This window comes from Schistocerca cancellata, chromosome 6 (genome assembly GCF_023864275.1).
Source record: "Schistocerca cancellata isolate TAMUIC-IGC-003103 chromosome 6, iqSchCanc2.1, whole genome shotgun sequence".
In the NCBI taxonomy this organism is placed as follows: domain Eukaryota; kingdom Metazoa; phylum Arthropoda; class Insecta; order Orthoptera; family Acrididae; genus Schistocerca; species Schistocerca cancellata.
Window position 1 is genome coordinate 491899240 of NC_064631.1, and position 72089 is coordinate 491971328.

Here is a 72089-nt window from a genome sequence, read left to right on the forward strand (position 1 = left end):
AGCTGCCATTTCTTATAATTTTTTTCCTATAGCTTATGACTATTATCTTAGCATTTCAAACATCAGTTTATCACCTGAGTGGAAACCCACCTTCCTGGCAGTGACTTCTCCTTTCAGTAAGAATGTCATAGGAAGATCCTTGACAATGGTCACACGTTGGAAGAAACTGTGAGAAGCCATACCACAAAATATAACTTTTAAACCTTTCAGGGTAGCGGTACAGGAGTGGATGTAGGTCAGAAGCAGCATGCTTCCTATATGTGATTGAATTGTCGCACGTGGAAAGCATACTAGAAAATGCGATAAGTCTGTCAGCCGTTTTAGCAGCTGAACAGTTATATTCCACCTCATGTAAAACGCGGAAGCATGAAAGCATGTAAAGACCGAACCATGTATGTTGGAAACGACTGACGTTAAAATTAGCGTTCTGATGAAGCAGATGTCAGGAATATCACAGCAGCTACCAGTCATTACAATTCTCTTTCCTATGCTTATCTTCTTAGAGTTACGAACGTCTAGTCACTACCTCATTGGAAATAAACGTCGTTGGCTCTGACTGCGTCGCACACTATTCTCGCTTCTGTAGCTAAATGACGTGAAGATCCCTGCTTTCAGAAGAACCTGGTTTTTAAGCTCTTACTCAAAACTATGGAAATGGACTGTTCGAGACTGATTCTGTCTAAATGGTAACGATACGGAAGTACACTTGAAAAATCAGTATGGGATGTATGTTGTTGTTGTGGTCTTCAGTCCAGAGACTGGTTTGATGCAGCTCTCCATGCTCCTCTATCCAGTGCATGATTCTTCATCTCCCAGTACCTACTGCAACCTACATCCTTCTGAATCTGTTTAGTGTATTCCTCTCTTGGTCTCCTTCTACGATCTTTACCCTCCACGCTGCCCTCTAATACTAAATTGGTGATCCCTTGATGCCTCAGAATATGCACTACCAACCGATCCCTTCTTCTTGTCAAGTTGTGCCACAAGTTTCTCCCTTATTAGTTACGTGGTCTACACTTCTAATCTTCAGCATTCTTCTGTAGCACCACGTTTCGAAAGCCTCTATTCTCTACTTGTCTAAACTACTTATCGTCCACGTTTCACTTCAATACATGGCTACACTCCATGCAAATACTTTCAGAAACGACTTCCTGACACTTAAATCTATACTCTATGCTAACAAATTTCTCTTCTTCAGAAACGCTTTCCTTTCCATTGCCAGTCTACATTTTATATCCTCTCTACTTCGACCATTATCAGTTATTTTTCTCCCCAAATAGCAAAACTCATTTACCACTTCAAGCGTCTCATTTCCTAATCTAATTCCAGCAGCATAAAGAGATTTCATTCGACTACATTCCATTATCCCCGTTTTGTTTTTGTTGATGTTCATCTTATATCCTCCTTTCAAGACACTGTCCACTCCGTTCAACTGCTCTTCCAGATCCTTTGCTGTCTCTGACAGAATTACAATGTCATCGGCGAACCTCAAAGTTTTTGTTTCTTCTCCATGAATTTTAATTCCTACTCCGAATTTTTCTTTTGTTTCCTTTTCTGCTTGTTCAATATACAGATTGAATAACATTGGGGGGAGGCTACAACCCTGACCCAACTCCCATCCCAACCACTGCTTCCCTTTCATGTCCCTCGTCTCTTATAACTGCCATCTGGTTTCGGTACAAATACTAAATAACTTTTCGCTCCCTGTATTTTACCCCTGCCACCTTCAGGATTTGAAAGAGAGTATTCCAGTCAACATTGTCAAAAGGTTTCTCTAAGTCTACAAATGCTAAAAACGTAATTTTGCCTTTCTTAATCTATTTCCTAAGATAAGTCGTAGGGTCTGTATTGCCTAATGTCTTCCAATATTTCCACGGAATCCAAAATGATCTTCCCCGAGGTACGCATCTACCAGTTTTTCCATTCGTCTGTAAAGAATTCGTGTTAGTATTTTGCAGCTGTGGCTTATTGAACTGATAGTTCGGTAATTTTCACATCTGTAAACAACTGCTTTCTTTGGGATTGGAATTATTACATTCTTCTTGAAGTCTGAGGGTCTCATACATCTTGCTCACCAGATGGTAGAGTAGAGTTTTGTCAGTGTTGGCTCTCCCAAATCTGTCAGTAGTTCTAACGGAATGTTGTCTACTCGTGGGGCCTTGTCTAAAAAAAAATGGTTCAAATGGCTCTGAGCACTATGGGACATAACATCTGTGGTCATCAGTCCCCTTGAACTTAGAACTACTTAAACCTAGCTAACCTAAGTACATCACACATATCCATGCCCAAGGCAGGATTCGAACCTGCGACTGTAGCGGTCACTTGGTTCCAGACTGAAGCACCTAGAACCGCACCGCCACACCGGCCAGCAGCCTTGTTTCGGCTTATGTCTTTCAGTGCTATGTCAAACTAATCACTCAGTATCAAATCTCCTACTTCATCTTTATCTACAATCTCTTCCATTTCGATAATATTGCCCTCAATTACATCGCCCTTGTATAGACCCTCTACATAATCCTTCCACCATTCTGCTTTCCCTTCTTTGCGTAGAACTGGGTTTCCATCTGAGCTCTTGATATTCATACAAGTGGTTCTCTTTTCTCCAACGGTAACTTTTATCTTCCTGTAGGCAGTATCTATCATACCCCTAGTGATATGCGCCTCAACATCCTTACATTTGTCCTCTAGCCATTTTGCACTTCCTGTCGATCTCATTTTTCAGACATTTGTATTCATTTTTGCCTGCTTCATTTACTGCATTTTTATATTTTCTCCTTTCATCAATTAAATTCAATATCTCTTCTGTGACCCAAGGATTTCTATTAGCCCTCGTCTTTTTACCTATTTGTATACCTTCACTATTTCATCTCTCAAAGCTACCCATTCTTCTTTTACTGTATTTCTTTCCCCCATTCTTGTCAATCGTTCCCTAATGCTCTTCCTGAAGCTCTCTACAACCTCTGGTTCTTTCAGTTTATCCAGGTCCGAAATCCTCAAATTCCCAGCTTTTTGCAGTTTCTTCAGTTTAAATCTACAGTTCATAATCAATAGATTGTGGTCAGAGTCCACATCTGCCCCTGGAAATGTTTTACAATTTAAAACCTGGTTCCTGAATCTCTGTCTTACCATTATATAATATATCTGAGATCTTCCATTATTTCCAGGCTTCTTCCATGCATACAACCTTCTTTTATGATTCTTGAACCAAGTCGTAGGAAGACTGAAGTTTTAACGGAACATTTGTTAATTATGGACCGGAGTACTTTACACAGTGTCAACGCAATTGAATGGTACAACGAAAAATCAGCGCAGGGTTGCAATTTTTACTTTTTCGTTCCTTCATCCTTCCTCTCCCCTGACGCTTTCCTAGCCCTCTTGCCTCCAGCCCCTATTCCCTCCTCCCCTGCCTGTACAACCATACTCCCACCCTACACGCCCATATCTTTGGCTATGCTGTGTTTTCCTCAGTATGGAAAGCACAATTTTGGAGCTCTGTAAAAGACAGTTGTGGTTTATGTATAGTTTTATCTGCGATATGTTAAAAAAAGTTTTTTTATCCTCACGTTATTCGTAAAGATGGTTATGGTAAAGTTTTTATGCTTGTAAATTGTCGAAATTGATGAAGATTTTTAGTATGCTGTTTTTTGGTTTCTTTTTGTTGTGATTGGCAGGAGAGCCAACACTGTGCTACTAGAGGAGGCCGAAATGGACGCGTTCTGGCTCACGCAGGCTGGCGTGAGGAGGGAAGAACTAGAATGATGTGAGTTCTGGAACATGACAAGGAATTAGAATTCAGAAAGCGGTCGTAGCTGGTGGAATACTTAATTTTAATCCATTAATGATGAACGTCACACTTGACGGTACATGATTCACAATATCAATAGTAACTGAATATGGCGCCTTGCTAGGTCGTATCAAATGACGTAGCTGAAGGCTATGCTAAACTATCGTCTCGGCAAATGATAACGTAAGTAGTCAGTGAACCATCGCTAGCAAAGTCGGCTGTACAACTGGGGCGAGTGCTAGGAAGTCTCTCTAGACCTGCCATGTGGCGGCGCTCGGTCTGCAATCACTGATAGTGGCAACACGCGGGTCCGACGTATACTACCGGACCGCAGCCGATTTAAAGGCTACCACCCACCAAGTGTGGTGTCTGGTGGTGACACCACATTCCTCCCCCGCAAATCGGCGTACGGTTGTGGCATAAGGCTTCCGCCCGCCGTGGGGACGACTCCATGTTGACGTATGCGACGAGGTGGGGACCCTACAATGGCGAGGCTGTGCCACCCGCACCTTGCCATTCGGACCGCAGGGAGCTAGGAAACGCCTGAAAACCTGCTCCAGGGTGCACGCCAACGTGCGGTGTATGCGCCCGCAGAGAGACAGGGGGGCCCGAAAGGTCGACCTCCATCGGGGACATCCGACGGGCGAAGACGACATATGGTCCGGAGCAGGCAAGCGTTCCATGTCGGAGGACAATTGGTCACGGGAAGCGATCGACGGCGCGTGACTCAGGGAGGCGCCCGGCGGCTGCAGCGAAGCGTCCACTGCAGGCGTCGCCGGCGGGAGAACAGGTGGCGGTGGCGGTGGCGGCGAGTCGCCATGGGGCAAAATGGAAGGCAGCGTCGGTAGCACCTGGGGCTGAGGCGAGCCAGTAGATGGGTCCCCAGGGCGCTGACCGGACGGCACCGTCGCTGAAAGCATACGGCGAGCGGCAGATCCCGTGCGTCGACAGAGGCGCAGCTGAGTGAGATGGCGGCGCACCTCACCAGAGGCCCCCAAAGCCAGATACACTGCTCGTCCGAGGCAGCGAAGAATGCGTCCTTCGAGCCAACGCCGTGAACCTCGGTAATGGCGATAGTAGACAACGTCGCCTGGAGCAAAAGCAGGTGTCTGCCACTGCACAGGAACCTGATGCGGCGGATGTAGCCAAGACATCAAGGTCCGATGATGACGACCGTGGGGCAACTCAGCCGGCGAGCGACCATCTCGGGGCTGAGCGCGATACGAGGACAAAAAGGGCAATAATGCGCCCCCCGAGAATGCGACTCTTTTAACTTCAACATCTGTGACTTGAAAGTCCTGACCAATCGTTCAGCGGCACCGTTTGACTGTGGCGAAAACGGCGCGGACATCAGATGTTGAATACCATTGGCCTTGCAGAATGACTGAAATTCTGCGGACATGAATTGTGGGCCATTGTCGGAAACAATAGTCTGTGGAAGACCTTCAATGCAAAAGATAGCAGATAACGCTTGGATGGTGGCAGATGACGTCGTGGAAGACATCCGGAAAACAAAAGGAAAATTACTGAATGAATCTAACGCAACCAACCATCGAGCATTCCAGAACGGACCAGCAAAATCGATGTGTAAGCATTGCCAAGGGGAAGTGGCTTTTGGCCATGCAAAGAATTTCCGCGGTGGTGCTGATTGTTGTTCGGCACACACCATGCAAGAAGAGCACATATTCGTAATCGCGGCATCGATTCCAAACCAAGTACAGTGCTGACGAGCAAGTTGTTTCGTTCTCACTATACCCCAATGTCCTTGGTGGAGAAGCTGTAAGGCAGAGGACTGTAACGAACGTGGTGCCACGACCCTGGACTGATCATTATCAGAACGCAACAGCAAAACACCACGTCGTACAAAAAGTCTCTCCTGGTGAGCAAAAAGTCGGCAATCCAACGGATCCCCGATCCGTGACTTTCACAAGGGCCATTGCGTAGCAACAAAACGCAGAACGGTGGCAAGAACAGGGTCGGCAGCTGAGGCTGTAGCTACACGACGAAAATCAATCGGAAACGATTCGACCACGTCATCGATTTCCGAATCAATGAACATGCAAGCAAGTTCGGAGGAATCGAATGCTCTATCCTCATCAATAGGCAAACGGGACAAAGCATCGGCGTTTCCGTGCTTAGCAGTAATCCGATACAAGATATCGTAGCGGTACTGCGAGAGGAAAATAGACGAGCGAATGAATTTCTGCGCTGTACGTGGAGGTCTAACATTCTGCGTGGTGTCTGCTGTTCTATATCGTGTCTCCCTACCACTTTCGTGCAACGACGCTCTGAGCGTGTTTTTTAGATAATTGACTAGTTTGAACCTGGGGACTGTTGCTGGTAAGGAGACGCCAGACCACACATGACATGTAGAGTTCAGAAGAGTTCAGTGAGACTAGCGATGATATAACCAAATACTTAATGATTTCAGCGTCGGCACCACTGCACTCCCTATAAAAGAATCTTAATGCTAACTACATTTAGTGGAAGGGGTTCTAGGCTTTCCTATTTTTAGTTAGCTGGTAAAATACCGTCGAAAAAGCAGTTAAGTTTACCATTGGAAATTTTATTCTACTCACAAAACATTGTTTACAAATTGCACTATTGATGAAAGGAAATGTTTTAATACAGGACGATAAAAACCAACTGCGTTCAACAAAAATGTGAACGAATATTCCCTGAGTTCTACAATGGATCGAAAGATGACCTCTGCCATATCACAGAAGGATGTTGTTGTTGTTGTGCTCTTCAGTCCTGAGACTGGTTTGATGCAGCTCTCCATGCATACAGTAAAGCTGCATGCCCTCGGAAAAAATTACGGCCGTAGTTTCCCCTTGCTTTCAGCCGTTCGCAGTACCAGCACAGCAACGCCGTTTTGGTTATTGTTACAAGGCCAGATCAGTCAATTATCCAGACTGTTGCCCTTGCAACTACTGAAAAGGCTGCTGCCCCTCTTCAGGAACCACACGTTTGTCTGGCCTCTCAACAGATACCCCTCCGTTGAGGTTGTACCCACGGTACGGCTATCTGTATCGCTGAGGCACGCAAGCCTCCCCACTAACGGCAAGGTCCGTGGTTCATGGGGGGGGGGGGGACAGAAGGATGACCTATGCCATATCACATCTATAATCTAGGTTTAAATTAAGTTTCACTAGAGAGAAAACTATCAAAATGGTCTACTGTGACCCTCAATTATCTTTAAATACTTATCTAACTTGTCGTAAATTACAGTGGCTGATGTGGCTTCTCAATAACTATATAACAGAAAAATCACCGCGTTTCAGATTTTTACTTCAAGTGGCAAATGTGAACACCATCAGCTATAATTGACGATCGACACTAGTATTACGCAAAAAGTGGGTGTAACAGATGAGACTTCTGCAGTTCTGAGTGAAGCTTTATGCACTGTTATGCTTCATTGTGTGCATTCATTACCTTGTCGGTGTTCGTCAAGCGGTGGCGGACAGCACAGCTCCGCTCACCTCGCCGTCTCAGAAGCAACTATCTCCTAACTTCTCCTTATTACAGTATACCGAAGTTGGTTTAAAAAAACTATCTGGCTGTGTTTTCATCTGACCAATCAGGGTCACAATGTTAACCTTAAGCTCCGCCTACAAACATTCTTTCTATCCAATGAGAAATGTTATACTTTTCGTGGTCGGGCAATGTTGTTAAAGTTTGCAACGTAACAGAGACGCAAAAAAGTCTCACGCTCAAACTTGCAGCTGGTGTGGTCCTTTTAGTGTTATCGTAAGATCTATATTGTTCTTCTGGAGGACTCTATCTTTTAACATGGGCTGGGGGGTGGTCCTGACGTAACAGAGACGCGAAAAAGTCTCACGCTAAAACTTGCAGCTGGGGTGGCCTTTTTTATGTTATTGTAAGATCTATTTTCTTTATTTCTTTTATTTTCTTTCTTTATTTAATGGTGAAGTTTGTTTTTTAAGAAGTTTGTTATCGAAAGTGAGATGTCTTTCACATCGATTTTCTTAGAAATATTGTTTTTATAAATGTAGTAATTAAGTAAAAACTATTCCTAACACATTTTCTAAATATCATGTACAAGTAAAATGTTTTTGCTTCCAGACATTCATTTCAACGTTGTTACACTAACAAATAAGAATTATTTCCAAGAATTGCTTTGACAAAGAAATGTACATACACAAGAATTGAGATATTATCGTAACAAATGGTACAAACGTTAAAAAAAGGAAGAACATCCAACAAGATAATTTTTTATTCTTTGTTTTTATAAGGAGAGAATAAGTAAAATATAGTTATTCTTTTATTTTTATGAGGAGAAAATAAGTGGCATATAGTTTTAGTGTTTATTATGCCTTACTTTTGTTCTTTATAAACTGTCCATTTCAGAACTAATGATTTATTTTTATCGATAGTCTATTTTTTTCTTAAGTCCATAGTCAATGACTGTTATTTTGTAGTTTATTAGCTGTCTGGTGTGCTTTATTTATTTAGTTTTTCGCACTTTTCTTTTGCACAATTGCTACATCACATAATTTGATATCACACATTCACACAATCCTATGAATGTTTAAGCATGAGGTTGGCGAATGTTCTTTGCATGAAGGTGATGGCTTGAGCAAGATGGATGTGGGCAAGTATTTGATGTACAGCTTCGTTCGTCATTCCTTGTTGGCCTTACAAGTGTGTGTTGCTGTTGTGGAGGTCCTATAATGGAATGGAGCTGTGAGTGCAGAATCTCGTGATATACTGGCTTTGTATGCCTCAAAGTCATCTTTATATGTCGCTGAAATCGGTCGTTTTTCGTTGTCATACTTCGCAGATGACTAGTTTACAATAGGATAGGGATTTGGGAAGGTATGTCATCTATTCTTCACCCATCTTCTTTCTTGGTCTCAGTCTTGCGATTCTTCAACTTCGGTTCTTTCTGCTTTTTCTGTGCTTCTTACTTGCTTCTTGGTTCTTCTCTGGGCAGGATATGGAAATATTTGTTAATAACTAGTCGCTTTGAAGTTCTCCTCTTAGTTACAGTTTGATAAATTGTTTGGGCATGTCATTTTTACTTTGTGGAAGTTTTCTTCAGTTTCGTGCATCAGCGTGCTGTTTAATAGCAGTGGTGTGACTTTCACACATTTTTTCTTCCAGTGGTGGCTTGCCCAAGCGGTCTTCTAGTCGGGCCGTTTTTTGCTCGCTATGCTGAGTGGTGGCGTCCCGGGGCTTACGAGTTGTGAAAGTCCGGTGTTTGCTTGTCAGTCCCTGCACCGGTCTCTTCTGGCGTTCGGTGTCCTGTCGTGTCTCTGCGGGGTTCCGCCACTGTGTGGTTCCGTGTCCTGTCGCAGCAGGGTTCTGCTTAGCGGGCAGATTTATGGCCCACTTTTGATACAATGGCCTTCTGTTGGTCTCACTGTCCTTTCCTTTCTCTCGACGCTTCTGCCTTGTAGGAATCGTATCTTGCTAATTACGTCCTTTTCTTCCTTGATACTTCTGTCATTGCAACTAGTGGGTCGTTGCATCTTGTCCTTGCTGGAATTTTTACAATGGTTCTTACAAAAAGTTTTACTTATAATCATCTAACATATGTCTAGTATCTACATTGTTTTACGCCTTCTTAAAAGCTTTACAAATTTCGGCGCCCTTTCCATGTTACAATTCTAAGATATTTTGAGTCATAACTTCTAAAAGAATCCTCAAATTCGTTTTTTTTACTTTTTTGTATGGTGTCATGGTGTATAGCATTTTAGTATTTTTTGCTGTTAGACTACGTTTTATTGCTTCACCTTAATCTATGGTACTATTGGTGTTATTTTGTTTTTTGTTTTTATTGAAACTACTTTCTTTTTCCCACCTTCATCTCTCTTCATTCTTCTTTCTCCTGACGATCTTATCTGCAACATAATCTTGAATTATTGTGCTGATTATTTACCAGTAATAAAATTAATCTTCAAACTTGTACTGAAAGTGTTTAATACTGCCAGTCTTAGGTAAAAATACCTCTGCTTTATCTAGTAAAATACCCTCTAATTCTCTTTTACTGTGTTCCGAAATACCTTGAACTTCTTGCAATTTCTTGTCGATTTCTTTATGGACTTATAACATGAGTTGAGGCGATTCCCCCTTTTGTGCATACCATTCTAATACTTCATCCTCTTTATCATGCGTTATTCTTAATTGTTTCTTTATAACTGGTATTTCTTCTAATTTTAGCTTTTGCGTAAAGAGAAGTGTGACATTCCCGAATGTTTTCTCTACCTTTCCCCATATCTATTATCCCTCGTCTGTCATTTAAAAAATCTGCACCTATAATCAAATCTACAGTTAGTTTAGGTATAATCACGAAGTTGGCTTCGATCTTTTGACCTTGACACGAATGAGTTAACGTTGTTTGTCTCGTAACTTCCGCAGCATTGTTTCTAATAGGACCTCTACTTTAATCTTACGTGTTTTCAGAACTGGCAATTCCTCATTGGCATTACACTGCATCAATAAATTTTTTGAGATCACAGACAGTTCGCTTCCACTATCAATTACAATATTGACTGGGATATGCTTCACCATGGCCTTCACAATTGGTTGAATTTGAAAGGGTTGGTTCTGTTCTTCTTCTTCTTGCATCAGCGAATCCTCCACTGAATCATACATGAGTCTTTTTAGGAATTTCCCTTGTGAATTCGAATTTTCTGTAGGATAAGGTTCGACTGCTACTTCTCTCTCTTTTATTTCCTTTTCTCTATTTCTTCCTTCATTTACGCTTTCTTCAACATCCTCTACTTTTTCCTCATCCTCGTCTATCTTCTCCTTCTTCGTCGCTACTTCCACATAATCGCATCTAAATGCTCTAATTATCGCTTCATAACTTCCTTCATTATATATGTTGGGTTGTGTGCCCACTCGTAACTTTTTTTCAACTTCTGTCGACTGCGCATTAGCCACATTGAATTCGCTTTCCCTGGTTTCCATCTCAAATAGCTCTGAAATACTCATTACTTCGTCCTTTCCTCCTACATTCATTGTGCATGCCTCTGGTAATTCATCTTCCTCGTCAGTATTCTCCTAATTAATTTCGTCCCAACACGATGTTGTTGTTTTCTGGTCTTCGTTTTCATCTGGTCCCAGCGGATTTGTTTCTTCCTTCTTCTCTTCTCGTGATAAGATTTTTACTTCTCTGTTCAAAGTGCTGCAATTGTCCTGGGTCGGTGCGTCATTTTCTTTGGCATGGCCGCTTAGCTGTCAATTCGAACGTTTATCGAGGTTTGGTGGTCTTACCTCCACCTCTTCTCTCTGTATTCACTTTCCTCGTTAAGCTTGTTGATAGTGGTTTCTTCGTTGATAATTTGTCGGTCTATTGATTCTCCATTACCCGTTCTGGTTGTCGTTATTCCCTCTGTAATAATTGTTGCCGATCCTGGGTGAATTGTAGTTATTGCCATATTCTCTTTTAAATCCATAACCGGTTCTTTGTTGAAATCTATTGTCGTTTCTTGGTGCGTAATTATCACATGGTTCGCAATTATTGTTTCTTCGTACTGTGTCTTGTGGATTCCACAGCTTTTTGCTTTCGTTTTCACGTGCGTTTCGTCTTTTACTTGCGTCATCTTCCGAAAATATGAACTCTAGTTCTCTTAGAATACCTTTAAATGCTTCGACGTCATTGCCTCCGCGACCTACTAATGATTGCAGGAATTTCAATGGTAGCTTCATCGCGCATAATTTAATCAACTCTCCATCACTGTATGGTTCATCTAAGCATTGATTTTTCTTTGCCATTAATTTAAAAATGTCACGGGACTCTTCTCTCCTGAATTTTCAAAATATGGATTCTGTAATAATTCGTACTTCACTCTGTTCTGTGCTTCGCTGGACCAGTATCGTGAGAGAAACTTCTCTCTGAAATCTTCGTACGATCGGCAAGTCGCTGCAACTTTCTGCATGGTTTCTGCGACTTTTCCTGACATGTGTGCACATATAAAGTCTAATTTGTGTGCTAGCGTCCAGTGTTCTGATAATCCTACTCGGAATTGATCAATAAAAGTTTGTGGATGTAATGAGTGTCCTTCTCGAAAGTGTTGAAATTTTCTGACTGTGAGGAAATGATCGTTGTCGTACTTCGTCGTAGTTCCATATGAAATTCGCGATTCATCGCCACTTTTGTTTCTGATCATTTCTCCCGTCGTTCTTTCCGGTTGTGGTAGATCCATTGGATATTGTCCACTGTAACTTTCGCCTACACTTGCGTAGTATCGTTGGAGTGGTACGCAATAATTTTCTTCCATCGGTTGTGAACTTGTAGCTGAATGCATTGCACTGTACTCTTCGCGACCTGGCTTTCCATTGTCAGGTATTGGTTCGGTATCTTGTCTGGCTACCCTTGCTGCTTCATTGCACGATCCAAACTGTCTTGAAACATACATTTGTGGTTCCGCATGTGTTTGTGATGACGTTTGTTCATCAAGAATTTCGAAACGTGTTTGTTGTTGTGCAGGCTGTCTGATTTCACGTATGTTACTTTCCGCCTGTGATTGGAATCGCAAATGCGTGATATCTTCGTTAATTGCTTGTTTTTCCGATGCTGTTACACATACGGATGTGGTTGCAGACTCAGTGCTTGTTCGATCCTGTTCACTACGCTCTTCAATGGTTTGCAACAACTTTGTTCGCAATTTCTGAAATGATCGCTTCGTTAGCGCTTCTGTTTTGACTATGCGGTTATCATATCTTTGCAGCGCTGCTTTTGTGATACGTTTGTGTAACACACTGTTCTCAACCATTTCACGCGCTGTTCCTACTGCTTGTCTAGTAATTTCGTTTATCTGTTTCTCTAGTTTCTTGACTTCTCTCTGGGTGTTGTTACGTAATGTTTTGATCTCATGCTGAATGTCATTACGCAATGTTTTTACTTCCGCTTGTACCTTGTCAATGTGTGTTCTCAATTGATTGTGACCTGTTATTAAGTTTCCTATCACTTCTTGAGATTCTTTTGCCTCGTCTTCAAAGTGACTTAGGTGTAACTGAATTTTTTTGTTTTGCTCTTTAATCTCACGCATTTGTCTCGTGATTTCTGCAATTTGGTTTGTCGTTTCTGCATTCTGAATTTTAATTTGGTTCGCAATTTCTTTATTTTGTCTTGTCATGGTTTCCGTCATTAATTGTAATAATTCTGCGAGATTGGTGGGTCCTATTGCGTTTTCTTCCGACGTCCTACGCTCTGTGTTTTCGACCAAGTGTTGGTTTGCAACCGAATGCATTGAACTGTGCTGTGACACGTTTCTGCTCGCATTCCTTGTACTCTGCGGTAGGGAGCTCTGATTTCTTGTACTATGGGTTCTACGTATTCAAGATGCAAGGTAGAATCCTCATCGACTGTCTCTCTACTTTCCTGCTCCTCTGTCGTATGCTGACTCACGTTTTCTATGCCTTGACGTACATTATCCTCGTTATGGTGCGTTATATGTAGTATATCTCGCGATACTGCATCGTCTGTTGTACTGTCCTCTATTCTCTGTCCATTTTCATGCTGGGTCTCTACCTCAATTCGGTCAAGGTCTCGATCTGCCATTGCTAATCTTTCCGAATCACTTATTTTCTGTTTAAAAAGCAATTCACACTCCCTACTTCGAGTCAACATGCGCTCATACGATATCACTCGTTTCATAAACTTTTTGTTCACACGACTTGACAAACCATTCAATTACTTGTTGGGTCAGAACCAACTTCTCAACGTTGTATCCGCCACCTGTGCGCTTGCATTGGAGAGAAAAATTAATTCTAACAATATTAAAATTCATAACTCAATTATGCTATTGTCTCTGCCAGAATGTCTCACTTTTATTGAATACTTTCTTACTTTCTGTCGCTGCAGCTACTGTTTTCGACTATTTATAACGTTCAAAAAACCTTTTTTATTAGGATAATTTTTCAACAGGATATTTTTCTGACCTAGTTAGGCATGTGGTCGACCTTCAATCATGGTATTTTACCATCCTGGCGGGGTCGCCATTTTCTAACATTCTGGGTGGTGTCTGTTGTTCTATATCGTGTCTCCCTACCAGTTTCACACAAAGACACTCTGAGCGTGTTTTTTAGGGAATTGACTAGTTTGAATTTGGGACCTGTTGCTGGTAAGGAGACGCCAGACCACACATGGCATGTAGAGTTCAGAAGAATTCGGTGAGACTAGCGATGATATAACCAAGTACTTAATGATTTCAGCGTCAGCTCCACTGCACTCCCTGTAAAAGAAACTTAATACTAAGTAAATTTAGTGGAAGGGGTTCAAGGCTTTCCTATTTTTAGTTAGCTGGTAAAATAACGTCGAAAAAGCAATTAAGTTTACTACTGGAAATTTTATTCAATTCACAAAACATTGTTTATAAATTGCACTATTGATAAAAAGAATTATTTTAATACAGGATGATAAAAACCAACTGCGTTCAACAAAAATGCGAACGAATATTCCCTGAGAGGGTTTCCAAGTTCTAAAATGGATTGAAGGATGACCTATGCCATATCACATCAACCAACTGCGTTCAACAAAAATGTGAACGAATATTCCCTGAGTGGGTTTCCAAGTTCTACAATGGATTGAAGGATGACCTATGCCATATCACATCTATAATCTAGGTTTTAATTAAGTTTCACAAGAGAGAAAACTATCAAAATGGTCTACAGTGACCCTCAATTATCTTTAATTACTTATCTAACTTGTTGTAAATTACAGTGGCTGATGTGGCTTCTCAATAACTATATAACAGAAAAATCATCGCGTTTCAGACTTTTACTTCAAGTGGCAAATGTGAACACCATGAGCTTTAATTGACGATCGACACTAGTATTACGCAAAAAGTGGGTGTAACAGATGAGACTTCTGCAGTTCTGAGTGAAGCTTTATGCGCTGTTATGCGGCATCACGCGCGTTCATTACCTTGTCGGTGTTCGTCAGGGGGCAGTGGGCAGCACAGCTCCGCTCACCTCACCGTCTCGGAAGCAACTCTCTCCTAACTTCCCTTTACTACAATTTATCGAAGTTGGTTTAAGAATACTATCTGACCAATCAGGGTCTCAATGTTAACCATAAGCTCTGCCTAAAAAAATTCTGTCCATCCAATGAGAAACGTTATACTTTTCGTGGTGGGGCAATGTTTTTAAAGTCTGCAACGTAACAGAGACGCGAAAAAGACTCACGCTAAAACTTGCAGCTGGTGTGGTCCTTTTAGTGATATCGTAAGATCTATACTGTTCTTCTGGAGGGCTCTATACTTAACATGGGCTAGGGGGTGGTCCTGATGTAACAGAGATGCGTAAGAGTGTCACGCTAAAACCTGCAGCTGGCGTGGCCCTGTTTGTGTTATCGTAAGATCTATACTGTTCTTCTGGATGGCTCTAGCTTTTAACATGGGCTTGGGGGTGGTCCTAGCGGTTAGCTGGCGACGTGGGTGTCCGTCCCTTAACGTAGGGCCTTCAGCTTAACACTGTTCTGCTCCCAGCTTCTGTTCTCGTTTCTACCCTCGGAACTGCGTCTGTCTCACGGTGTGAAGGTATGACATGCATTTAGGCATTCTTGTGTTTGTGGTATTCCATTTGCTCACTTGTTACTCGTATTACTTTGGTTAATTTAATGTCACGGTTTATTCGGAGCTATGCGACATACAACTGGATTTGCTTACCATGTCAGGGTTTTCATGGAAGGTGTTGGATTTGCCTGACACCTTAAAGAGATACAGGCTTGTTCGGATGAAAAAGCGATGTCAAAGGTTTGTGGTCTGTGATGATGGTAAAGCGACGACCATACAAGATATCATGAAATTTTGTAACAACAAATACGAGAGCCAATGCTTCTTTCTCGATCTGTGAATAATTTCTTTGCGCATACGAGAGCAATTTGGACGCAAAGGCAATAGGGCGATCGTGCAATCCATCTTTGTGCGCAAGCACAGCACCGATCCCGAAATCTGATGGATCCACCATCTACAAAAGGGGCTTCTAGGGATCGAATGGCGTAAGGCAAGTATTGGAAAGCAACGCCGATTTCAACTGGCGAAAGGCGCGTTCGCATTCCGTCGTCCAGACGAGCGGAACACCCTTACCGTGTAAGCGATGAAGCGGAGCTGAAATGGAAGAGTCGTGTGGACCACATCGGTGATAATAGAACATTTCTCCCAGCACACTCTGTAGCTGCTTCAAATTCTGCGGCGAAGGCAAGTCTTGTATGGCACGGAGGTGCTCGGGACTGGGATGTATGCCTTGGGCATTGAGTACATGACCCATGCATGGCAAGTCACGAGCAAAAACCACACATTTGTCCTTCCGCAAGTGAAGACCATTTTGTCGCAAGACCTGAAATAATGTTCTGAGATTGGCTAAATGTTCTTCTTCCGTCTTTCCAGAGATCACAATATCGTGCAGATAGTTTGCTGCAGTAGGGACCGACGCACAAACAGTATGTAGATATTGCTGAAACAATATAGGGGCTGGTGCACACCCAAATGGCAGTCGTTTGAATCGATACAAACCAAGATGTGTATTAACCACCAAAACGCGCTGGGATTCTTCGTCCAACCGTATTTGCAAGTACGCATCTGCTAGGTTCAACTTCGAAAAATATTTACCCGGGCACAGTATGTCAAAAAGATCTTACGGGTGGGGTAAAGGAAAAGTTGTGATCACTAGTTGTGGATTCACTGTTGCCTTGAAGTCCACACAAAGTCTCAAATTTCCCAAAGATTTTGGCAAAATTACTAAGGGTGATGCCCAGAGAGAAGCCTGCTCACGTTCAATTACACCTTGTGATTCCAAATCGTGTAATGGTTTTGCGACCTCATCATGCAATGCAAGGGGAACATTGCGCGCTCTGAAAAATTTTGGTTGCGCATTTACTTTCAGTTCCAAATGTGCTTTATAGTTCTTAACGCAACCAAGGCCCGGTGCAAAAATGTCTGCAAATTCTTCACATAGACGAGAAACACTGTCAGAAGGCACAGTCTGGTTCACTGATAGGACCTGATTTACTATAGACAAGTTAAAAACTGAAATAAATCGAAACCAAACAAGTTCACTGCAGAAGAAGAACGAAGGACGTTAAATGACACAAGTTTTGTTGGTCCTTTGTATGTTGCAAGAAGGCTGCACTGTCCTAACACAGGAATATCTTGACCTGAATAGCTAGTTAACTTAATATTTGCGGCATGCAACGGAGGTGTGCCCAGCAGTTTGTAAGTGCCTTGATTGATCAGTGAAACTGCAGCCCCCGTATCGACCTGGAATGGTATCACTTTGCTGTTAATGTCCATGTCTACAAAAAGTTTATTGTCCTGCTGACGACAAGAGCGACTGTCTCGTGCAATGTGAACTGACACTGGAACATAATCACTTGCGACTTGACGGGATTCCCGGCGATGTCGACGCACACTACTTGTGGGACGAACACAGTCATTGTTAGAGAGAGTGACACTGAGTGGAGTGGAATGAACTACATGAATCTCTATGTGCAAAGTTTCGCGAGACTGAGTATCCTTGGTTCGATTCCGGTTCCGGCGTGAAGCAAAGGGCCTGGAATGGTTTTCAGCTTCCGATCTGAGCTTTTTCTGGCAAACACTCTGAACATGTCCTTTTTTATTACAATGAAAGCAAATAGCTTGGCGTAAATGTCTAGTAGCGCACCGCGGGCAGGATTTGAGCACTGCATTTGCTTGCCAGTGCGGCACACGTGGCTAAGAGCCTGGCAGCAGTGGCGCGGCTGGGCGCGAGGGCTGTTTACAGCTCTGTGCAGCTCGCCTGGAGGGCCGGTTAACCTGACACACGGCTGGTGAAGTTTCAAATGATTCCTGAGCAAAGTCAAGTGTGTCCTGCCGATCCAATATGTCCATCACTTGTTGAAGGAAGGGATTGACTAGTTTCAGAATCTGTTCCTTTATATGAACGTCAGAAACGTTCTGTTGCAATTGCATAACGTACCATAGTATCTGAATAAGGGAGTCCACATTCACACTCAAAAGCACAATCCCTAGTAAGGCCTTGCAAGGTTGCAACCCACTCCCGATTAGTCTGACCTGCCGTACGTTTTGTACGAAAGAAGGTATACCGTTTCGCAACTACATTGACTGATTCTTTGAAATATGCATCTAATGCAGACAAAATTTCTTCGTAGGACCGAGTTGCTACGTCGCGTCGGGGAAATAATTTGACTATCACACAGTATGTTTGTACTCTGACCGATGATGAGAGATCAGGCTGCCGCTCGTTACCTTGAATTATGTCGGCGGCGAGATGGAATCCAAATTGGCGTGACCACTCCATCCAGCTTTCAAGTGCAGCATCAAAAGGTCGAAAAGTTGGTGCAAGTGCGTGTTGTTGCTGAGTTAGCGGTGGAGCGGCAGCTGCCGCATCGTTTTGCATTGCACGTTGACCCTGGACGAGATGTCCAAGGGCATCCAGTAATGCCTGCGTCTGCTGATTCTGTAAGCGATAAAATTCGGACAGTACATCTGGAGATTGTGGCGAAGCCATTACACAAGTAAATCAGGGCTGTTTACAGATGAACGCCAATGTTGTGGTTGGCAGGAGAGCCAACACCATGCTACTAGAGGAGGCCTAAATGCACGAGTTTTAGCTCACGCAGGCTGGCGTGAGGAGGAAAGAACTAGAGTTACGTGTTTTCTGGAACATGACAAGGAATTAGAATTCACAAAGCGGTCGTGGCATGTGGAATACTTAATTCTAATCCATTAATGATGAACGTCGCTCTTGACGGTTCATGATTCACAATATCAATAGTAACTGAATATGGCGCCTTGCTAGGTCGTAGCAAATGACGTAACTGAAGGCTATGCTAAACTGTCGTCTCGGCAAATGATAACGTAAGTAGTCAGTGAACCATAGCTAGCAAATACGGCTGTACAACTGGGGCGAGTGCTAAGAAGTCTCTCTAGACCTGCCGTGTGGCGGCGCTCGGTCTGCAATCACTGATAGTGGCGACACGCGGGTCCGACGTATACTACCGGACCGCAGCCGATTTAAATGCTACCACCTAGCAAGTGTGGTGTCTGGCGGTGACACCACACTTTTAATGCTGATATTGTTGTTTACATTGAATAATTTTTGCATGCGAACTCAACATACAACTTTGTAATCGCGCCATGCATAGTGCAGCTGTGTTTCACTGTTCAGTGATTTTAAGTATTTGTTTTTTGTAAGGGTTTTAAAAAGTATTTGTTTTGTTGTTGACTTATACGATTATTGTGTTAATTGTAGTACTTTTGATGGTTGCCTAGCATTTTAATAAATAAAAAAGGTTTCTTATATCATGATAGGGCGCCCCCTTCCCGAGGTTTTCTTACAGCAGCGGAAGGAGTAAACTGCCAGTTACCTGTAAGCGCTGTAACTGTTCCTTGCAAATTTTTTACGTGGTTTTCACATATTCTGGAATATCATATTTTACTATGTTACTTGAGTCTGGAAACGATTTATTCTGTATTTTTAGCATATGCTTCAGAATTTGGTGATACCTGTATTGTACATGAATGTAAATTTTGTTGTCTGCCTGTAGGATGATTTGAAAATGGGCCTCGGCCTCAAACTAGTCTTCGAGTAAATAAAAACAAAGTAAAATTCGTAACTTCGGACCGGTTTCTCGTTATACTGATTAAAAGAGGGTGTCTACCCACAGTTACTCCAGTATGATGGAAGTTATTTCTTAAATAGCCGTGACGGTCGTTTGAGAGCTGTATTACACACATCTGATTCCAATGCAGCGTACGATTACTAGATTTTTTTGTTTCATCGTTGGCAAACCTTAATTCGTAATTAGGATGGAGTTAGTATGCATGGTACATGACATGGAAGACTCTAATGGAACATTTGTTACTGGTGGGAGGGAGTATCAGCCACAGCGCTTCTGTACTTTTATAGCCCTGACAGACGTTTCGAGATTAAGTTACACTTATCTCAAGTCGCTGCATCTCTGGATTACTATTTTGTTTTCTTCCTTTGTAATATCAGATTTGTTGACGGTCTGAGGGAGCACTACACACAGTACGACACTAGTTAAGTAGCCCTGAAAAACATTTGGTATCTATGTTACAGACATCTGATTCTCTTGCTTCGCTGGATGGGTTGTATTTTCATGTAAGCTAAGTACACTTGGAGATGAGGAGATGTGTTCAAAAAGAAACCGAACTTGTATCAGCCTTATTGCTTGTTGTAGAACATTTTAAGCATTGTCCCCTTCAAAGTAGTCCCCTCTACTGGCAATACACAGTTCCCATTGTTTCTTCCAATGTTGTAACGCCTCCTGGAACACCGTTTGTGGGATGTGGCGCACGTTTCTCGTCACATTGTCCTGAATCTCCAGTACGGTTTGGAAACGACATCCTTTCGTTTTTCACTTTGGGAAAGAATAAAGTGTCTGCTGGGTTAGGTCCGGAGAATATGGAGGATGGGAACAATGGGAATGTGATGTTCTGCTAGACAGGTGCAGACAATGTGTGACGCGTGAACTGGCACGTTGTCATGATGCAACATCCAACTCTGGCTTTCCCAAAATTCAGGCCTCTTCTTGCACACAGCATCCCTCATGCGCACTAGGATTCCCTTTTCGAATTCCTTGTTTACCATCCGACCACGTGACACCAATTCATGATGGATCGTACCTTTGGAGACGAAAAACACAATCAACATCATCTTGATCTTTGACCGACGCATGTGTACCTTTTTTTGGACGAGGTGACCCTTTGTTCACCCACTGCGACGATTGCATCTTCGTTTCAGCATCATAGCCGTACATCCACGTCTCAACGCATGTTATGATAATAAAGTTTTCATTGTCATTAACAGTGGCAAGCAGTTCCTCACACGTTTCGACATAAGTCTGTTCCTGATTTTCCATCAATAAACGCGGTACGAATTTTGCATTGACAAGACGCATCTCAAGCTTTTCACTCAAAATTGTATGACCTCCTCAGCAACTCCCCGAACAATTAAACGACGATTTTAGAGATCACAGCACGAACGCTATCCACATGGACATCATCTGCTGATGTGGAAAGACATCCAGAATTGGAATCGTCCCAAACCGACATTCTGCCCTGCTGAAAACGTTTAAACCATACGAAGCACTGCGTGCAACTTATACAGTGCTCCCCATATGCTTGGCTAAGCATTTTAAATGACCCTGTGAAAGTTTTGCCAAGTTTGTAGCAGAGTTTCACACACACACACACACACACACACACACACACACACACACGTTGCTCTTCAAGCTTCTTCACTGCACTAATACGATGAGCAGGTTGTACACGTGCTTACATCAAGGCTGTGGTTTTCTTGCTAATTGTCCGAACGACACGTGGCGAAGTGCAGTTGGTTGTCTAAACCTGCCGCCAGGTGCGCTGAGAAGTCGCAGAGCTCTCCCTCTGCTGGTTGGCGCGCTATTTCAAAAGTTCCGTTTCTTTCTCAAATCACCTCATATGGTCATACATGGCATGGAGGACTCTAGTTTTGTTAATGCTGGGAGGGAGTACCTCACACACCGTCGCTGTACATAAATTGCACTGATTGAAGTTTAGAAACAATGCGGCAGTATCTCTCTATATTTGTTTGAATGCATTAAATAATTTATTGCTCGCAAAACCCCTTGGTGTAGATGTACCACCTTGCAATGAACTTTCGTGGATGTCAGAATGATCGAGTGACCGAAATCATTAAGTAAAAGAATTCCATGGATCCTCTCTTGCTCCACAGCAGCACATACAACTTTCTACAGACAATGTGTATTCACGGCACTTTGTTACTTCAGAAAAATGCTCTATGATGACTCTTGAGCAGTTAATTTTAACGTAGTGACACCAAACACAATCAGTACCGATGCACTAACACTGCTGCTGTCGAAGGCGGGAATGCTGAGTCAGAACATGATAGACGTCATCCGCCCTTCGATATATATATGTCAGTTTGCAGTGCAGCTTCCCCAAATCTACCTGAATGAGCCCCACCTTTGTACCACACAATACATTCTCAATTTCCACTATGACTTTGAGGTCACTATCGACTGCTATCGCGACATTAGCATACATAAACACATTTCTGGGCAAATAATATGTACTGATGATCAGTAACAATCGATTCAAGAGCTTGACACTATAGCTACTGTCTACCAGTCCTGTGAGGCCACATCTGCTTGTGTTATGTGACTGAGATCTGAAGAAAAAACTTCATGTCAATGCTGTTACGATCGTATAGTATAGGTGGGCCTGATTCATTCTAACACATAAGGGAAAATAAAATATCTGAGGAAGTATTCAGGAAATTTTTTACTCGATCAGCGTGCGAATTGGGGATAAATGGGTAATCGACAATACTGGTGCTATATAAGATCCAACATGCACTGCAAAGTTGCTCCCAGTGTATTTTGTTTAGATGTAGACGTTCATCTGCAAGCAAATGGGAAGCTCTATGGTGGAGTTGGTTGTTGACCTCAACATAACTGAATCTATTGCACATTAATACTACTACAAACGACGTACACTGTCATTGGGACCATTAACTGCCGTAAATTGCCGAGTAGAAAGCTTCTGGAGCGAGCTGAGGTAGAATACTATTGCCTGTTTTGATTCGTTTGCTCGAGTCGTAAGGGAAGCAGTCTAAACATAAGAACCGACAAGTCGGTGAGCTAAGGCAGAATAATACGTCAGGCTCAAATTCATCTGGATGGAATTTTAAGGCGGTGTGATCCACCCTCTAAAATGTGTAGGAGGTGAGTCACTGTAAATCCCGTCGGCATCTCACCTGGAGACTGTTGCACTATATTTCGGATCAGGGTGTAGAGGTACTAAGATGGATGGTGTTTCTGGAGAAAACAAAGATATTGATTTGGTCTGGCTTGTACTTGTTGGTTAATGGGCTCTAGGCGTACAACAGCTGGGTAAACCTGTCAGTAATTGGTTTGCTTTTAAATAGTAACTACCACTACTCATGCTACCCATGTCGATACACACTGCTCTAGACAGATTACAGTATCATGGTCGATCCACTTTTTTACAGCATGTGCTGGTAACAAAAAGGAGCAAATCTGTGATGAAGTCCCGATTCTTCCGTAACTCTTGCAGTCGCTCTCACCTACGTGTAGAGTTGTGGAGTTGCACCTAAGTAAATGATTCAATGGATAGTGTATTGGAAGTTCTGTGATACTGTTGGATTCGTATTATGGAGGTATGCCGCATTTGGGAACAGGTGATGTATTACACATAAAATGCTAAGCAGACAGCGACGACTGTGACACCGTGAGTCTTCTGGTGCTACTAAACGCTAAACACTAAAGGAGATGAATATGTAATAGTCATGGGGGACTGGAATGTGCCCGTATGGGAAGGAGTAGAAGAAAAGGTTACAGGAAACTGTGGGCTTGGGACAAGGTACGAGAGAGGAGAAAGACTAATAGAGTTCTGTAATAATCACGCAAATATGATAAAAGCACATTATGACACGTATAGGGGGATATTTATAGAGAATCGTGCGATATCGATAAACTGTAGGCATTATGCACCTAAGTTTCTGTTTGCAGTCCATGCAATTTGTCAGTCTCACTTTCATCTGGGTGGATTTTTAAGTGGGATGTGATCAAACCTCTAAGATATTACAGTGTAGGTGGCGAGTGACTGAAAATATATTTGGTATGTCACATACAGACTGCACGTTTCTGACTTTCCTTCTTTACGTTTGTGTTGTATTTTTGTTGTGACAGCTCTCTACCTTGTCAGTGATGGGTGGAGGACTAGACTGTGTAATGGAATAGGGCTGTTGAAATGTGATGGGATTTGGAGAGAATTAGCAGCGGTCCGTGACTTGGCGGGGAACATCTCTTACTTGTCGAAATCATGTGGGTTCAAATCTCCATAACATGGGGGACTGGAATGTGCCCGTATGGGAAGGAGTAGAAGAAAAGGTTCCAGGAAACTGTGGGCTTGGGACAAGGTACGAGAGAGGAGAAAGACTAATAGAGTTCTGTAATAAATTTCAGCTAGTAACAGCCAATACTCTGCTCAAGAGTCACAAGGTGAGGAGTTATATTTGAGAACTGCCAGGAGATACAGAAAGATTTAAGTTACATTACAACATGATCAGACGCAGTTTCCGAAATCAAATACAGGATTGTAAGGCATGCCTAGGAACCGATATAGACTCAGATCACAATATATCAGTGATGAGCGCAGTCTAAAGTTTAAGAGATTAGTCAGGAAGTATCAGAACGCAAAGAAGTGATACTGAAGTACTAAGGAAAGATGAGATGCGCTTGAAATTCTGTAAGGCTGTAGATAAGTTACATATTCGGAATACCTCAGTGAGCAGTACAGTTGAAAAGGCATGGACATCTCCAAAAAGGGTAATCTCCGAAGGTGGAAAGAATATCACAGTACAAGGAAAGTAACTGCGAAGAAATAATGGGTAACAGAAGAAATAATTCAGCTGATCGATGAAAGAATGAAGTACAAAAATGTTCAGGGAAATTCAGGAATACAGCAATACAAATCGCTGAGGAATGAAATACACAGGAAGAGCAGGGAAGCTAAAACGAATTGGCTGGATAAAAAATATGAAGAAATCGAAAAAGAAATGATTTTCGAAAGGACTGAGAGTATGAGAAAGTGAAAATAACGTTCGCTAAAACCAAATAGCAGGATGGTAACATTAAGACAGCAACTGGAATTCCATTGTTAATTGCAGAGAAGAGAGCGGATAGGTGGAAAGAGTACATTGTTAGCCAGTCTGGTGTCACAGAAGAAGTACAGGATTTATTTAGGCAGGGGATCCAGTAATAGAAATAGAATTTAAAAGAACTTTGGAGATCAAATAATGCGCAAGGGTAGATAATAGAATTACTAAAATCATTGGGGACGTGGCACAAAACGACTATTCACGTTCGTGAGTAGGATGTATGAGTCTGGCGACATATCATGCGAGTTTCAGAAAGATGTCATCCACACCATTACAAAGACTGTAAGAGCTGGTAAGTGCGAGAATTATCGCGCTGTCAGCGTAACATATCGTGCATCAAATTTCTGAAGAGAATAATATAGAGAATAACGTAAAATTGAGAATGTGTTAGATGACGGTCCATATGGGTTCACGAAATGTAAAAGCACCAGGGAGGCAATTCTGATGTTGCATCAGATAACAGAAGCAAATTTAAATAAAAATCGAGATACGTTCATAGGATTTGTCAACCTGCCAAAAGTATTCGACAATGTGAAATGGTGTAACATGTCCGAAAGTCTGAGGAAATATGGGTAAGCTATAGGGAGAGATGGGTACTATAAAATATATACAAGAGCCAAGAGGGAAAAGTGAGTTCGGACGACCAAGAACGAAGTGCTTGAATTAAAAAGGCAGTAAGGCAGTAAGACAAGGGGGTAGTCTTTCGCCCTTACTGTTCATTCTCTACGTAGAAGAAGCAATGATCGAAATAAAAGGAAGGTTGAGGAGTGGAATTAAAATTCGGGGTGAAAGGATACCAATTATACGATACGATGACGATATTGCTGTCCTGAGTGAAAGTGAAGAAGTAGTACAGGATGTGCAGAATGGAATAAACGGTCTAATGAGTACAGAATATTGGCTGAAAATAAATTGAAGAAAGACGAAAGTAATGAGAAGTAGCAGAATTGAGAACAACGAGAAACTTAACTTCAGGATTGATTGTCACGAAGTAGGCGAAGTTAAGGGATTCTGCTATTTAGGTAGAAAAATAACTAATGACGGACGAAGCAAGCAGGACATCAAAAGCAGACTAGAAGTGGCAAAAAGGGCATTCCTGGCCAGGAGAAGTCTACTAGTAACAAAAAAGGCCTTAATTTGAGAAAGCCATTTGTTACAATGTACGTTTCCAGCACAATATTGTATGCTAGTGAAACGTCGACTGTGGGAATACCAGAACAGACGAGAATTGGAGCACTTTTGATGAGGTGCTACAAACGAATCTTGAAAATTACGTGGACTGATAAGATAATGACGAGATTTTTCTCAGAATCAGAGAGGAAAGGAATGTGTGTAAAACACTGACAAGGAGAAGGGACAGAATGATAGGACATCTGTTAAGAGATCAGGCAATGACTTCTATGGTACTAGAGGGACTGTAGAGCGCAGAAACTGTGGAGTAAGAGATTCCAATACATCCAGCAAATAATTGGGGACAGAGGTTGCAAGTGCAACTCTGAGATAATGAAGTTGGCACAAGAGGGGAATTTGTGGTACGCCGCGTCAACCCAGTCGGAAGACGAAAGTCTCAAAAAAAAAAAAAAAAAAAAAATTAATTAATTAAGATCAGGTGATGTCTTAGTAGGTAGACTACATTTACATCTGCATCTATATACACACTTCGCAAGCCATTGTACAGTGTGTGGTGGAGGGTACTCTAATAGTCCTTTCCTTTTGTCTTTCTCTTGCAAATAGAGCAAGGGGAAAAAGACTATCTACATGCCTCCGTATGGGCGTTAATTTCTCGTCCCTCTTTTCTTCGTGGTCCTTACGTGAAACGTATGTTAGCAGCAATAGGGCCCTTCTACAGTCAGCTTCAAATTTCGGTTGTGAAGAGTGCTTTTTGAAATGAGCATTACCTTTCCTTCAGGGATTCCCATTTGAATTCTCGAAGCAGCCCAGTTTTAAGTTGGCTGGAGCCAATAGGAATGGTTCTACAGGACTCTATCGTGAGGGAAACCGAAGTCAGCAGGCTGATACACGCACATACAGACACGTTTGGGAATGGCTGGCCAGCAGACAGGTATTTTGCTATTGTTCACTGCTTCAGCCTTTCTGTCATATTACTAAAATACTTCTCATAACGTTTCGGTTTGCAGGTGAGAGGAAGGGACGCATATAGTTCAACAACCTGGTACCTAGCCCAGTAACATTTACGGCCCAGTCCTTCTGAGAAAGATGGGACAACTTTTGCGATTCTGGAATCATTAATTGCACAGCGAGTGGTATACTTTGTCGATCAGGAGCGTTACAGCCCCAACACGTGGGCAGAGGTTCGGAGGCCCGGTGGTGGTAGTGGCAGCTGTTCATATGCAAGCCGATGGTGGAGGCGGGGCAGGGAGAGAGGCGTCAGGCATCATGGGGGTGGAGAAGAGAGTGAAACATACTACGGCCTCGCCCCCACAGACCCACGCGTCTCAGTAGGATTAGTTTTTTGGGGGGGGGGGGCAGAATACCGCAATTCTAAGTGTTTTACTCCTTCCAGCATAACAAGCCAACCGACAGACAGAACGTAATTAGCGTTGGATGTCTTCAGCTGTTCGACGACAATTACCACCCTTTTGGTATCAGACGAAGTGAGTACCTATCATGTGGGAAAGTCCTACAGATGTCACAGAAGCGTCTTACCTTGGAAGCATAATCCGACTGCAGGAGAAAAATTACTCACTCTGCAGAGAGGCACTCATGATCAATTTAATTAATTAGTCACTCAGATTGATATCAACGACTTGCTGCCGGGCAGGTGGATGCAAAGGCGAATGTATCACGGATATGATACGCGAGCTACAGTGGTAATCAGGTGGTTTTTCGTTGCGGCGAGATCTTTCAATGAAATTTCCTTACATTTAGTACTACAAAGGAGTATGATTTGAAGTTGTTATTTTAGGATTATTGTATAATCAGAAAGTTAGAATACTGTCAATACAGCATTTATTAATATCTGAACAAAATAAAACTTCGTCATCTGACTTGTTACAAGAGTATTATTTATTGGGTCCCAGAGACTCAGCCCGACCGTTGTTGAACCATTTTTCGCTCGACTGTTCTAGGGTTAAACTTGCATGTATTACTTTTAAGATTTTGTTTGCTTTTTCTAAGTGCACTTGACGAAATCATGGGTATTGGTCAATACATTAACACCACAGCCATGAGGATACAGTTGTGCAACTCGTCAAAACTCGTTACATCAACTTGCAGTGTGAACTCATGCGGAATGACTCCAATTATCAAGAGGCAGAAACGAAAGTTGCAGTAATTCGTTTATCTATTCTACAACAATGTGACTGTATTAGACATAAGCATACACTGCATGTGACTTTTTTTTCTTTCCACATGCTCTAGATAATAACATAGGAAATTGTGAGATAAAGGCAGATTCTTCTGCAGGATTGGATAAAATATCAGAAATTATTATGGCAAATGATGGTGATGTGAATGGTCTTGTATGTAAGGGCTACTACAAATTTAGATGGTGCATATATCTGTTACACAAACAAACACACATGTGCACACAAACATACAAACACACACACACACACACACACACACACACACACACACATGGTGCATATAAGCACCATATATATTTCCTCATTTGTGGGACCGACAGATGTGTACACAGGAGGAGTTGATCTGACGACACCATAAGCAAATCCATCAGTTAAATGATAGCCGCACCACCAACACTGCATGAACACTCAGGGGGCGCCACAGACAGTCCCGTTGGTAGCGAATTCTCCTCAGCCAGACCTATAGAAGATGCATTTGCCTCAGCTGGGTCTGTCACTACGTCACTTGTGGGCTCATCAACGGACTGCTCTCCTGAACCAGATTGGTAATTCCCTGAATCATCTCGATGTCATCGTGGATCCCACTTGCCATGGCTATCGCTTTGTTCTGGGCAAAGCTGTAGCCCACCCTCCCTCTCTACCCACAGACCACTCTCTTAATGTGTGGCAGGTAAATAGTCCATCCACAATGAACCACTCTGTGATTGCTGATCTAACAAGCCTACGTAGACAGCTCTACTGCAGGCTATCAAGATCTTGCCGCTTTCCGTAAATTGTGTCATAGTGTTGTGTATATTGAGCTTCCCAGAATTGTTGAACACTCACGCTATTCCTCTTTGACCTCACACAGCCCCTGAAAAATGGTGGTATCGTTCGTGAAGAAAACACCACTGTGTACATTTCGGGGAGTACGACGTCCAATTACAGGGCGAGTGAACCACAGATTAGTTCAAAATTTTCACGATGGACCATTTTTCCCAAATGCAAGAAAGAGTGTCTGGTAAGGCTCTTAGGAGTGTACCGTTCCACGGTGTCTACTCAGATATCAATGAACTAGTAAACGGAGCATCTCATTTAAAAAATTATTGCTGCTAATCTGGCATACACTAAGGTATAAGTTACTCATGTTTCTGACGGCCTTGATACGCCTGGGCATTGAGTCAAACAGAGCTTGCATGGCGTGTACAGGTACAGCTGCCCATGCAGCTTCAACACGATACCACGGTTCATAAGGAGTAGGGACTGGCGTAATGTGACAAGCCAGTTGCTCGGCCACCATTGACCAGACGTTTTAAGTTGGTGAGAGACCTGGAGAATGTGCTGGCCAAGGCAGGAGTCGAACATTTTCTGTATCCACAAAGGCCCGTACATTACCTGCAACATGCGGTCGTGCATTATCCTGCTGAAATGTAGGGTTTCGCAGGGATCGAATGAAATGTAGGGCCACGGGTCGTAACACATCTGAAATGCAACGTCCACTGTTCAAAGCGCCGTCAATGCGAACAGGAGATGACCGAGACGCGTAACCAATGGCACCCCACATCGTGAGAGTGTGAGAGTGTGTGTGATGGTCTGCAACTTTTGCTGTTAGTCCCATTTGCTATGCATTGCATCATTGAGGACTAAAGAAATATCGTAAAAAAATTACTTTCAAAGTTATGGGAAACGAACTGTAATTTCAAGACACAGGAAAAATTATGTTTAAAAATTGAGGAAAATGTTTATATTGAAACATGGTATTCATTAATAATAATCTGTAAGTTAATTGTCATATCAGTGTCACTATTTACAAAAGTACCTGATCCTATCTCTATAGATTTCAAATGAATCCACTCATGTAATTGCTCTAGAGAGAAAAGATAAGTAATTCTTAATTGTCAAGATATAATTTTGTTAGTATTGTCTATAAATAGACTTGATACTTTCATTATGATGAAAAGCCCTCAAATGACGAGGCTCATGCAACTGAACTAGATACAAAGGAGGAGGAAGAGAGGGAGAGATGTTCCACCATTTTAATGTGTTCTTAGAGAGAAAGCGGGAGGATGAACTTCTTTTTCCTGGAAATTTTATGCCACCCAGTTGCCCAAGATGCATAGGTTGTGTATCTGATATTGAATGCATCACACACAAGTGGATGAAATTTGGGGTTTCCTCATGGGAAGAGGGTGATGACCTTGGGGATAACAAGCTGAATTTCCTCAAGTATAATATGACATCAGAAGTGACCTTGCGACAGAATTGTTATCATTTCTCGTACCTGCCCTGTCCCCTTACTCACGATTGTAGCTTTGGTAAAGTCATACATAAGTAGTAGTGGTGATAGTAGTAGTAGTAGTAGTAGTAGTAGCAGTAGTAGTCGCAGTTTGCAACATTCAGTTCACGAATATCCAAAGCTGTACCAAGATACATATACAGTAATCTTAGATACATCGAAATACTACGCAAATGTTCGACAAAAAACACGAAGTTGTGACATTTGGGTCAGAAAATGTAATCTGCTAAGTCATCGTACCACTGAATATACATGTAGAGATCAGTTACTGGAAAGTCAGTAACTTCAATTAGTTAATGGTGTCTGTTTGCAGCGATTTAAGGCCCAACGGCCTTGCAAATCTCCTAAATTTATTTGAAACATTCTCTCGAACGAGATCGCTTGCAGAATCTTCGTCGGAACAAATATTAAGCACTGTTCGGCAGTATGGGATCCTCAGCAACTTGTGTTAACGAAAGAGGAGAGTTTGATAGTATCACGGAAGTGCTATACGTGTACACTAAGCAGTGGGGTGCGCTGAAAAGGGGACGTTGTAAATCACGGAGTGGATTCCTCAAAAAACTGATGAATATACGTCCGATTTAGCGTCATCATTTAAAATACTACCTTCAACATACACTTTGCACAGTGATCGCTTTGCGAGAACTAATTGTGAGTGGTAGTGATAATCTTACTTCCTCACGGAATCCGGTACTCTTTAGGAAAAATCATCAGGTTTTGTGCCGTTTTTGTGTGGAATTATCCCAAATCACAAGAAAAACTCAACTGGTCGTGATACACAACCGGCCACCCAACTTACAGTGCACTCTAGTGTAGAAATGTGTGTTTAGACATCTAATTAGTGAATTTTGATGATCACGTCTGCAAGCATTTCAGGTTCTTAAAGGCTGTTCCCAAACCATTTAACTAAGTGACAGAATTTCCTATACTGAGTGCTGAGTATGTACGAGGGCTATTCGGAGAGTGAGGAACGATCAGTCACGTAATGGAAACCATTGTGAGAATCCGATAAGGCTTTTCACAGCCGTTTTGGCCAGTGTCTCTAGTCTGCTCATCGATCACATCAAGACGCTCTCTTCAGTTGTGAGCGCACTGTGAGTGAGTAAAGGTGCCTAAAACAACAATGTCACCCGCCAAGTGGGAGGGCCCGCTAAGAGGCGTCACCTTAATGAATGCAGCCCACCTGCAGCGGATAGGCACTTGGTGCAGGGTGTGGCAACTGACCCTTAATATAGACAAATGTTATGTATTGCGAATACATAGAAAGAAGGATCCTTTATTGTATGATTATATGATAGCGGAACAAACACTGGTAGCAGTTACTTCTGTAAAATATCTGGGAGTATGCGTGCGGAACGATTTGAAGTGGAATGATCATATAAAATTAATTGTTGGTAAGGCGGGTACCAGGTTGAGATTCATTGGGAGAGTCCTTAGAAAATGTAGTCCATCAACAAAGGAGGTGGCTTACAAAACACTCGTTCGACCTATACTTGAGTATTGCTCATCAGTGTGGGATCCGTACCAGATCGGGTTGACGGAGGAGATAGAGAAGATCCAAAGAAGAGCGGCGCGTTTCGTCACAGGGTTATTTGGTAACCGTGATAGCGTTACGGAGATGTTTAACAAACTCAAGTGGCAGACTCTGCAAGAGAGGCGCTCTGCATCGCGGTGTAGCTTGCTCGCCAGGTTTCGAGAGGGTGCGTTTCTTAATGAGGTATCGAATATATTGCTTCCCCCTACTTATACCTCCCGAGGAGATCACGAATGTAAAATTAGAGAGATTAGAGCGCGCACAGAGGCTTTCAGACAGTCGTTCTTCCCGCGAACCATACGCGACTGGAACAGGAAAGGAAGATAATGACAGTGGCACGTAAAGTGCCCTCCGCCACACACCGTTGGGTGGCTTGCGGAGTATAAATGTAGATGTAGATGTAGACCTAACTCAACTGCCACGCACTTGATGGCTACTCTCAGCAACACTCTGGAGGGGCAGTGAATACGCTCCTGCAGCCTTTTTGATGGGAAGTGTTCGATCACCCACAACACAGCCCTAATTGGCTCGTCTTTAGTATCATCTCTGTTCACATGAAACGCTGGATACGAAGACAACACTTGGGCGCAGGCTACGCGCTATAGAGCAGCGTAGAGAACTATCGGAAAGCACAGGCGGCTGCCTTCTATGACGATGGTCTTGGAATTTGGTACAAACCTCCGACGAATGTCTAGGTCGGAGCGACGTCTATGTAGAGAAGTACCTGGCAGGTCTAGCTAAATGTGTGAGGAAAACAGTTTCGACTTTCACTGTGGTTTCCATTTCGCAACTGATCGTTCCTTACTTCCCGAACAACCCTCGTATAATAGGAAATGTAGTGAACATCGTCAGCTGACTAAGATGGAAATCTCCGTAGAGGAATTCTCCTGATGATTTCATTTTGTTACTCTTTACCCGCACCATCACGTAGTGTGGTCCACCGTCGTTCCTGCAGATAAAGGCGAGTGCATGAAAAAGGGTTTGCCTCGAGAAAGACACACCTCAACTGCTACAACACAATGTCGATATTGTTTGACACCCATCGGGATAAGTGTACTGGTCCACCGTCATTCAAATACCTATACCAACACTCATCATGGTCTTCTGAGGTGTGTAGTCCTGGAGGCTACTGAAATTGTCACTGTTTGAAGGCTCGTTGACCGTGATAATACTATACTGTCTTCCACTTAACACGTAAAGAGTGGTATGAGTATTAATTCTGACTCCGCAAAAATTGATCTACAGGTTTGGCTTGTGGAGAACACAATGCCTAAGTGATGTGACACGGTAAGTTATCTGTCATTCTGCCTTCAAACAATGTGTGATTAATTTCCTGATACATCTACTTGATAGATATGAGATCATTAAATAAAGTTGACATCGTAATGAGAGACGGTACTACAATAGTTCCAGATGCCAGTGATTATTCGTAAACCGATTTTTTATTAATTAGATTTGAAACAGAACTAACGAAGCTTACCCCCTAATACAACGAGATGTTCAACGTAAGTAAGCAGGCGGAAGGCCAAGTCTCAGTTTCCAACAGCGTCGATAGGTTCTCGAAAAGATTAATGTGATACAGTGGTTGCTTATTACTTCTTATAAATATTGTCTATGAGTTCTAATTGACGGTGATTCTTCAAACCTTGATATTAAATATATATTCTATTAAAGTGATAAATAATGTTAAATATGATCCCAGTTTCTGAATACACGAAGAATTATTTAGACTTACGCATGGAAAACAATAACAATTTAACTTCTGTGTAGGTTTCCTATATGCTTCGAAAGAGTTCGTACGAATTTAATGTTTATGTTTATTGTGATCCTGAGGTTTCTTACATTTTGTCCCACGTCCTTTATATTTTCGCAACCCTTTGTTACTAAAAGTGTAGATTTCCATGTAATCTTTTACACAATTAATTTCCTACTTATTTCGACGTCGGAAAGTTGAAAGCATTAATGTGTGATGGGCAGCGTGTATGGCTGGAACGCTGTGACGTCAGCGGAGGTGAAACGGCGATCCGGCTGTACCAGTTGCCAGTGCTCCAGAGTCACAATTCTCTGACGTCAGCATCGCACGATTGATCTTCTCCCTCGAGATGAACAGGTTGCTTACATGCAGCAATTGTACGGCAGTTTAGTATGTAACTTTTTTTTGTCGTACGTTGAAATGCAATGGTGTTCATATATCAAGTCTTTGTCTTATAATGTGTTGAGATCTTTGTTCATAGGTGTCCGCATTCATTTATTCGATTCCATTTTGTTAGTGGAGTTTTCAATTCGCTTCATGTACACGCCGTTTTCTTTAAATTATGTCAAGAAGTTACAATTTATCGTGAGATGTCATGTCCATAATGTATAAACGTCTGTTTGTTTGACAATCATCGTCTTGAGCCCTGTTTGAAGCATCCCTGCATAGAAGGTTTTTGAAGCAGTGTTCAGTTTATCCAAAAGTGCACCAGTCACGCGTTTATATTTCGCCATCATAGCTGCCAACTGTTGGACATGTGTCTACGCGTAGCGATTGTTGGCTGTTTCCGCCAAAGAGTACGAACGCAATGACGGGTATCCAAACCTCTGTGAAAAGTAAGTACTTTTTGTCCATGAAGGAAAACTTACAAAATAAGAAATTAAAAATGAAAAAGTTGAGAAACTGTATAAATCTTAAACACTGTATACGTCTGTCACGATGCGTACAGAAGGGTCCTCTTCACGGACACACTACGGTCCAAAATGAAGGTATTTTTGTCACAGTCTGGAGAGGACCCGTGACAGGGGAAATAGTGACTTGTTTTTTGCTTATGTGTCAATGAGCTGCTGCCTTCTTGGATACACGGTAATAAAAATGATTTGGGTATTGACACTACAAGACAATCGTTTTGAAATGCGGTAGCATAGAGCGTAAATTAAGCTAAAGTTGTTGAATACGACGCAGTCATAACAAGAAAAATGGGGGCTGTTGAGGGAACCCAGACGCTAACAACAATCGTGAATAGAAGACGATCAACGGGATACGCACCGAATGGAGCCGACATGTGAAAGCAGGGCCTATGAGGAAACTTCAGAGCGTTTGATGTAATCTCAGCACCACAGTTACTTCGAAAGTTACGTTCGTAACTTTCACGGCGATTGTGTTTCAGTCTTGGTTGTGCGGTCGCTTGTTGAGAAGTAAGCTCGCATAGATCATTTCAGTTCCTTAACCTTGACGCATGTTTCTGGTACGTAACTGTAGTATTAGTATATTTTTTTATTGTGGCTTCAGCAACTAAAGAGAAAACAGTTACAAAACAGTGACAGTTAAAGCTGAAAACAGAAGTTCAGGAAGTTTGGCAAGAGCAACAACTGTTTAAAGCGTGCAGATTCCAAGGGCGGTTATCATGGTTGCTGTAGGGCGTGTGGTAGTAGTTTGTGTGTGGGAAGAAGTGAACTTTTGAAACAAACAAATCGCAATTCGGACAGAAGTCGAATGTCACAATTCAATAAACAATCAGGCAGTCATGGCAGGTGCACCAACATACTACAAGCACTGCAAACCTAATCTCGAAGAGGACAGCAAAGCTGTGGAAATGAGAAAGGCGACGGCATTTTGTGAACATCCACTACCGTTGTCAACAATAGATCATATAGGTCAGCTTATAAAAACATTTTCGTTCATTCTAAATCTGTCCAAAATAGGAAAATTCATAGAACAAACTTCACGAGTATTTAAAAACATGTTGTGGCTAAGGTAGAGTCCAATACACTGAACGACAGTCTGCAAACTCACAAGTTTTCATGATTGTCGGACGAAAGCACTGACATCCCCAGTAAAAAATTACTGTGCGTAGTTGACAGATATATCTGTAAAGCCAGAAAGTGTATGCCTTAAATTGTACCGCACAAGATGTGTCTAATGCAGCCATCAGATACTTCATCGAGATAAATATTCCAGCTAAAAGAATTGTCGACATGACTGCAAATACTGCAAGCGCAATGATAGGGGAAAAGTGCTCGTTGATGATAAAAGTGAAACCTCAGGCAGATGAATGATGATTTGTTGCTAAATGTATACGAAAGTCCTTGCAAATTGCTGACAGTAAAGCTGCAATGAAGCTGCCGAGAGAGATAAAAGATTTAATAAGAAACATGGCAGCGTACTTTAGCCACAGCAGCAAAAGAGAAGCAATGATCTTTTCATTTCAAGAACTTATCAACCAAGAGAAACATAAAATTTGAAGACCAGCTGGAGCGAAACGGCCAGCATTACAGCAGCGTATATCGAGTTGGAAACTCTGCCATTCTTATTTCTTGAAGCCAGGTTAGATGATAGAGTGTTGATGGCAGAAAAGATAGGTCATGAAATGAACCACTTTTATACTAAAGGTTATCTCGAATATATGAAACACGTCTATGGCTTTTTTAGTACCGCAAATGCTGCTCTTCAGAGTAAGCAGAACATAATATGACAAATACAGCTACAAAACCAGAGATCAGTTAGAACATCATGTAAAACATTTTGAAAAAGTGGATACATGAAATGTTCTTGAGGCTCAAACTTTACTTGCTTTAGATAAATTCTACTTCGGAAGTGAATGTGAAAAGTTGGAAACGAAGAACAGATATAATATCACGCTACGGTACCTGTAGTTTTATCTAACGTCTGTAATCAAAGTGATACGTAGATCACCAGTATCAGAGCCACTGGTCAAAGAGATTTAGTTAATTGAGGCAAATCTTGCTTTTAGTTGTGAATAGAGAAAATATATACCAAATTAGCAAATCCTTCCGGAAAAGTATGAGCAGCTATTACCAAACCCTGCCTCATTAGAGAAGAATAGAGGCAGTTGCTTTGGTATTTTTATTAAAGAGACAAGGAGCTCCTGTAAAAAAAAAATTCCGGACGTCTTTTGTATTAAAATGTCGTCAGTCAATAATTTTGAAGGATAAACACTTTTTGCGAATATTAAAACTTCCGCTTTCAAATTAAGAAACAGAAATGTTTTTTCTACCTTGTGTGACATTAAAATCAAAAAAGGAACAACAATGGTACCTACTTCTGTAAACTCGCACCTGACTTTTAAATCTCGTATAAAACCCAGAAAAAGTATTGCAGAAGATTAAAATAAGCAACAAACACCTAACCTTACAGAAACAACAAATGGATGATTTTAAGAGACCTTCAGCAGATTCAGTCATCAACAGACATATACAGCAAAAAAGGACTGGGAGAACGCATTTTCCTATTATGGTTTTTGTTAAGTTAGTTTACTGCGTGAATCTGTTTCTCCAGTGTTCATCAAGTTCATGAAAGCTTTACTAACTCACTTTCCCGGTAGAAATAGCTGCTACTCTTTGTCATAAAATCAGTAAGTATAAAAATGACGTCATTTCTACCTTATGTGTTGTATATCAACAGGGGATAGGCAAAATAATGTTAACAGTCGTAGTAATGGGATGATTGTGTTTGACGGTCAACAACGCAGGTAGGGGAAGTGTCGCACTGGACTCTGCGTGTTCGGACTAAGCATCAGTGCAGGTTGTTTACGTAGTGTGCACTTCGTATTTGCACTAAGAGGCCGAGGCCGATGTTCAACGAAAGACATAACAGAGTTCCAAAGGGGAGAGATTGTGGAGGCCCGATTACCTGGAGCATCAGTAAACAACACAGCCAACTTATTGAATGTTTCAAGAGGAACTGGTTCAACAATCATGACAGCGTACACAAAACATGGAAACATCATCGTGTAAAAGTAATAGTGGGCATAAATCAAAAATAAAAAAGTAAAAAAGATGTCGTACGCTAACACGCATTGGGTCAAAACAACATAAAACTACGGAGGCTAAAATGATTGAAGAGCTCAATAGTCGTCTTCAAGACCCCAAAGCTATCAATATTGGCCACCGAGAACTCCATAAAGAGAATTTCCACGGGCGAGGTGCTATGTAGAAATCATTATTGATGACAATAATCGCAAAGAAGCGTAAAACATGGTGTCAAGAGACTGGACGGATGATTAGTGGAAACACGTCATATGATCCGACAAGTCAACGTTTCCGTTATTTCCAGCACTAGACCGGGCTTATGTCTGGAGAACGCCAAACAAAGCCTACAATCCTGATTGCTTGGTCCCAATGGTTAAGCATGGAGGTCGGTGAGTGATGGTGTGGGCCGCCACATAATGGTATTTGCTGGTCCCATAATTATCTCAAAGCCCGTGTTACAGCCAATAATTATGTGAACATTTAAGGCGTCAGATACAGCCCGGGATTCAAATATTAGTCCCCACCAATGATGTCACATTTCAGGACAACAATGCATCCATTCACACAGCCAGGACAATACGGTAATGGCATGAGGAGCATGCAACAGAACTGCAGCTTCATCCCTGGCCACCACTGTCCCCGGACTTCAACATTATCGATCCCCTATGAGTGGTATTGGAACGCCGACTCCGGAGCGTATTCCCGCCTCCCTCATCACTACAGGGGATAGAAGAGCTTCTGATCGAAGAGTAGCATAACATTCCACTGGGGACTATATAATAATTATGTGCCAGTATTTTTTTATCCCCTGTAGTTATATTGTATTATAAATTCAGGATATAAATTAATGGCTATTCTCTCTATTTAGAACCCGTAAACCGCGGTACTGATTGAAACTCGTTGACAAGTTTCATGCTATTAGTAACTTCTGTCAACCAATAGTATCTACAACGGCGTGGTGCAGTGCGTCTACACAATGCTATTTTTCCGTTCAACATCGCGAATGTGCCTACATTTCCAGGAGCGCACCTAACCATACGCAATTATTCACACCTTATGTCCTCGGAAGAGCGGCCGTGCGTACAAGCTTGATGCTTGCTGGGTGCGGCGGGAATCTCTTGCGCTGTTTAGCAGACGTCACGCAGGTAAGGCCCATGTGTGTTTCATAGTGTAGTTTCTTGAGGTTATGCTCTAATGCGATTTATGTGTAATAACGTCTGTTCATTCCAACGAAAGCACGCTTAAATTTATAGATGATTACAGGCAGTGAGGTCATATGGAACCTCGGTTTAAACACCATAGGATTAAAAATTGGAGGTGTGGTGCCTTGACTTCAAAAGTTAGATTAGCAAGGCATTTGAAGAGCCTGAAATCTGAACAAAATGAATACGTGTAATGAATGTGTGGAACTCCTCAACAACACCTGTAGCGGTACTAGAGACAAAAATGAAGCGCATTGATGATGGAAGAAATAGAAAATTGTGGAACACAACTTCCATTCTATTGGATTCTGAGCCTACGGTATTACCGAACTCGTCAAGTACAAGGATGTTGAGCTATACACCTGTAATCTCTCTTGAATGAAGATGAGAAAACTACTTTTTATAAAATCTGAATGTATTAATTTTCAGAACGACTGAAAACCTCCCTTAAGTACGTATACTGTTGTATTTCTCGGTTTAGGAATAATCACGGAAATGCGTTGTTTCGAAATGTGAAATAACTCGCTCAAACAGTTACGTAGGTCGTTGGTTGCCACCTAACTAGAAGTTGTTGCTGGACGTATCGCAGTATTTTCCTAAGCTGAAATTCTTAAATCTCGCTCTGAGCTACGTACCTGGAAATACACCTTATCTAAAGAGCACCTCTGGTGTTTAGATACTAGTTTACCCATAATCGTCTAATGTTTACGTTTTCTTGTCTTTCATAGCAATAAATGCAGCATAAATTTCTGAGAAAATTAATAGATGCATGGCAAACCGCTTGCACAATGAGGTAACGCCTGGACAACGGAGCGCGCTTGTCTAAGTGCGTTTTTCTGCTAATGCTTCTGGGTGTAATTTTGTTTCTGTACATCAGAAACTGCGCACGGGGAAAGATGCATCGAATGGATATACCTTTTCGTTATCAAGTGCTTGCTGTTTCACCACGAGCTGTACATTAGTAGAGGACATAACATACTGTCAAATGCTTACTGTGTCAGCACCAGGTTTACATTGTGTAAGAAATGTAGAGGGAGAATGAGATTTTCACTCCGCTGCGGAGTGTGCGCTGATATGAAACTTCCTGGCAGATGAAAGCTGTGTGCCGGACTTATACTCGAAATCGGGACCTTTTTCTTTCACGGGAAAGTGCTCTACCAAATGAGCTACCCAAGCACGACTCACGCCCTGTCCCAGCTTAACTTCTGCCAGTAACTCGTCTCCTACCTTCCGAACTTTACAGAAGCTCTCCTGCGACCATTGCAGAACTTCTGCAGAGCTTCTGTAAAGTTTGGAAAGTAGGAGACGAGTTACTGGCAGAAGTAAAGATGTGAGGACGGGGAGTGAGTTGGGGTAGAGCACTTGGCTGCGAAAGGCAAAGGTCCCGATTTCGGGTCTCCGTCAGGCACACAGTTTTAATCTGCCAGGCAGTTTTATGTAGAGGGACTTGAAACCGATAGTGATATCAAAATAATTGGCTAATATTTAAACTCATCAATTAATTTTATTTTCACACCTGTTCAAAATCATCGACGTATCCCTGTCCCTCCCACACTTCCACCTCCACTCTCTCTTTCCTAGCATTTATCCTGAGTGGCGGGGTCTGCTTCGTAAGTACTGATTTGGCATGTTTAACACTGAAGGAGTGGCAAGATGCCCTTCCTGGCGCCAACCCCATATCCCCCGGGACGTAAGTAGTGTACCCTGTCTGTCTTCGTCTAGCGTAAATCATGAGATAGTGAGAACGTGTATCAAATGTCTGCGAGTCGTATAACTGAGGCTTGACGTTGGGACCAGACCGGTATTCGCCTAGAAGGATGTGGAAAACCGCCATAAAACCCCAAGCAAGCTGGCTGGTACACCGGCACTCATCGTTAATCCGCTGGGCAGATTCGGTCTGGGGCCGGCGGGCCTACCCAAGTCCAGGAAGCAGCGTGGTAGCTGTCTCGGCTACCCAGGCGGGTATTTCCACCTCCCTTTTACCATCCATAAATTAGTGGGGAAAAGGCTCAGTCTGTTCTGAGCTGCTGGAGACGAAGAATCTCACATCACGAAATGGGCGGTGAATTTGATAAATTTATTGTTTATTATTTAAACATTAATTTATTTAATTAATTGAGTTGCTGGGCTGTGGAGCTGTTTATTTGGCCAGGAAAAAAGATTGATTCTTATGATGTCACAATTGTGATATCAAAAATGATGGGAAATAGTTCATTGGCACTACCCATAAACATTAGTTGTTTAACAATTTACAGGCGGGGGTGGGGGGTGGGGGGAGTTGGGGAAAAAGCTCTGGAAAGTGCAAGTCAAACAGATCGCTTAAAACACTCACCATGACCATATGATGATACTTCTTCGGAATAAAATATACACCCATGAAAAACATTTTGCAACACCCAGGTTCCTAGAACTCCTGAAGACGTTAACTGTGGATATTGTGTCACAGACACAGTCTCTTTGATTATTCAGAGATCTCATTAAACTCTCCCAAAGATGTATACAACCGTGCATAAGCAGCGTCTATTAGACAGATGGGATTCGATAGCCGATCAGTACTAGTCATTCCACCAGGATGGAGGTACACAGCTCATGTTGCTGTAGTTCAACTATGCCTAAACGGTCAATACAGCTATTCTATCACGTCCGCGTTGTTACTCTGTGCCAGGAGGGGCTCTCGACAAGGGACGTGTCCAGGCGTCTCGGAGTGAACCAAAGCAATGTTGTTCGGACTTGGAGCATATACAGAGAGACAGGAATTGTCGATGTTGCGCCTCGCTCAGGCCGGCCAAGGGCTACTACTGCAGTGGATGGCCGCTACCAACGGATTATGGCTTGGAGGAGCCCTCACAGCAACGTCACTATGTTGAATAATGCTTTTCGTGCAGCCACAGGACGTCGTGTTACGACTCAAACTGTGCGCAATAGGCTGCATGATGCGCTGCCTCACTCCCGACGTCCATGCCGAGGTCCATCTTTGCAACCACGCAGCGTGGCACAGATGGGCCCAACAACATGCCAAATGGACCACTTAGAACTGTCAATACGGTCTCTCCACCGACAAGTGTCGCATATGCCTTGAACGAGACAATCGTCGGAGACGTGTTTGGAGGCAACCCGGTCAGGCTGAACGCCTTAGACACACTGTCCAGCGAGTGCAGCAAGGTGGAGTTTCACTGCTGTTTTCAGAAGACATTATATGGGGTGGACATACGCCACTGGAGGTGATAGATGGCGCCGTAACGGCTGTACGATACGTAAATGCTATCCTCCGACCGACAGCCAACCGCATCGGCAGCATACGGGCGAGGCATTCGTCTTCATGGACGCTAATTAGCGCCCTCACCTTGCACATCTTGTGAATGACTTCCTTCACGATGACGACACTGCTCGACTGGAGTTACCAGCACGTTCTCCAGACATGAACCCTGTCGAACATACCTGGGATAGTTTGGATAGGGCTGTTTATGGACTACGTGACTCACCACCACTCTGAGGGATGTACGATGAATCGCTGTTGAGGAGTGGGACAATCTGAACCAACAGTGCCTTGATGAACTTGTGGATGGTATGCCACGATGAATACAGGCATCCATCAAAGCAAGAGGACGTGCTACTTGGTATTAGAGGTACCGTTGTGCGCAGCCATCAGGACCTCCAACTCTGCAGGTCTCGCTGTACAACACACAATGTGTTCGTTTCGTGAGCAATAAAAATGGTGGAAATGATGCTTATATTGATCTCTATACTGGTTCCGGAACTCTCGGAACCGAGGTGTTGCAAAACCTTTTTGATGTCTGTATTATCAACGTTTGAGAACCATACATACACATTTAGCAAACACAATAATTCCCGCCACAAATATAACGTAGCATGAGATACATCTGAGATCTCATATGAACCAAAGTTTGAGAATACAAGCACCCCCCTCCACCACAACATTTCCACTAAACATATCTGCCACAAAAGGTTACCACGCTCGCAATCGCGAAGCGCTTGCCATCCAAGCCTACTGCAGGACTGCTTGGAGCTGCGCCCACGCTGGAGAGGACCAGAGATCTGCGCCCATGTCGGCTACGCCGGCAGTCGTCTGAACATCTACCAATATCGACATGCTGGTCGAACCAGATGCTCAGAAGCCGAGGAGACTTCACACTGACGTCAAAGTCATCAACTGACCAATTTACGGGGGAGTAATAACTGTCAGGAGCAAACATTTGCCACATTAAATTTTCGCAAATTTGCACGTAAACATTGGGGAACACATGCATACACAACTTTCTCTTCTGTCACCATTCACCCATCCTACTGGCTAGTTCCCTATTCAGCCACACAGTGGTTTCCATGAACGCCGCCACTGAACTTGTTGCCGTAGCAAGAGGCAAGAGCACACTAGCCAGAGCTTTTGTTTATAGCTGACTGTTCAGCACAAATATGTCACGATTTTGTCAGCCAATCGACTATGAGTGTATTTGCCTCTGTCTGGGACACACTGTAAGATAAGCAGGCGCATCTTGGACATAAATTTCTAATTTCAATACTAGCCACAACACAGGCTCTCCCTAGTTTAAAAAACTAGGATGTTGTAGTACAAACGCCTTAAATATCTCACGTGGAATGTAGATTGCTTCCTTTTATCTGAGTTATTTTCGAAGACAGAAGAAATCAAAGCATACACGCGTTTTCAGGCCGCTGAAGTACCTTTATTTGCTGTGAATAGCTGTACAATATTACAACACAGGTTATATATCCTCTAAGTGTTCTCTAATTAAGTAAAAAAAAACTACCTGTTCTTGTCTGCTTAGTATCTCTTACGTCGTTCTTCATATGACTTGAATATTAAACTCGTTTGTGAATCTTAACGTAGTGCTACCTGTGTCACAGGACGCCTCCTCAATTTCGAAATCTCTTAAGGTAGCCATGTACCTCGTCTCCTACAAAGACTCTTAAGACAGGAAATAGCATCGTAGAGGAATTGTAAATAACAGGTTGATATTACGTATCAATGTATAAATACGGTAACATAGTTGATTTTATTACGCCATCTCTCCCTGCGTAGGTGAGAGATTGAAATTTTAGCGTTACATATAGGGAATACAGAAGGAAAGTAAAAGGAAATATAAAAAAATAAAAATGAAGATGAGTCGTTTCTTTTCGGACATTTCAATAGAGAATAGCTGGAAACAATGCGTAATTTCCAAAAACGAAGACTACATTTTGCTCCGTCTGTTGGCACCCTTAGTAGGAAGTGCAAAATAATGTCCTGCCACACCTGGCATAGGGACTAACAGCATCAAGCATTCCAAATAATACTGTGATTATTTTGTTTGAAAACACCGACCGTTCAGTGTACAACACTGCTCATAAATGAGAAAAGTTACCACTCAATACATGATTAGCCTTTTCTTTGGTTGTCACCTGTCGAGGCACATGGTCGAAAATGTGTTAGCCACACTGCTTACCACTCATGTGATCAATGTTTGCACCTTCAAAGCGTCCTCTATACTTCACAATTCGAGGTCACAAAGGTAAGTGGCCACTTCACTTATTTTCCATTCGTTGTTCTCTATGACATTGCATAGGCGTTAACTTAATAAATACTTCTCACTTGGGTGACCACAAATACCGTACATGTATAAAAATGAGAACTTCACTTGCACTACCATGTTCACTATGATACATTTCTATTGTATTTTTTACACACATTGTGTTGAACGAAGATTTTTGTGAGATAAGTGATTCATGAAAGGTACAGGTTATTGTTAGTCAGGGCCATACTTTTGTAGGGATTATTGAAAGTCAGATTGCTAAAAATATTGTGCCTCAGTTTCGTGATGATCAGAATAAGTAAAGAGAGAAATGTCTGAGTACGTTCAGTTTTGCTCAGCTGTTTAAAAATCAAATAACGTAAGGGGTTTACCAGCACTGTAATTCATAATTTTCCATAGGGTACGTTTCAATAGCTCCACTTCGCGGTATTATATTCCTGCATTCATATAGTCATATTCTCTATGTATTGACTTTCTCGCTCTACGCTACCTTGGCCCTCGATGTATCTAGGATTAGCGTCTCCAATTTTAAATTTCAGCCATAGTACAGTTTAGCTGCTTATTATTTCGTTAAGGAACACTCTACCATTGTCCCACTGCAAAACCAAAGGAGCGTCTAACAACGTAAAAATGTCAATAATATTGTCGCAGACTTACTCAGCAGTTTTTGGTTTCAGTGGCCTGAAAAAAAGAACTTAGTTATGTAGTCCCAGCCGATGAACCATTACGAACTTATAGTCACCCATGGTGGCGATGGGCTTCACTACCATTCCGTGCTCTTGACCTTTTTTATTTTTGTAAACAAGGCTCACATTATCTAAGATAAAACTGGACATTATCGTACTACAGTACCTTGACTTTAAGAATTTTATCATTAAGTAGTGTCCACTGTGGACAGTCCTTACCTCAGCATCATGCAGAATTTCATACAGTGCTTCGTCGTTATAAATAGTACGTAAAGAGGCTGTATTAACTTCGTTATTCTATTCGTCTCGAGCACTTCATATCTATTCAAAAACTACTTGTCGTGGCCATCCCTCTTTCGCTCAAAATTTCAGTTACTAACATTTCTGATAAGGATTCGTACCTTTCCCTGCCCATGAAGATATATAAGTGCGATTTCCTGATACCACTCTAAGAGGACAATAGAACTTAACTGATTCAGTCATAGTTGAGCTGTTGTCAACCATAGCTTCACTGCAATAGAACATAAGAATAATCAGCTGACGACAATCACATTCATACCATGCCTGCTACTGTACACATCCACAGATGGTACACCTTAACTAGTGGACGTGTTTTTTCCATTTATTGTAAGCTTTCTCTCTTCGGCCAACGGCCTTGCTGCAGTGGTTAACACCGGTTCCCGTCAGATCACTGATGTTTAGTGCTGTTGGGCATGGCTCGCACTTAAATGGGTGACCTTCAGGTCTGAAGAGTTCTCTCAGCTCTTGTGAGACAAGCTGGAGCTACTTGATTGAGAAATAGCGGCCCCGGTCTCTTAAATTGACATATAGCTGTGAGAGTGGTGTGCTGACCACATGCCCCTCCATATCCGCATCCAGTGACGCCTATGGCTTGAGGACGACACGGTGGCCGGTCGGTACCGTTGGGACCTCCAAGGACTGTTCGGACGCAGAGTTTTTCATTCTTCAATTTGATGATGGTATCCAAGCACTGGAGAAGATTAACTTGCCTAACCATCCACTTCCACTATTACACACACACACACACACACACACACACACACACACGTATATATATATATATATATATATATATATATATATATATATATATATATTAGTCTGAAATAAAATGTGGCAATGGACGAAAGTTTCATGCTTTCTCAGTATGAAGATCATTCCAAGGAAAGGAAAGAAACATTCTCTCTAATTTTTGGTAGGACAGCGATTTATTAGTCAAAATGCAAAGCTGGATTGCTCGTCAGATAAACATATTATATTATGGTGCCCATAAGGATCTGAAAGTTACTTCTGGTGTCAGTTGAGGCCATTAGGCCTCTTAATTCCAAGAGCACCCCTCATACCCACCACCACCCACCACTGGAAACACCCCACTCTACCCCCCTCCTCCCCAAACGCAAACACATCTGAATCAATTGTATGTGACACATTCAAGGTCATTCCCTGCCTCCATATGTATCTCGACTAAAAGGATAGATTAAAAAAGTCAGGGAGCGCCTGGACAAATGAGAATTAAATCCCACTTCCCTTCCACTTCTAATTATATAAATACCATTGCATGTTCCCCATCATTCAAGGTTATTGCACTGCGGATAACGCAGATAAAGTGAATTGTAGGAATGATGTTCGGCGACGCAATATTCTATGGGTTTTTGGCATTGTAATTAGACTGAGATCAGGTTTGATTTGTATTTATACATCTCGATTGTCAGCGTAATGTATTTTTTATTGTCTCTCTCTCTCTTTGTACAACGCTCATATGGCGTTGCACAAGGGGACTGATGACCTTAGATGTTAAGTCCCATAGTGCTCAGAGCCATTTGAACCACCATTTTTGATAACACGACTATGACATCATAAGAGTGACCCATTTCTTCTGGCCAAATAAAGAGCACCACAGCCCAGCAAGTTAATTAATTAAATAAATTAATATTTAATTAATAAGCAATACATTTCTGTAACTCACTGCCCACTTCGTGATGTGAGATTCTTCATCTCCAGCAGCTCAGAACAGATTGAGCCTTTTTCCCGCTGATTTCTAAATGGCAGAGGGGAGGTGGGAATACCAGCCTGGTTAGCCGAGAGCGCTACCGCGCTGCGTCCTGGACTCAGGTAGGCCCACCTGCCCCTGATCGAATCCGCCCAGCGTATTAACGACGAGGGCAGGTGTGCCAGCCAGCCTGGATGTGGTTTTTAGACGGCTTTCCACATCCTTCTTGGTCAATACTGGTCTGGCCCCACGTCAAACCTCAGTTACACGACTCTTTGACATGTGACACACATTCTCACTGTATCATGATTTACGCTAGACGAAGACAGCCGGGGTACACTACTTCCGTCCCGGGGGTATGGGGTTGGCGCCAGGAAGGGCATCTTGCCACCCCTTCCGTGTTAAACATGCCAAATCAGTACTTACGAAGCAGACCCCGCCAGGATACATGCTTGGAAAGAGAGAGTGGAGGTGGAAGTGTGGGAGGGACAGGGATCCGTCGATGATTTTGATATCAAAAAATGCTGATATTGGCTAGGGAGATGGTTGGAGATTTCCTTGAGTTTTGAGTGATGGAGAGCAGTGGGTGGTCTTTCAGAAGGATGAATTATCATTAGGGATTCATAAATCAACCCCAAGGGGGTAATATATCAATTAGCATAACAATGGGTTAAAGGGAGAGGGAAATTTGCACCTGAATGTGTGCTTATCCCTGAACGTATGCAACCTGCAATGAACGAAATGGCTCAAAACTTATTATATTCCATTATGCACGTGACGGCAAGACCTGCAATTTTTAGTGTGTTTTATTTTTTCACAGTATCGGTTTCAAGTCCCTCTACATAAAACTTCTGTGCCTTTCGCAGGCAAGTGCTCTACCCCAACTCACTCCCCGTCCTCACATCCTTACTGCTGCCATTAACTCGTCTCCTACCTTCCGAACTTTACAGAAGCTCTGCAGAATTTCTGCAACGTTCGCAGGAGAGCTTCTGTAAAGTTCGGAAGGTACGAGACGAGCTACTGGCAGAAGTAAAGGTGTGAGGACTGGCGTGAGTCGTGCTTGGGTAGCTCATTTGGTAGAGCACTTGCCCGTGAAACGAAAAGGTACCGATTTCGAGTATCGGTCCGGCACACAGTTTTAATCTGCCAGGAAGTTTCATATCAGCGCAAACTCCGCTGGAGAGTGAATATCTCATTCTCCCTCTGCATATCTGACACAACGTAAACCTCGTGCTGAAATAGTAAGCATTTGACAGTATGTTATGTCCTCTACTAATGCACAGAAACAAAAGTACACCCAGAAGAATTAGTATAAAAACGCACTTAGGCATGCGCGCTCCGTTGTACAGGCGTTACATCATTGTGCAAGCCGTTTGCTATGCATCTATTATTTTTCTCAGAAATTTTAGCAGCATTTATTGCTATGAAAGGCAAGAAAACGTAAACACAGGACGATTATGGGTAAAATAGTATCTAAACACCAGAGGTCTGTTTAGATAAGGTGTATTTCTAGGAACGTTGCTCAGAGCGAGATTTTAAGAATTTCAGCTTAGGAAAATACTGCGATACCTCCAGCAACAACATCTGGTTAGATGGCAACCAACGACCTACGTAACTGTTTGAGCGAGTTATTTCGCATTTCGAAACAACGCATTTCCGTGATTATTCCTAAACCGAGAAATACAACAGTATACGTACTGAAGGGAGGTTTTCAGTCGTTCTGAAAAATAATACATTCTGATTTTATAAAAGTTGTTTTCTCATCTTCATTCAAGAGAGATTACAGGTGTATAGGTCAACATCCTTGTACTCGACGAGTTCCGTAATACCGTAGGCTCAGAATCCAATAGAATGGAAGTTGTGTTCCACAATTTTCTATTACTTCCATCATCAATGCGCTTCACTTTTGTCTCTAGTACCGGTACAGGTGTTTGTTGAGGTATTACACGTATTCATTTTGTTCAGATTTCAGGCTCTTCAAATGTCTTGCTAATCTAACATTTGAAGTCAAGGCAGCACACCTCCAATTTTTAATCCTATAGTGTTTAAAGCGGGGTTCCATATGATCTCTGTGGCAGTAATCATCTATAAATTTAAGCGTGCTTTCGTTGGAGTGAACAGACGTTATTACACATAAATCGCATTAAAGCATAACCTCAAGAAACTACACTATGAAACACACATGGGCCTTAGCTGCGTGACGTCTGTTAAACAGCGCAAGAGATTACCGCCGCACCCAGCAAGCATCAAGCTTGTACGCACGGCCGCTATTCCGAGGACATAAGGTGTGAATAAATGCGTATGGTTAGATGCTCTTCTGGAAATGTAGGCACATTCGCGATGTTGAACGGACAAATAGCATTGTGTGGACGCACTGCACCACACCGTTGTAGATACTATTGGTTGACAGAAGTTACTAATAGCATGAAACTTGTCAACGAGTTTCAATCAGTACCGCGGTTTACGGGTTCTAAATAGAGAGAATAGCCATTAATTTATATCCTGAATTTATAATACAATATAACTACAGGGGATAAAAAAATAATGTGAACACCTGTACTTAACTTGGGGATGGTTTATTACTAACGGGTTGGACAGCCATTTGCCCGTAATACAGCTGCGAATCTTCTTGAAATACTGGCATATCATTATTATGTAGTCCCCAGTGGAATGTTATGCTACTCTCCGATCAGAAACACTTCTAACGCCTGTAGTGATGAGGGAGGCGAAAATACGCTCCGGAGTCGACGTTCCAATACCACTCATACGGGTTCGATGTTGTTAAAGTTCGGCGACAGTGCTGGCCAGGGAAGATGCTGCAGTTCCGTTGCTTGCTCCTCATGCCACTATTGTACTGCCCTGGCTATGTGAATGGGTGCATTGTCGTCCTGAAATACGACATCATCGTTGGGGAAAAAAATGAATCCTGTGGTGCATCTGATCGCCTAAATGTTCACATAATTATTGGCTGTAACACGGGCTTTGAGAGTAATGACGGAACCAGCAGAAAACCATGATGTGGCTGCCCACACTATCACACTTCCACCTCCATGCTTAACCCTAACAAGCAGTCAGGATTGTTGGCTTTTTTGGCGTTCTCCAAAGGCAGGCCCTTGTTGGACCATATGACGTGTTTCCACGGATGAGCTGTCCAGTTTGTTGACACCATGTCTTACGCTTCTTTGCGTTTCTTGTCATCACTAATGGCTTCGGCATAACAGCTCGTCCGTGAATATTCGCTTTATGGAGGTGTCGGGGGCCAATATTGTTAGATATGGGGTCTTGAAGATGGCCACTGAGCTCCTCAATCACTTTAGCCGCCGTAGTTTTGTGTTTTTTTGACCAGTTCGTGTTATCGTACGAGATCTCTGTCAGTTAGTATTGATTTATGCCCACTATTAGGTTTAAACAATGATGTGTTTCCATGTTTAATGTACGCTGTCGTGACTGTTGAAACTGTTGCTCTTGAGACAATCAGTTAGTTGGTTGTGTTTGTTACTGATGCTCTAGCTAATCGGACCTCTTCAATATCTCCCCTTTGGAACTCTGTTGGGTCTTTCGTTGCACGTCGACCTTGGCCTCTGAGTGCAAATACGAAGTGCACAATACGTAAACAACCTGCACTGATGCCTATTCCGTACTGAATACCCAGAGTCCAGCGCGACGCTAGCCTTAATTGCGTTGTTGACCGTCAAACCCAAATATCCCATTACTACCACTGTTAATATTATTTTGCCCATCCCCGGTCCATACACAGCACATCACGTACAAATGACTTCATTTTTATACTTACTGATTTTATAGCAAAGAAGAGTGGATGGGTGACCGGGAAAGTTCAAATGGTTCAAATGGCTCTGAGCACTATTCGAACATGCGACACTGGCCGGCACCGGGAAAGTGAGTGAGTAAAGCTTCCATGAATTTAATGAACACTGGATAAACACAGTCACGCAGTAAACTAACTTTACCAAAATACAGTATAGGAAAATGCGTTCTCCCATTTCTTTTTTGCTGAAGACGTCTGTTGATGTCTGAATTTGCTGAAGGTGACTTAAAATCATTAACTTGTTGTTTCTGTAGAGTTAGATGTTTGTTGCTTATATTAATGCTCTGCAATTCTTCTTCTGGTGTTTATAGGAGATTTAAAAGTCAGGTGCGAGTATACAGAAGTAGATACCATTGTAGTTCGTTTTTTGATTTTAATGTCACACAAGATAGAAAAAACATTTCTGTTTCTTAATTTGAAAGCGGAAGTGCTAATATTTGCAAGTGTGGCAATATTTTGAAAAACTGCTTACCCGTCAAAGTTATTGACTGCCGACATTTTACTGCAAAAGACGTCCGGATTTTTTTTTACAAAAAATCCTTGTCTCTTTCATTAAATACGAAAGAAACTGCCGTTATTCAGTCTCTAATGAGGAGGATTTGGTAATAGCTGCTGATACATTTCCGGAAGAATTTGGAAATTTAGTATATAGTTTCTCTTTTCACAATTAAAAGCAAGATTTGCCTCAATTAATAAAGTCTCTTTGACCAGTGGCTCTGATACTGGTGATCTATGTATCACTTTGATTATAAACATTTGATAAAACTGCAGGTACCGTAGCCTGAAATTATATCTGTTCTTCGTTTCCAACTTTTCACATTCACTTCCGAAGTAGATTTTATCTAAAGTAAGTCAGGTTTGAGCCACAACATCATTTCATTTATCCACTTTTTTTTAAATTTTTTACATGATGTACTGACTGATCCCTGGTTTTGTGGCTGTAGTTCTGCTTACTCTGAAGAGCAGCATTTGTGGTGCTAAAATAAGCCATGGACGTATTTCATAGATTCGAGATAACTTTTACTATAAAAGTGGGCAACAGCCTGGCCGCAGTGGATACACCGGTTCCCGTCTGATCAGCGAAGATAAGCGCAGCTGGGCGTGGCCGGAACTTGGATGGGTGACCATCCGGGCCGCCGTGTGCTGTTGCCATTTGTCGGGGTGCACTCAGCCTCGTGATGCCAATTGAGGGGCTACTCGACCGAATAGTAGCGGCTCCGGTCATAGAAACCCGTCATAATTACCGGGAGAGTGGTGTGCTGACCACACACCGCTCCTATCTGCATCCTCAGCTAAGGATGACTCGGCGGTCGGATGGTCCCGATTGGCCACTTGTGGCCTGAATACGGAGTGCTTTTTAGTATAAAAGTGGTTCACTTCATGACCTATCTTTTCTGCCATCAACACTCTGTCATCTAACCTGGCTTGAAGAAATAAGAATGGCAGAGTTCCCAATCGATATACTCTGCTGTAATGCTGGCCGTTTCGCTCCAGCAGGTCTTCAAATTTTATGTTTCTCTTGGTTGATAAGTTCTTGAAATTAAAAGATCTGCTGTGGCTAAAGTACGCTGCCATGTTTCTTATTATATCTTTTACATTTCTTGGCAGCTTCATTGCAGCTTTACTGGCAGCAATTTGCAAGGACTTTCCTATACATTTCGCAACAAATAGTGAGTCATCTGCGTGAAATTTCCGTTTTATCATCAACGAGCACTTTTCACTTATCATTGTGCTTGCAGTATTTATAGTCATGTCGACAATACATTTAGCTGGAAAATTTTTCTCGATGAAGCATGTGATGGCTGCATTAGACAAATATTGTGCGGTACAATTTAAGGCATACACTTTCTGGCTTTACAGATATATCTGGCAACTACATACAATGATATTTTACTGGAAATGTCAGTGCTTTCGTCTGACTATTACGAAAACTTGTGAGTTTGCACACTGTCGTTCAGTGTTAGCCACAACATTTCTTTTAAATACTCGTGAAGTTTGTTCTATGAATTTTCCTATTTTGGACAGTTTTAGAATGAACGAAAATGTTTTTATAAGTTGTCCTGTATGATCTATTGTTGACATCGGTAGTGGGTGTTCACAAAATGCCGTCGCCTTTCTCATTTCCGCAGCTTTGCTGTCCTCTTGAGATTAGGTTTGCAGTGCTTGTAGTAGGTTGGTGCACCCGCCATGACAGCCTGATTGTTTATTGAATTGTGACATTCGACTTCTGTCCGAATTGCGATTTGTTTGTTTCCAAAGTTCACTTCTTCCAACACACAAACTACTACCACACGCCGTACAGCAACCATGATAACCGCCCTTGGAATCTGCAGTTAACCACGCTTTAAACAGTTGTTGCTATTGCCAAACTTCCTGAACTACTGTTTTCAGCTTTAATTGTCACTGTTTTGTAACTGTTTTCTCTTTAGTTGCTGAAGCCAGCAATAAAGAAAATATACTAATACTACAGTTACGTACCAGAAACATACGTCAAGGTTAAGGATCTCAAATGGTCTATGCGAGCTTACTTCTCAACAAGCGACCGCACAACCAAGACTGAAACACAATCGCCGTGAAGGTTACGAACGTAACTTTCGAAGTAACAGTGGTGCAGAGATTACATCAAACGCTCTGAAGTTTCCTCATAGGCCCTGCTTTCACATGTCGGCTCCATTCGGATCGTATCCCGTTGATTGTCTTCTATTCACGATTGTTTCTGGGTTTCCTCAAGAGCCCCCATTTTTCTTGTTATGACTGCGTCGTATTCAACAACTTTAGTTTAATTTACGCTCTATGCTACCGCATTTCAAAACGATTGTCTCGTAGTGTGAATACCCAAAACGCTTTTATTACCGTGGGAAATGTGTATCATAGTAGGCAGCAGCTCATTGACACATAAGCAAAAAACAAGTCAGTATTTCCCCTGTCACGGGTCCTCTCCAGACTGTGACAAAAATATCTTCATTTAGGACCATTGTGTGTCCGTGAAGGGGACCCTTCTGTAGGCATCGTGACAGACGTATACAGTGTTTAAAATTTATACAGTTTTTTAACTTTTCCATTTTTAATTTCTAATTTTGTAAGTTTTCCTTCTTGGACAAACACTACTTACTTTTCACAGAGGTTTGGAAATCCGTTATTGCGTTAGTACTCTTTGGCAAAAAGAGCCAACAATCGCTAGGCGCAGACACATGTCCAAAAGTTCGCAGCTATGGTGGAAAGACATGGCGGCTACGAAGGCTTCCACTACTGCCCTCGACAATTCAGTATGCTAAATTGAACACTGCTTCAAAAACCATCCATGGAGTGACGCTTCAAACAGTGCTCAAGACGATGATTGTCAAACAAACAGACATTTATACGTTATTTACACGACATCTCACGATAAATAGCAACTACTTAACATAATTTAAAGAAAAGGGTGTGTACATGAAGAGAACTGAAAACTCCACTAACAAACAGGGATCCAAAAAATGAAAGCGGACACAAATTAACATAGATCTCAACACATTATAAGACAAAGACTTGATATATTAACACCATTTCATTTCAACGTACGATAAAACAGGCTACATACTGAACTGCCGTACAATTGCTGCATGTAAGCAACCTGTTCGTCTCGAGGGAGAAGATCAATCGTGCGATGCTGACGTCAGAGAATTGCGACTCTGGAGCACTGGAAACTGGTACAGCAGGATCGCCGTTTCACCTCCGCTGACGTCACAGCGTTCCAGCCATACACGCTGCCCTTCACACAATAATGCTTTCAACATTCCGACGTCGAAATAAGTTGGAAATTAATTGTGTAAAATATTACATCAAACCTACACTATTAGTAACAAAGTGTTGTGAAAATATAAAGAACGTGGGACAAAATGTAAGGAACCTCAGGATCACAATAAACATAAACATTAAATTCGTACGAACTCTTTCAAAGCATATAGGAAACCTACACAGAAGTTAAATTGTTATTGTTTTCCATGCATAAGTCTAAATTATTCTTCGTTTTTTCACAAACTGGGATCATATTTAACATTATTTATCACTTTAATAGAATATATATTTAATATCAAGTTTTGAAGAATCAACGTCAATTAGAACACAGAGACAATTTTTTGTAAGAAGTAATAAGCAACCTCTGTATCACATTAATCTTTTCGAGAACCTAACGACGCTGTAGGAAACTGAGACTTGGCCTTCCGCCTGCTTACTTACGTTGAACATCTCGTTGTATTGGGAGGTAAGCTTAGTTAGTTCTGTTTCAAATCTAATTAATAAAAAATCGGTTTACGAATAATCATTGGCATCTGCTACCATTATAGAACCGTCTCTCATTACGATATCAACTTTATTTAATGATCTTATATCTTTCAAGTAGATGTATCAGAAAATTAATCACACATTGTTTGAAGGCAGAATGACAAATAACTTATGGTGTCACATCACGTAGGCATTGTGTTCTCCACAAGTCGAACCTGTAGATCAATTTTTGCGGAGGCTGATTTAATATTCATACCACTCTTTACGGGGTCCCGGGTTCGATTCCCGGCGGGGTCAGGGATTTTCACCTGCCTCGTGATGACTGGGTGTTTGTGTTGTCCTCATCATTTCATCATCATCCAGGAAAGTGGCGAAATTGGACTGAGCAAAGATTGGGTAAATGTACGGGCGCTGATAACCACGCAGTTGAGCGCCCCACAAACCAAACATCATCATCATCATCATCATCACCACTCTTTACGTGGTTAAGTGGATCCAGTGTAGTATTTTCACGGTCAACGAGCCTTCAAACAGTAATGATTTCAATAGCCTCCAGGACTACATACCTCACAAGACCATGATGAATGTTGTTATAGGTATTTGAATGACAATGGATCAGTGCACTGTATCCCGATGGGTGTCAAACAATATCGACACTGTGTTATAGAAGTTGAGGTGTGTCTTTCTGGAGACAAACCCTTGTTCATGAACTGCATATTTTCATAATAATTTAAATACATCTCTCGCTTTTATCTGCTGGAACGAGAGGTGGACCACACTACCGTATGGTGCTGGTAAAGAGTCACAAAAAAGAAATGATCAGCTCAAGAGAATTCCTTTACAGAGATTTCCAGCTTAGTTAGCTGACGATGTTCACTACATTTCCTATTATACGAGGGTTGTTCGGAAAGTAAGGAATGATGGGTAGCGAGATGGAAACCACAGTGAAAATCAAAACTGTTTTCTTTACACATTTAGCCACACCTTCTAGGTACTTGTCTACATAGACACCGCTCCGACTTAGACATTTGTCGGAGCGTTGTACCAAATTTCCAACACCATCATCATAGAATGCAGCCGCCTGTGCTTTCCGATAGTTCTCTACGCTGCTCTATAGCGCGTAGCCTGCGCCCAAGTGTTGTCTTCGTATCCAGCGTTTCATGTGAACAGGTATGATACTAAAGACGAGCCAATTAGGGGTGTGTTGTCGGTGATCGAACACTTCCCATCAAAAAGGCTGCAGGAGCGTCGTCACTGCCCCTCCAGAGTGCTGCTGAGAGTTGCCATCAAGTGCGTGGCAGTTGAGTTAGGTGGGTTGCATTCATTAAGGCGAAGCCTCTTAGAAGGGCCCTCCTACTTGGCGGGAGACATTGTGGATCTAGGCACCTTTACTCGCTCACAGTGCACTCACAGCTGAAAAGAGCGTCTTGATGTGATCGATGGGCATACTAGAGACACTGCCCAAAACGTCTGTGAAAAGCCTCGTCGGATTTTCATAGTGGTTTCCATTACGCTACTGATCGTTCCTCACTTTCTGAATAGCCCTCGTACATACTTAGCACTCAGTAGAGGAGATTCTGTTACTCGGTGAAATGCTCTGGCAACAGCCTTTGAGTACTTGAAATGCCTGCAGACATGATCATCAAAATTCACTGATTACATATCTAAATACACATTTTTACACCTGAATGCACTGTAAGTTTGCTGGCCGGTTGTGTATCATGATTAATATACTTTTTCTTGTGATTTGGGATACAATACTAACCAAAAACGGCACAAAACCTGATGATTATTCCTAAAGAGTACAGCAGGGTTTAATGTGGAATAAAGATTATCACTACCCCCACTATTAGTTCTCGCAAAGCGATCACTGTGCGAAGTGTATGTTGAAGCTAGTATTTTAATTGATGACCCTATATCGAACGCAGATTTCTCAGTTTTGTGAGGAATCCGCTCCATGATTCACAACGTCTTCTTTTCAGCGCACCCCACTGCTTAGTGTACTCCTATAGCTCTTCCGCGATACTATCAAATTGACTAAACAAACCCGTGAAGATCAGTTGAGCCATTGCCCTCCATCTCGTCCGTTAACACAAGTTCCTGAGGATCCCATACTGACGAACAGTGTTTAACATTTGGTCCCACGAAGATTCTGCAAGCGATCTCGTTCGAGAGGATGTTTCAAATTAATTTAGGAGATATGCAAGGCCGTTGGGCCTTAAATGGCTGCAAAGAGATGCCATTAAGTACTTGAAGTTACTGACTGTTTCCAGTGACGGATCTCTACATGTATATTTACTGGTACGATGACTTAGCTGACTTCATTTTCGGACCCAAGTGTACAACTTCGTGTGTTTGGTCGAACATTTGGATAGTGTTTCGATGTATCTTAGATTACTAAATATGTCTCTTGGTACGGCTTTGGATATTCGTGAACTGAATTTAGCGAATCAGTTTTCCGACTACTACTACTACTACTACTACTACTACTACTACGACTACCACTACCATCACTACTACTGCTACTGCTTATGTATGACTTTATCAAAGGTACAATCTTGATTAAGGGGACAGGGCAGGTACGAGAAATTATAACAGTTCTGTTTAAAGGTCAGTTCTGATGTCATATTACCCCTGAGGAAATTCGGCTTGTTGTCCCCATGGACATGACCCCTTCCCATGAGAAATCCGCCAATTTCAGCTACTTGTGTATGACGCGTTCAAGGTCAGTGTGTAACCAGATACAAAACCTATGCATCTTGGGCAACTGGGAGGCATAAAATTTCCTGGAATAAGAAGCCATCCTCCTGATTAATCTCTAAGGACACATTAAAATGGTGGAACATCTGTCCCCATCTTCCCCCTCCTTTGTCTGTAGTTCAGCTGCATGAGCATCGTCATGTCAAGTCTGTTCATCATAATGAGAGGATCAAACCCATTTATAAACAATAACAGCTAAATAATTTGTTGACTATTATGAATGAATTATTATCTTTTCTCTCTAGAGCAACTGCATGAGTGGAGTCATTTGAAATCTGTAGAGAAAGGATAAGGTACTTTTGTAAATAGTGACACTGATATGACAAATTAACTTACAATTTATTAATAATAAATACCTTGTTTGAATACAAATTTTTTTCAGTTTTTAAAAATAATATTTCCTGTGTCTTGAATTTGTGGATTGTTTGCCATAACTTTCAAAGCAATTTTTTACAATATTATTTTAATTCTTAATGGTTCCTCATGTACATATACAAATTAATGTTCTCAGGTATGGAGAATATATATACAAATGAACGATTTATTTCTTTATACTAAAACAAGTGAAGAAGAAAGCTATATATCTCAGTTTTGCTTTTAATGACTTTTTTTTGCTGATAAGTATCTAACACAAGCCATTGTTCTTTCTAAATTCAATTTTTGCTCTGCTATACAATATGTACAATGCATAGCAAATGGGATTAACAGCAACAGTTACAGATCATCACACTCACCTCTCTCTCTCTCTCTCTCTCTCTCACTCACACACACACACACACACACACACACACACACACACACACACACACAGACAAACACACGCACACACACATACACATACACACCACACACACACACACACACACACACACATAGCGCTGAGAACATACACATGTTGAACATACACTTTCTTTATTTGGGCTGCGTTTCCACATCTGTATTCCTGGTTATCAATTGCATGCCTCTATAAATAACCCCTCTTAATAAAAGAGTTTGAATCATCTATGAAAAAATAAGGTGCCTTTTGTTGCTTAATTTGGGGGAAAGTAGGCTGACATATCTTTGATCCAAACGTAATGTTGCACCTCACCATTGGAGAATGACAAACACGTAGGTGTCTTGAGTGTTAACATCCTACTTTAGATATGTAGAGACTTCTGACTATACTATGCTTTTATTTTTGTTTTCCACAGAGTACTTCATAATCTTCAGACGTACAATGATCTACGTCAGGCCATAAAAGTGAAATGACTAATCCCCATTCTGCCTCTCAAATTTTGGTTGGGCGCAGACTTGAAAGTGGAAAGAGATTCCTTTGGAATAATAATGCTTGCAGACATTAAATGCGCGATATATAGATGTATGATGGACATTTTCCTAGGAATTTTTTTCCAAAGCCAGAAGTGCTTTCATGAAACAAAATTCATCCCACTCAGCAATATGTGTAACTTGTACCTCAGTGTATGCCTGATAAGCAGCAACAATCTTAGAAAGGAGGTGCTCCATTTATTAGTTCATAGATATCTGAGTAGACATCGTGGAAAGGTACACTCCTAACAGCCTTACCGGACACTCTTTCTTGGATTTCGGAAAAATGGTCCATCGTGAAAATTTTAAACTAATCTGTAGTTCACTTGCCTTGTAATTGGACATCGTACTCCCCCAAATACCCAAATAAACTCAGTGGTGTTTTCTTCACTATCCATACCACCATTTTTTGGGGCCTGCAGTGGAGCTGTTTATGTAGGCTTGTAAGATAAGCAAACACAGAGTAGTTCAATGTGGATGGACTATTTATCTACCACTCATAAGAGATTTGTGTGGGGGGAGAGGGGGAGGGTGAGCTACTGCTTTGCCCAGGGCAAAGTGATAGCCAATGCCAGTGGGATCCACGATGACATCGAGATGATTCAGGGCATTACCAACCAGGTTGATGAGAGCAGTCTGTTGATGGGACCACATGTCACCAAAGGCAAATGTATGTTCCACAGGTCTGGCTGAGGAAAATTCATTACCAACAAGCCTGTCTGTGTTGCCCCTGAGTGTTCATGCAGTTTCGTTGCTGTGGCTGTCATTTCACTGATGGATTTGGTTATGGTGTTGTCAGAGCCACTGCACCCGGGTACACATCTGTCAGTCTCACAAATGAGGAAATGTATATGGTGCATATATGCTCCGTGGGTGAGTGTGTCTGCGTATATGTTTGTATGTTTGTCTGCATTTGTGTGTTTGCTTGTGTAACAGATATATGCACCATCAATAATAATAAATTGTAGTAGCCCTTACATACAAAACCATTATTTCACCAGTATCTCATTTCATCATCATTATCTGCCATAATAATTTCTAATAATTTATCAAATTATGCAGGAGAATCTGCCTTTATCCCACACTTTCCTATGTTATTATCGAGAGGATCTGGAAAGAAACAAAATCCACATGCAGTGTATGCTTATGTTTAAAACACTCACATTGTTGTAGAAAAACTAAACCAAGTACTATAACTTTCGTATCTACCTCCTGACAATTGGAGAAATTCCTCATGAGTTCACACTGTAGGTTAATGTAACGAGTTGTGACGAGTTGCACTACTGTATCCGCATGGCTGTGGTGTTAATCTATTACTCCATACCCATGTTTTCTTTTTTATTATTTATTAATTTATTTACATCCTGAATCTTTGAGGTACATATACTATACCCTAGATGTTGGACAAAATGACATTACGTTAATATACTGTTACATTGATTTATAAATTACATTCATAAATTAGTACAATGTTATATTTTTATATTGCTATATTGTTACATTACACTTTTATATTGTTACAACAGAAATTAATTTATTTTTCAAGATACTTTGTTACTGAGTAAAAACATTTTTCCAAGAGATATGAATTTTCAGATTTTTTTAAAGCTACAGATTTTGTTTGTGGCTTTTAAGTTACTTGGTAGCTTATTAAACAAATGTTAACCTGAGTGATATACACCTTTCTAGCACAGTGTGGTGTAACAATGATGTCTGTGTATGTCACTATTTGCCCTTGTATGGTGTTTATGTGTAGATTTATTTTGAATAAATATATTTCCATTTTTAGCATGCTTTTGTTACATACATGACAACTCTAGTATATAGATTCATGGTAGGTGTAGAATCCCCAGTTCTTTAAGGAATAGTTCGCATGATTTTTGGCTGTTAGCATTTTTTCTTATCCTCACAATCTCTTTCCGTTTCTGGACTGTTGTTATGCTATGAGGAGAATTTCCCAAGAATATGACGCCAATCTCAATCGGGAGTCTATACAAGCGTAATAAGCCACCCTAACTGTTTCAGGACTTGTGTTGTTAAATATAATCTTCATCGGATAAGTCATATTCGAAAGTTTAGAATTTAATGATGTGATGTGGGAATTCCATTTACGATTTTCTTGTAAGTAGATGCCAATAAATTTGTTTCAGTGACACTGTTAATTCTTTGGTTTTCCATAGACATGTTTGGTTTTAATGGATTTTTGTTTTGTTGTGTATGGATGTGTAAGACGAATGTTTTTGAGGGTTTATTCATCATAAACCACTCTGTGACATTTTCATTTGTGCCTTCAGCATTTAAACTTAGAACCAATTCGTTTTCACCTTCAATTAATATGCTCATGTCATCCACAAATAGCACTGGTTCAGAGTGTGGAACGTGTAGGGGGAAGTCGTTCATGAAAATTAAGAAGAGAGAGGGACCTAAAATTATGTTGAGTGGTACTTAAGATAAGTAAATAAGTTACTGAAATCAAAGTGAAGTAGAAATTAGAAAATAAATGAAAAACTTAGTTTAGTCTAGAAGAATTAGACACTGGCAAACAACGGACAAAGCAGCAGTGGGAACGGCCGTCGCTTGCAAGTCAGCATAGCACGTACATGAGGAGCTGTCGATTCATCCGTCAGGGCATCGCCCGACCGGCTCACGTCAAGAAGATTCTTCGAGAAGCTTTTCACGTGGCAGAAGAAGCCATCGCCCTCCCCACATAAGCGGGCGCTGTCGATTCAGCCGTCAGGGCATCGTCCGACCGGGTCACGTGTTTCTCAGTTGTCACATGTAAGCAAAGGCCACGCCTACATTCCAAGAGCCAATGACCGACGTTAAGAAGATTCTTCGAGAAGCTTTTCAACGTGACAGACGAGGCAATGACCATGAAGTCGTTCCCCTCCTGCGAACTGAAGTGAATATACACTCCTGGAAATGGGAAAAAGAACACATTGACACCGGTGTGTCAGACCCACCATACTTGCTCCGAACACTGCGAGAGGGCTGTACAAGCAATGATCACACGCATGGCACAGCGGACACACCAGGAACCGCGGTGTTGGCCGTCGAATGGCGCTAGCTGCGCAGCATTTGTGCACCGCCGCCGTCAGTGTCAGCCAGTTTGCCGTGGCATACGGAGCTCCATCGCAGTCTTTAACACTGGTAGCATGCCGCGACAGCGTGGACGTGAACCGTATGTGCAGTTGACGGACTTTGAGCGAGGGCGTATAGTGGGCATGCGGGAGGCCGGGTGGACGTACCGCCGAATTGCTCAACACGTGGGGCGTGAGGTCTCCACAGTACATCGATGTTGTCGCCAGTGGTCGGCGGAAGGTGCACGTGCCTGTCGACCTGGGACCGGACCGCAGCGACGCACGGATGCACGCCAAGACCGTAGGATCCTACGCAGTGCCGTAGGGGACCCCACCGCCACTTCCCAGCAAATTAGGGACACTGTTGCTCCTGGGGTATCGGCGAGGACCATTCGCAACCGTCTCCATGAAGCTGGGCTACGGTCCCGCACACCGTTAGGCCGTCTTCCGCTCACGCCCCAACATCGTGCAGCCCGTCTCCAGTGGTGTCGCGACAGGCGTGAATGGACGGACGAATGGAGACGTGTCGTCTTCAGCGATGAGAGTCGCTTCTGCCTTGGTGCCAATGATGGTCGTATGCGTGTTTGGCGCCGTGCAGGTGAGCGCCACAATCAGGACTGCATACGACCGAGGCACACAGGGCCAACACCCAGCATCATGGTGTGAGGAGTGATCTCCTACACTGGCCGTACACCACTGGTGATCGTCGAGGGAACACTGAATAGTGCACGGTACATCCAAACCTTCATCGAACCCATCGTTCTACCATTCCTAGACCGGCAAGGGAACTTGCTGTTCCAACAGGACAATGCACGTCCGCATGTATCCCGTGCCATCCAACGTGCTGTAGAAGGTGTAAGTCAACTAACCTGGCCAGCAAGATCTCCGGATCTGTCCCCCATTGAGCATGTTTGGGACTGGATGAAGCGTCGTCTCACGCAGTCTGCACGTCCAGCACGAACGCTGGTCCAACTGAGGCGCCAGGTGGAAATGGCATGGCAAGCCGTTCCACAGGACTACATCCAGCATCTCTACGATCGTGTCCATGGGAGAATAGCAGCCTGCATTGCTGCGAAAGGTGGATATACACTGTACTAGTGCCGACATTGTGCATGCTCTGTTGCCTGTGTCTATGTGCCTGTTGTTCTGTCAGTGTGATCATGTGATGTATCTGACCCCAGGAATGTGTCAATAAAGTTTCCCCTTCCTTGGACAATAAATTCACGGTGTTCTTATTTCAATTTCCAGGAGTGTATATGCGGGACACAGTGGGCCCGACAAGATAAGAGAAGAAGAGTAGCAGTAGTTTTCAGTCAGTTCTCCCGATGGTACGAAACGATATGGATTTTGTTGTGACTACATACACCTTAACAAACAAACTATCTCAGAAGTTTATCTTTTTCTAAACATTACTGATATCATTGACAGTTTGGGTAACAGTAAATACTTTTCAACAATCGATTTACGTAGCGGATATCATCAATTGGAAGTTGCACCAGAAGATAGGCATAAAACAGCATTTTCTACCCCTGGAGGCCACTGGCAATTTAAAAGAATGCCTTTCGGTTTGAAAATTGCACCAGCAACCTTTCAATGACTACTCGATGGAGTATTGCGAGGACTTAAAACTCAGCAATGTTGTGTATATCTAGACGATATTATTGTATTCTCCAAAGACATTAATGAACATGCTGTGCGTCTGCGTAATGTTTTTCAGACTTTGAAAAGCTAAATTAACATTAAATATGGAAAAATGTAGTTTTGCATCCACAGTGGTTACATACCTAGGGCATGTCATTAGTGAAAAGGGAATTAAAACAGATCCTCGATTAATTTCGGCAGTTATGGACTTCCCAACACCACAACGCATTAAGGAAGTACAGAGTTTCATTGGTCTCGCATCGTATTACCGAAAATATGTTCAAAATTTTGCTGACATTGCCCGACCCTTAACCCAATTATTGAAAAAGGGTGCAAAATCTCATTGGTCTGAAGATTGTGAATCAGCATTTCAAACCTTTAAAGATAAGTTAACACACAGTCCAGTATTAGCCTGCCCAGATTATAATAAAGAATTTATTTTATCCTGTGACTCAAGTGGTCATTCAGTAGGAGTTGTTTTGAGTCAGAATATTAATGGCCCATAACACCCCATAGCCTACACTTCGAGACAACTAACAACGGCAGATGAAATTATTCCACAATGGAGAAAGAATTGTTAAGTGTTATTTATGGCATCAAATACTTTGAATGTTACTTGTATGGTAGGAAATTCAAAGTTATTACAGACCACGCAGCTTTAAAATGGTTGCTTGGGTTAAAGGATCCATCTAGTCGTCTTACCCGTTGGGCCCTATGTCTTTTCGAAATGGATTTCGAAGTTATCCATAAACCAGGCAAAAAACACACGAATGCAGATTGCCTAAGTCGGAAAATAGCACTTTTGGAAGTAACAGGCCGGGATACTGAGGGCTGGAGAAAGGCACAAGATGAGGATACAGAATGCAAAAAATACGCAACTCAAAAACAATTTTGCTTTGAAGATGGTGTACTATGCCGTAAAACAAAACTTGGACCGCGATTTGTCGTCCCCCAGCACCTTAGACAAGAAATAATGGTAGAGGCCCACGATCATATCCTTGCTGGACACGGTGGACAGCGGACAACCAAAAGACGCGTACCAGAGCGATTTTGGTGGCAAACCAGAAAGCGGGATGTGGCGCAGTACGTTCACAATTGCATTGTGTGCGCACTACGAGCTGAACTTTCTCGTTTAAAAATACCCTTACAGAGGCTCCCCGAGGCTTCATGTCCATTTCAAATCTGTGGAGTGGATCTCTACGGGCCATTTCATAAAACACATGCTGGTTAATAAGTATGTTCTTATGATTATAGACCACTTTTCACACTATCTAGCTATGGTGAGTCTCCCAGATCAGCAAGCAAATACAGTTGCCCAAGCTTTGGTTAACAACTGGATACTTAAATTTGGCGTCCCTGAAGCTATTATCACAGATCAGGGATCTAATTTTATGTCTCAATTAATGAAACAACTATGCCACTTACTAAAAATACGTAAATTACGCACAACTGCGTTACACCCTCAGTGCAACGGGCGTACAGAAAGAGTTCATCGGACAATTGACAAGATGCTTAGTTATTATATTAACGAACAACATTCTAATTGGGATACCTATTTACCAATAATCGTGTCGGTATACAACGCCAAAACGCATGAAGCAACTAGCAAGTCACCTTACGAAGTGGTCTATGGGAGAAAAGTGCCGTCCCCTTTTGATGTAATCAGGCAGAAAAACGAAAAAGTCGGAGAAACAGTAAAAGATTTATGTCGAAGGATGAAGGACGTGAGGAAAAAGGTTCAGAAATCTAGTACAAAGGCCTTGGAACGACAGGAAAGATTAGGTAATGCCCATGCTAAATATCCAAATCACAAAATCGGTCAGTGGGTGATGCTGTCGACCCCATACATTGCGAAAGGAAAAACGAAGAAATTTGTAACAAACTTCAGAGGTCCTTATCAATTTATTGAGATCATGTCACCAGTCAACGTTAAACTGCAACTGCCCACCCGAACTACCATTGTGCATGCAAGTCGTTTGAAACATTTTAAGGGCGCTCCAGATGTAATTCCGTCAACAATAGTGTCTGCTTTTCCGAAGGGTGGAGGAAGTACCCAAAAAGGTAAAAGAGTGGCCACGCCAGCACAACATACAGACATGGCACCATACAATTATCGACCAAGAGTGCGAATGTCCTAGTGGAATCTTAGCAGACAGTGGATAGTATGCAAATGGAAATAATTAATAAATGATAGTGGTTTAGATAAAAAATTTGAATGTAGAAACATGTAGATCTTGTAGTTAACAATGTATACTTTCTTTTCTTTGTTTTTGTTTTTAGTAGGTTGGTAGGTCCATAACCATGTTGTTTGCTTTTTTCAGAAAACGCCATGCAAGCATTTCCTACACAAAACCTATCCTATCCTACCTCAATGACTCCCTTGACAGTTGCCTTCTAAAGCCATTAGATATGTTCATGAACTCACAGCAGGGCAAAATTGATGCCAATGTTATGATGCAACATGTCTTAAAGTTAAAAAGTGAACACAAAGCAAAAATTGTAATGCTAGGAACGCGTATATCTGGAAACTCTGTGTTGGAGTTTCTGCTTTGTACAGTTTTCTTTTATTTAAGACGAAAAATTAAGCCAAATAATAATATACCACTTCATCAAATCCCTGTTAATTTGATACCACACTCTTAACTGATGTACTTCAGTGGTTACTTTTGAGTATTAGTGTATTAATTTTGTTTATTGTACCTCACTCTTTATTAAACAGTCTCATGTTAACATAAACAATACTGTAGAATAGACATTCTTGCATTCGTATAGGGTAGATTAAACAGGTGTTGCTATGTAATTTTGTAAGTGAAAAATCTATTTTTTGTTTATTCATTGTCATCAAGATTTGTTACAATTAAACAAGGATTTATGTGTGAACTATGTGATTCATGAGCGTACAGTGCTTTAGTAACGTGAAAAAGTGTTTTCACCATACTTAATGTGAAGCGTGAGTAATCTTCTAAGTCGAGAGTTTTCATTGCTTGTGTTAGTGCTTTTGCTGTGTGAAGAGTGGAGGAATGTAGAGTGGTAAATTCGAGGGCGAATTTCTCCGAAGGGTGGAGGAATGTTGAGTGGTACTTAAGTAAATAAGTTAGTGAAATCAAAGTGAAGTAGAAATTAGAAAATAAATGAAAAACTTAGTTTAGTCTGGAAGAATTAGACACTGGCAAACAACGGACAAAGCAGCCGTGGGAACGGCTGGCGCTTGGAAGTCAGCATAGCACGTTCAGGAGGAGCTGTCGATTCAGCCGTCAGGGCTTCGCCCGACCGTCACACGTCAAGAAGATTCTTCTAGAAGGTTTTCGCGTGGCAGAAGAAGCCATCGCCCGCCCCACATAAGCGGGCGCCGTCGATTCAGCCGTCAGGGCATCGCCCGACCGGCTCACGTGTTTCTCAGTTGTCACATGTGAGCAAAGGCCCTCGCCTACATTCCAAGAGCCAATGACCGACGTTAAGAAGATTCTTCGAGAAGCTTTTCAACGTGACAGACGAGGCAATGACCGTGAAGTCCTTCACCTCCAGTGAACTGAAGTGAATAAATACGCGAGACGCAGTGGGTCCGACAGGGAAAGAGAAGAAGAGTAGCAGTAGTTTTAAGTCAGTTTCGGTGCTGAAGACCGTCACGCAAGAAGCGACTACATCATACACAGACGCACCAAGTCCGTCGCTGTAATGGAATAGCAAGCAGCAGCCTCGGCGCCAGAAGACAGAAGTTAAAAGGTATTTGAAGGCTGATTTTTACGCACCCAGGTGACTCGTGAGGACGGGAAGGAGACGGCCTCACATCGGCAGTCACCTGTGAGCTCGGATGAAGATCTGACAGCCGACGACTGGTAAGCGGGAGTCTGTTGTTCGAGTCCGGGACACTGGCCTTCCCCCGCCGCGCCGCTCCGCTGGCCGACGCAGAAAACACGCGGCCGCTTAGGGAAGAGAAACACTGGACGCCACATCCAAGGTATCACCATCCGATGCACGACTTCGCTCGCAATAATTAAACGGGCCACCTCACGCTGCACCCCTCCAGTCAACTGGGCGGGACGGCGACACGAGATACACACTGCCACGTGTAATCAGACGCCGCCGCTGCCGCAGCAGAAGGCTTCGCAAACGACTCAGCTGGCGTTCTCTGAGCCAGAACATCGAGTAAAGAAACAGTTGTACGAAACTTGCAATAAAAGTTATCTTATGTAAAAATGCTGTTTCATTGTACCTCATACCCGAGCCAAGGAAGAAGCCACCATGCCCACGTGTTGTTAAGAGAGAAAAATTAATTTATTTAGTATTTTCACCCTGACATAATGCTTTAGATTCAACTGCCCTTTGCAGTAATGCTCATCCTGACAACTGACTAGCATCAAAAGAGAAAACCCAGTTACATTTAGTGCAAAAGTGTTACAATTGAGCCTTGTGGTACACCGTGGGTTAGTGTGGAAGGTGTTGATTGTAAACTTGGAGTTAGTTTTTTCCTGTGTGTTTTACCTCAGTTCTCTGAGAGCGATTTTCTCAGTAGGATTTAAACCACTTGTGTGGCAGGCCTCTTACAACATACGACTCTAACTTCCTAGGAGAATTTAATGGTCTATTAAATCAAATGCTTTTGTTAAATTCAGGAAAATCGCCGAAACATTTTTGTGACTATCCACTGAATTTAAAATACGTTTTATGAGGTAAAAGTGGCTGTTTCAGTACTGCATTGATGCCTGAAGCCAAAGCCGACATCCTGAGATCATATTTTTTTCGTTAAAATAATTGGGACAGAACTAGTTTCTCAATGATTTTTGAAAAACCTGAGAGGATTGACACAGGCCTATATTTGACCATCTGATTCCGATCGCCCTTTTTGTAAAGGGGTACAACTTTTGCAGTTTTTAACTGTTTTGGGAAAATACCACTTGATAATGAAGAATTGCATTTATCTAGCAGTGTGCGAGTATCTGTTCAGCTGATACTTTTATATTACAGTCTGGCGTATTATCAACTCTGGTTGAATATTTATTTTTTAATGGTTTTATGGTGTTTAACGGTTTCTCCCTACATATTGGTCGAAGGAACATGGATGTATTTGTTACACTATTTCCAGAAATTTCCTGTAATATTTTGTTTGATGTTGTTCCCATTTTTTCCTTCACTGGCTCACCAGTAATATTGGTGTAGTAAGTACTGAAGTGGTTAGCAATTAATTTTGGATCAGTGATCTTGTTGCACGCCTGTTACAATACAATATTTTTGTGTTTCCACCTTTCCAGTAAGTCTTTGTACCGTGTTCCACATTGTCTTAGCTTTGTTTTATGATTCCATGATAATTTTGTCATTTTCCCTTAAATTTGCTTCCCTTACTACTCGACTCAGAGTTAACTTGTATTTTTGAAGTAGTGAGCGAATTCAGGGCTGCTATCTGTTTTTGATAGTGCAAAAAGCTCTCTCTTTCTTCTAGATGATACTTTGATCCCTGATGCAATCCAAGTTTTGGGTCTGCTGGGGCTTTTACAAATTATTTTCTTTTTTGGAAATGCAATTTCAAAACAATGCCTATAAATTTCCATGAAATTATCCAGCTCTTCATCTGTGTTGTAACTGTTGCAGATTTTATTCCACGAGTGGCTACTTAGGATATGTTTGAAGTGCTCAATTTTTGCATGCTGAATTTTCTCTTGTAGATAACACTTCCATTCCTAGACGACTCAATACTTCCTTATACGCCAATATCTGTGCATTGTGGTCACTGTAGCCACTATTAAAGTTTTCTGAGGTGTGCATGTCTGTGTTTACAAAGATCTGATCAATAAGTGTAGCACTAGTTTTCGTAATGTGTGCAGGGGAGTTTATTTTAGTGCACAAGTTATATTCTTGAATAATAATAAGGAATTTTTCTCTATGGGAGCTGTGTGTTAAGAGGTCAACATTAAAATCACCACAGAGAACTATAGTTTTGCAAGTATTTTTAAGTTTCCCTAGTGCAAGGTAAAGTTTATTAAAGAAAATGTTTACATTGCAGTTGGGTGATCTGTAAACACACATTATTATAGCTTTTCCTGGTGTTATTTCAATAGCTGAGGCTTCAAAGTGTTTTTCACTTCCTAACTTATTAACACAGTCTATTGTCTTATAGTCTATGTTTTCTTTTACTTAATTGCAGATTCCTCCAAGCTTTCTTATGGATCTGTAAAAGTAGTTTGCCAGAGTGAAACCGGTTATGTTTGAATACTGTAAATGGTTCTTCTCTAGCCAGTGCTCACATAAACATAAAACTGATACCTCCTTCCACTCGTTGCTAAGAAGCACATTTATTCCATCAAGTTTGTTAAGTACGGACCGTACGTTTTGGTGAACGACTTTTAAAGTGTATGTGTAAGCTTGTTCTGTAACACATTCCCCAGTGGCACCCTCAGCTACTCTAAAAAACATCTACCGGTCCCTTGGTGTGTGTTTCTTCCCAGACATTTATGCAATGTGTTTTCGACCATTTTGTGTAATTTGTTCTTTCTTTGGATTTCATCCTTCCTTGTGAGTCAATTTGGACCCCTTTAACATGTTCAGCTTTGTTTTTTGGACTTTCATTGCCTGTTATGAGCCAATTATCTAACGTACTGGTAATTTTTCTAGTGTAATGCTTTACAAAATTATTTTATTTTCTCTGTTAGGTACTGGTTACCAGCATAGTTTAGATGAAATCCATGAGTGGTGTGCATGGATTTTTCAAGAGTGCTTACATCTATTACATTTGCATGCCCAAATTTTCCACAAACATCCTTTATGTCAGAGTTCATCTTAGTCACTACGTTATTCACACATGACCAGGAAGGTAGGTCATGCCTGTGTGGTTGGTTAATAACTAAGACATTCGTGTGGATTGTCTGCTGCAGTACTCATTTAAGAGCTATTTTTATTTCGTTGGCTTGATCCCTTGCAACATCGTTCGCACCTCCAAAAATTACTACGTAGTCTTATGGTCCGAAGTATTTACAAGAGTTTTCAACGGTTTTATTACATCCGAAAAATGAGCTCCTGGTTTCACGAAACCCATGACATTGTAGCTTGCTAAAAGGCTTGACACTCTTTCTGTAATTTGACGGCCGTGACTGTCGGCGAGTACAAGGACCTGTGGATCTTTTTTGCACAGTCTCAGCTGGTCTATATTGTTTTTTTTTCTGTGTTGTTCATCATAGCGGTACCAGACATACATGTTTCTGTGTATTTTTTATTGTTTGAAAGAGATGGTACTTTTGGGTTATGCTGTTTATTGACATACCGGTTTCCGGACAGTTTTCACTACACAACACTGACTTTCCTTTACTGCTTGAACAAAGTGAACGTTTCTTAGTTATAAGATTTCCGGTCTTAGCTTGGGAAATGTAGCTTTGTGCAATACTGACGTTCAGGTTAGGTTCTGAACTCGTTTTCGCTATGTAGACTCTGTTCTTCTGATCGTTGTTTACGTTTCAGTTGGTAGGTTGCTTTAGGTTATGGTCTTCACATGTCCCATTGATGACTTCTTTCTCTCGTAGTTCTTGCAGTTGACTTCTTAAAGCGGCAACTAACTTTTTTAGTTCGTTGATTCCACTGCTTTTAACCGTTAACATGCTGCCATAATCGACACATTAGTCACAAGGACGAATAACTCGCGAGTTTGCATCTGTGACTGTTTTGCTTTTCGATTGTGACCTAGTTACGATTTCGTTTGCATTTTTAACTTTTAAATAACAACTGTGGCACATTCCAGGATTCTCTAAACTAACTATTACACATTCCTCACACGGAACATTTTCCGTTATCGGCATAAGTGCATCCAGTGCACTTAGAAACAAACAAACAAAATCTCATAAGCAATGCGTGCAAATTTAACCCTAGAACAGTCTGGCGAAAAATAATTTCAAGTACGGTCAGGCTGAGTCTCTGAGACCCAATAAATAAAACACTTGTAACAAGTCAGATGACGAAGTTTTATTTGCTTCCGATATTAATAAATGCTGTATTGACAGTATTTTACCTTTCCGGTTATACAATAATCTCAAAAATAAACAACTTACAATCATACTCCGTTGTGGTACTGAATATAAGGAAACTGAAAATACAACTAAATTTGATGGAAATAAGACAGTAAATCAGAACAAGTTGTAGAAACAGCAAGCAAAAATAATGAATAGTTTGTGAGATATATTCCTCTAAAGTCATTATTTTCAAAATAATCGCCACAGTCAATTTCAGCATGCGCCATGCATAACCACACCTTGCAAATTTTGCTAAAGTATTTGGTTTTGCTTTCTTAGCATTTGTAGCATCTTTCCCTTTTCCCAGTTTGTGGATCTTCAAGTATTATTTGTTCTTTGGTGTCGAAGATATTCGAGGCATGTCTCCGAATTTCGCGCGGGGTCGTTAGCTCGGTTGCACGCATTGTCAAACATGCCGTTACAAGAGCC